Source organism: Lottia gigantea (assembly GCF_000327385.1).
Source record: "Lottia gigantea unplaced genomic scaffold LOTGIsca_1, whole genome shotgun sequence".
Taxonomy (NCBI): domain Eukaryota; kingdom Metazoa; phylum Mollusca; class Gastropoda; family Lottiidae; genus Lottia; species Lottia gigantea.
The window spans coordinates 7,023,426-7,095,514 of record NW_008706746.1 but is presented as its reverse complement, the minus strand read 5'-3'; the positions used below and the strand labels follow the sequence as shown (position 1 = coordinate 7,095,514).

At 34.4% G+C, this 72,089-nt stretch overlaps 7 protein-coding genes across 7 annotated transcripts in view; 2 read left to right on the top strand and 5 right to left on the bottom strand.

Moving 5' to 3' along the window:
• The window catches only part of LOTGIDRAFT_103333 (hypothetical protein), a gene marked incomplete at both ends in the record, with an annotated part of 258 nt that extends 10 nt beyond the window's left edge, over positions 1-248 (bottom strand). The window contains one exon of the mRNA XM_009045858.1: positions 1-248. This exon is cut by the window's left edge and continues 10 nt beyond it. Coding sequence (XP_009044106.1) covers positions 1-248 — 248 coding nt within the window.
• Positions 249-12,387: 12,139 nt separating this feature from the next.
• LOTGIDRAFT_208557 (hypothetical protein) lies at positions 12,388-22,078 on the bottom strand (the record flags this gene model as incomplete). Its single annotated transcript, XM_009045857.1, has 12 exons — positions 22,028-22,078; positions 18,237-18,337; positions 17,809-17,954; positions 17,332-17,387; positions 16,521-16,664; positions 15,723-15,881; positions 15,362-15,477; positions 14,968-15,068; positions 14,586-14,694; positions 13,890-14,027; positions 13,254-13,387; positions 12,388-12,523 (listed from the first exon to the last, which is right to left on the bottom strand). Exons 1-12 carry the CDS (start codon positions 22,050-22,052, stop codon positions 12,388-12,390), a joined length of 1,365 nt encoding a protein of 454 aa, XP_009044105.1. The 5' UTR covers positions 22,053-22,078.
• Positions 22,079-25,138: 3,060 nt separating this feature from the next.
• LOTGIDRAFT_203011 (hypothetical protein) lies at positions 25,139-28,375 on the bottom strand. The gene is made up of 5 exons (XM_009045856.1): positions 28,364-28,375; positions 28,145-28,225; positions 27,492-27,543; positions 26,841-26,902; positions 25,139-26,307 (listed from the first exon to the last, which is right to left on the bottom strand). The coding sequence occupies exons 1-5, from the start codon at positions 28,364-28,366 to the stop codon at positions 26,203-26,205; spliced, it is 303 nt and encodes a 100-aa protein (XP_009044104.1). The 5' UTR covers positions 28,367-28,375; the 3' UTR covers positions 25,139-26,202.
• Positions 28,375-41,244, top strand: LOTGIDRAFT_181363 (hypothetical protein). Its single transcript, XM_009045855.1, has 13 exons — positions 28,375-28,648; positions 29,252-29,365; positions 33,777-33,857; positions 34,515-34,640; positions 35,143-35,310; positions 35,474-35,578; positions 35,901-35,970; positions 36,523-36,622; positions 37,089-37,220; positions 37,940-38,037; positions 39,066-39,148; positions 39,701-39,759; positions 40,568-41,244. Exons 1-13 carry the CDS (start codon positions 28,604-28,606, stop codon positions 40,710-40,712), a joined length of 1,326 nt encoding a protein of 441 aa, XP_009044103.1. The 5' UTR covers positions 28,375-28,603; the 3' UTR covers positions 40,713-41,244.
• Positions 41,245-44,119: 2,875 nt separating this feature from the next.
• On the bottom strand, positions 44,120-45,067 carry LOTGIDRAFT_103318 (hypothetical protein; the record flags this gene model as incomplete). The annotated part of the gene is made up of 1 exon (XM_009045854.1): positions 44,120-45,067. The coding sequence occupies one exon, from the start codon at positions 45,065-45,067 to the stop codon at positions 44,120-44,122; it is 948 nt and encodes a 315-aa protein (XP_009044102.1).
• An 8,418-nt stretch (positions 45,068-53,485) lies between these two features.
• LOTGIDRAFT_103006 (hypothetical protein) lies at positions 53,486-54,397 on the bottom strand (the record flags this gene model as incomplete). Its single annotated transcript, XM_009045853.1, has 2 exons — positions 53,486-54,026; positions 54,069-54,397. 2 exons carry the CDS (start codon positions 54,395-54,397, stop codon positions 53,486-53,488), a joined length of 870 nt encoding a protein of 289 aa, XP_009044101.1.
• Positions 54,398-62,513: 8,116 nt separating this feature from the next.
• On the top strand, positions 62,514-71,107 carry LOTGIDRAFT_103202 (hypothetical protein; the record flags this gene model as incomplete). Its single annotated transcript, XM_009045852.1, has 18 exons — positions 62,514-62,695; positions 63,283-63,398; positions 63,997-64,126; positions 64,519-64,636; positions 64,816-64,880; positions 65,093-65,171; positions 65,675-65,821; positions 66,558-66,656; positions 67,170-67,265; positions 67,503-67,573; positions 67,739-67,901; positions 68,391-68,528; positions 68,775-68,852; positions 69,186-69,286; positions 69,618-69,719; positions 70,121-70,200; positions 70,497-70,607; positions 70,953-71,107. 18 exons carry the CDS (start codon positions 62,514-62,516, stop codon positions 71,105-71,107), a joined length of 2,031 nt encoding a protein of 676 aa, XP_009044100.1.
• Between the last annotated feature and the right edge of the window lie 982 nt (positions 71,108-72,089).

Here is a 72,089-nt window from a genome sequence, read left to right as displayed (position 1 = left end):
AAAAAGTCAACGTGTGCACCATTTTCTATCAAGACTTTCATAGATCTGTAGGAACCTTTGCGTGCACACACGTGCATTGGCGTATAGCCTATATCGTCTGGAAGATTAACATCCGCGCCTTTTTCAATCAGCAGTCGAACTGCAGCTACATATTCCACGTAAACAGCATAATGCAAGGGACGTAACCCGCGTTTCACTGCACCGTTGACGTTGGCGCCACATTTTATGATTAATTCAATGTCCTCTAGCGGTGATTTGAAGGTCAAGGCATCTGACAGTAACCTTAATATATTCTTCTCTTTTAGAATGGCAGGGCCTTGACAATCACTTTCTGCTGAGTCATCACTCGAGTCTTGGTCACCCTGAAAAGAGACAATAGATTAAAATTTAAATTTCAATTAATTGCATTGCTCATCCCTAAGCAAAATGAGGGGAAGACTGGATAGAACAGTAGGTTGGTCCAGGTTTAAGATATCGGATTATTAACCACCAGCAGGGAACGTGAACCGACCCGCATGATTTTAGTTTTACGTTCAACTTGCCTATATCCTATGTAGCTAATGAAAACAATAATTAAAAAATGGAAAACCATGCAGAGCAATTCTACAGGTGTGTTTCTACAATTAGAATAGATTTATCGGCCTTAAAAAAGAGAGATATTTGTGAGCTAACTGTAATTGTCTGTCGTAAATGAAAATATTCATCACTGCGTTTTCCTTTTTTAGTTGGACTTAAACTGTATTTGAATTCATAAGCCCTGTAAACAAAACAAAAAAACATACAGGAGATGAAGCTTGCACAGCAATTACATTCATCAAATTACGTTCTGAGTTAATTGTGACATTTTTATGATTTGACCTGACATGATTAACACTTCGTCCGGATGCCTGAACTTTCCGACCATCCCCCCAACACTCTAGGTCTTTGATCCATGGCTGTCCCAAGGGTCGTGACCTGTTGAGGTGACCTATCATTTACTTTCAAAATTGAGCATTTTTAACACCTTATATGTCCAAGGTTACAGGTTTTGAAGTTAGAGGCGTATGAAGCATGATGGAGACAAATGAGTCAAATGCAACAATTTTGAAACGACGTTTTCATACTTGATTTGTGTGGATTTTCAGTCAGTCCTCTCTTTACCTTATTTTGATTTGGGTTGCGCTACGGTTGCCTTGGCATAAAGGGTATCGGAATGTGACAAGTGTGAACGCAGTGGCGTATTTAGGGTGTGCCCTCTCTCTCTCTAATTCCCCGGGCCCCTTTTAGGTATTTTTTAGATACACCCCTGTCAACAAGTTTCAAGCTAGCATAATACTGTCAATTCCAGATCAACCAGTTTATGACTACCTGCTGGAAGCCTCCCTGTTGAAATAAGCGACAGGTCAATGAGTTAAGTTATCTAAACAACCCGTGGATAAAAATCAAGGCTGTAATTGGAAAAACAATACTCTTTTTATTTATCGATAATCGATTTGACCATCAACCTGGGTCACTGGGGTCACGACCGGGATCTGAAAGTCGTAAAATTTGACAAAAAGTAAATCAGCTAATTATAGAGTGTAACAAGTGCCTATGGTTTAAATTTATCGCATGATTTAATGAAAGACACGATAATCCATGACTCGTAAATTAAATGTACATTGTTTTTAGCTTCAAACATGCTGGATATTGATGTGAAGGCTTGGTCCTGTCATGATAGCTCACCCGGAAACAAGGGCTGCAGATCGAGTTGGAACTTGGATTGGACTAAGCAAATTGTTTGTTCTGCTCGTGTTTGTCAATTCAATAATTTACGGAAATTGTCGAGAGTTGTCAAATGAGAACCATGTTTTTAAAACATGTCTACTAATCTATTGCTCGATACCCAAAATTTCAATAATGGCAGACAAACGTCGTTTCTAATATTAGCTGGGCCATGTAGAATAACCGGAAGTGTCCTGTGTGGTTGTGGGAGACGGAGGATGGCGGGGTGTCATTAACGGTCAGTCAAAGAGTAAACGTTTTCTGCAAACATTTAGCCATGGGAACACAGTTATTCTAGACATTTCAGTTATTTCATTTTTTTTAAATAAAAAGTTTCCTCTTCGCAAGTACTTCATATTTCAACACGGAAGCAATTTAAGTTTAAAGGGACAAATGTACCTAAGTCTCAGAAACGGGAATTCTGTTAGATAAGCTAATCAGTATTAGTGTTCACAGTTCACAGCTTACAGTCGAAATTTGAGACCTTAAATTCATGTGTGTTTGAAAGTTAAAGACTCGTCTTTTCTTGAGACTGTCATATATAGAAAAGACCCAAATCACCCCTGAAAATGGCGAAACGATCCCTTTAATGTATCGTCTCTTCAACTCGTACGTATATAGGCCTAACTATTACATATTTCTATTCATTCATAAGTGGATGGGGTGATTTAAAGCATGATGACTTTAACGATCATCTAATCCGTTTAAAATGTGGATGCATGTAGTTTGCTTGTATAGAGTTTGACATATAACAGACATAGAACCGAAAACAAAGGCGGGGGCATTAGTAATTCGTCAAGACTTCCACAAATTGATATTGATATGTAGGGAGACTCGAACACAAGGCAACTGCCACCTCAACATCATTATAAAAGAATTCAAAACTCCTCAACCCTTGTGTAGATAATATAGGATCGGGAATATGAGAACAAAAGGTAAAGGAATTTTAATGCGTGGTGACAAATCTGTATTTAATTAGAGGTCACAAGCTAAATCATTCAACCAATCCACAAATTTGCATATATTACCTATGAAGTTAATTAAAGGAGATGATACAAGCGTGTGAAGGGTTAATTGGCTCAGTTGATACAGGTGTGAAAGAGGGTTAATTACCAAGGCTAGATTACACGTGAATATTAAAATCTAGTACACGAATTGTCATAGGAGACACATCAGCAGAATGAATTAAGGAAAGAGTGATGGTGAAGGGATGAATTTATAGTCCGATACGACATTCTATGAGCATTATGCAACTTTGAACCACAGAACTGTATAAAGATAGAACTGTGTCTGAACAGAAGAGAAAAAAACGCAGGAAAGGGACTTGTCGTCAAGATGGGTCAATAGACGCTAAAACGCTGTATCTTCAAGATAATACCACAGTGTTTACTGTTATTGCAGATTGTGAAGTAAGCGAGTCTTTGTTCATCAGTGAACTTGCCTGATGTCATAATTATACAACAGAATCCCTCTATCATACAATAAATGTATAAAACTAAGTAATAATTCGTTGAACTAATTAGTTTTGAAACACGCTTAGAAGCACGTTGCAATAATTTTTTAATTTAATGGATATCGTCTTATAGAGATTCTATTCATTAGTCATGGCACCTGGTAAGTCCAACTGATGAATATATATACGTGTTAACTTAGTTTTAAACTTTACATTTTATGTCCATTCTAAGAGGTAGTATCCCTTATAAGGAAAACTTATGTCAATTAAAATCTCATTCGGCAGCACTCGGCTGTTTCCGTAAAGCTACAGAGCACCCGTTTAATTGAAACCCTGTAAAATAAAAAGATAAGTAATATAATAGGCTAGTGTTTACTCTTATATCATAATGTGAAGTGGGAAAACTGATAAATAACGAATTATAGTATAAGAGGATAACAGAACGGTCATTATCAAGATAGAAGACTGATAACTGCCCGGTAACAGCTTTAATTGTCACTTCCGGTTCAGGGACAGATGCCGTTCCGGGCCTCCTGATTAGTGGAAAGGAGAAACGTCGCTGGGGTGATTTGATTCTGAAATTCATAAAGCATGACAGTGATACGTATGGCAAACTGCTAAAAATTCAAGAAGAACATTTTTGAAAGACAGACTTGATTTGTGGAGTCTGGAGGCTAAAGGTCCGTAATACGTTTCTACTGGTTTAACTGCATTGAGTAACTGTGGTTACCCTTCATGATAGTCCGAGAAACCCTAGACAGATGTATATACAGACCGTGGTAGATGACTCGGGTGTATGTCGCTTGGAAGATCTATCGAAGCCTATATAGAGTTTGAGGGTATCTCGGACTACTTTGAAGAAAGCTGATGCTATTGCTCGATAACAACTATGATAATTATAGTAACTAATCATAGATAGAGAGAAACAACTATTAATATGATGTTGTTACGTCATTCTCATTCAATATCAGGTACTGTTGCCAACATCATAGAAGAATAAACTTGGTTTTACAGACAGAAATGGGTCACTGGACTCTTAAGGTGTTTTCCGGAAAATTGTGACTTAAATCCACTGTCGTTTTACACAAAATTAGCAAAAGGACCGAGAGCAATTTTTGTGTCTCGAATATCTTTGAGATTCCAGGGGCGTATTAGGAGGTGGCCCATTGGGCTATGCAAGCCTCCTCTCTTTCTAATCCTTTATCTGGATCAACATGGACTTTTGTTGTCTTTTCAAAAATTTCTAAATTCAATCAACAATTTTTTACACAGCCATTTTCTGCAGATACATCATTATTATCTACATCTTAAAATTCCTTTGAGTATATCTACATATAGCTGTATTTATTCATAATGTGTTTATTTTCACAAAGCGAGCATGTACCTAATACCTTACAGTGAGTCTAGCCAAATACGCAATATCTTTATGGTTTAAATCATGTTTAGAGAAGGCTGCGATAAGTAAAAACTTCACAAAGTTGGCAAGATCTCAAACATCAGTTAGAAGTAAGTCGGTATTGAACAAAGAGTTATTAGATAGACGTAATATATAGATAAAGAGTATGGTAGGTTCTTGTTGGTTTCTTCTTATCTTTTCTTACCGTGCTACAGATCGAGATGTCATATGACCTCGTTAAGGAGTGAAATGTAACATACAATGTATTTCAAAACAAGTCGTGATTTTGCTGTTTCATTACACGATAATTTATCCAAGGAATCATAGCACAAAGACGTGTTTCGGTTTTGTAATCTTCACCAAGAGAAGAGTCGGTGGTTTCGGGCGAAAATGAAATGGAATTGAATTTTGCACCTGACTGGGCTAATGAAGATAGAAAATGCCATGCAATCCGTTTTATATAAGGGAAATTTTGCCAGAACAGTGGCATTAAACTACTCTTTATAGAATTTCAACTTTTGGTGTATCCCTAACACCCTTACATGCACAACATTTAGTATACTTTCGAGATTAAGTCCTTACTGTATTTGGACTCCCATCTTCCACGTAAAGTCATTAACCACGCTGACATGACATATTATGTTCTAGCTGATGTTGTATTATGTAACCTATTAGTGTGTATCAAAGAGACTCAACAGTCATCAATATAACATGTCAATTTAAGAAAACAACAGATCAATTAGCGACATAAAGTCAATAACAATATATAGTTAAAAGAACCAAAACTATCTGTATTATAATTACAAAAAGGTTCGTTTGTCATTAATATTAACTTTCTCAGTTTCTTATAAGCAGATACGGTGATCAGCTATCAGGACTTAGGTCGAGATGGTACATTCAATCTTTCCCACCTGCGCACTATCACCCGAGGTCGAATCTAGAATATGCTTGAGTGAGAGGTGATCTGAAGTTAGGGGTCTAGCTGCAAGCCCCACCCCTCACACCCAAAAAGCCAACGGATTTCAGATGGCATGAGATGCACTTTGAGGGCTTTACAATAATACCTATCACAGGCAATAACCACCCCCCCTCCCAAACACACTACTGTCCTCATCCCTCCCACTGTCATCAACATAAAGGCCTTTGCTTACCGCTTAGTATTAGTGGACTCACAGACGTCTGATTGGAAAGTGGAATAGTGCAAAATAATGCAATCAGTGTCCCCGATACACATAAAAAGTTTAGAAAACCTCTTTAATATCCCTTTAAATCCATATATCATAACAGAATCAAAATACAGAGGAGACATAATGAAACTTTCGCAGGTGTTTATGAAAAGAATATTTAAAGATCCCCATTCACAATGATTGTAAAATCAATAGGCCCTATTCATATACACGATATATTTCAATCTATGTTACTTTTAATGATCTATCTGACTCAGTTACTTCAATTCCACAGACATTTTGGTCAATGGAACTAAAAATCATAAAATAACGAAAGAAACATTTAATCTTTTGGTTAGGTTTTTAATTGACATAGACACATCTTCACAATGTCAAGCTTTTACGAACTACTTCCTATACCTTGACTGTTATAGACACCTTTCTTGTATCACGGAATATGGTCATTTGATCAGATTGTACGCTAGCGAATACAGCCAGTCAGAGTTCTTGACGGAAAGATATTAAACCTTATGGATTGTTGTTTACAGACCTACTTTCGAGGACTAACGTACAATCCAACCCATGCAATTACATCGTTTCCAAACATCCGTGATACTAGAAAGGGGACTAATGCAGTCAAGACATAAGATGAAGTTGCAATAGTTTGACATCGTGAAGACGATATAAACATAACCGTAATGGTTTGCTTATAAGTTTATCAACGAACATTATAATAAGCAACACCTGACACTATTGCGATTGCGGTATCATTCAACGACACCTGTAGACGATATCGCCATTTCGTTTAGACATATTTTGGTTATGGGATATAAGAATTAAGAATGAATATAAAGAAACACCTGACACCACTTAGCGATTCGGTTAATGTCCGACAACATATGTAAACAATAACGCTATGTCATTTAGTCACATTTTGTTTAGTGAGGGGTGGGGTGGGAGTAGTTTTCTGTCAAATATTAACTAAGATTCCAAGTTGTAAGAAAAAAAAGCAATTAGCTATATTTAGCGGTTGACCAATCAAATAACTAGAACACTAAAATCATCTTTGTAGGGACAGACTCATGGGTTGATTTGAGTTTTGAATATATGCATAGTCTTCAGAAGTATACTAGAAATGTACGAAAATCGCATAATCCATTTAAATATTCTTCTAACTAGAAATGTCACTTTCTATTTCTATATATTATGTAATTTCTGTACATGTATATTGTAAAGTCTCCAGAAAAGACGAGCCGTCATTTTAACTTTCAAATGCAGATTATTCTCGACACTTGGATTTGAAAGCTCAAATTTCGATGAGGAGCTTCGAAAAAATCTCGTTTCTGAGATTAAGGTACCATTGATCAAACGGATGGCGAAACTGTGTCTTTGCGTAGAATTTCGCGAATCTGGCCCCAGAGAGTCAAACACATAAAATAATTCATATCGTAGACTGAACGATACATTACGATGCCAAGAACAATGTAGATATCCTTCAAGAAAGGTGAAACATATAGTTCTAGATTCTTCAAGGAGGGTACAGGTTATCATGAACTTTACAAGCGAACATTAAGATAGGGGATAACCTGTACCGAACTGTATACAGTAGTTATATGAATCGAACATACACATATGAATGATAATATAATGCAAGATTCTACAAAATCGAGTATAGTTGAATACAGAATATTTAAAATGCATGTCGTGGTCAAATAAGATGAGGTATAGATAGATATATGTATTGTATTGTTCGCCCTTTTTGGGCAGCATACATCATGAAAACGTGTCAGGGTAGACAATTTCAATAGGGTAAGCAGGCCTACTAACAAATGTATGTTGGAGTAGTCAAATTCAAAGTGGTATATTCTATGGACAATTGGTATATAGGAATCAAATTCAATTGGGCATATATATTATTTCCGAAGGGAAGTTGAAATGTCAGGTGCCTAGGAGTTAAACCATCCATTCTGAAGGATATATTATGAGTTATAGAATTTATCCTATACTTGTATAAATAAAATATCTTCCGTAACCTAACGGTATATATACCACACAGTTTCATTAGTACAGCTTTGAAAAAGTTCGTCTGCTAAAAACAAAAGATTAGATATAACCTAGTAGGCCTACTTGAAACAGCTGGCAAACTTGGCAATTCAATTTCAGAAAATATCTGAAAAACGTTATGAAAATATAAATTTTAGATTACCTTTGAAGATTCGGGTTCCTCTCCACTCATTTTGTTTACTTCTGCTAAAAATACCGTTATGGCACGAGCATCATCTTACACGATAGATATATTGTACTGCACGAGCTCACGCGCTTTACTGTAGTCTCGATTATAACGGTAGCCTATATAACTGGTAATCTATTGTATCTTTTTGTGAAAAAAAAACATAACACGAATTTATTCAGTATTTTAAAAAGTAATCTATAGTTTTAATAACTGCAATTTACAGCATAAACTTGCAGAACTGAAGAACTAAATCCTGAAGGTCGTGATGATCTCGACTTGTTATGGTGTATGTATGTTGTAGACTAGGTTTACCAGTAACAATAATTCTCACCTGGTTATTAATTAACCTTTTGTGAACTTTACCCTGTTACAAAAAGACGAGTGGCCACTTCCAAGGAGCTGTAAATGGGTTTCTCTCCCTGTCAATTTAACAAAGACATCTTTTCAGAAAGTATAATGTGATAATGTCGCTTTTCTTTCTCTTGAGACTCAGTAAAGAAATTTTTATTATATTTTCCATTTGATCTTTATTAAGGGCAACAATCGGCGTTTCGGGGGTGGATCGGGCCTGACTATTATCTAATTACTTCCATGTCTTCTATGTAAGGTACTATTACTGCACGAGAATTACTTTCTTTTTCAGATCGAACATGCCACTCGTATCTACTTCGGGAGTATTCGGGACTAGAATTCTGCTAGTTCAACCCACGAACTAACGAACATTAGTAAGGAGGGGAGGGGGGGGGGGCTGCCCATAGAAAAGACGCCGGGTGGGGTTTGCCCAGCTCCCACGGACCCCACTCTAACGACGGCGCTGATAGTATTTCCGAACATCGACCATAAACTTCGATTCAAATTTAACCATAAAATTACACATCCGTCTCTCAACTCTTATATTTGGACTCCAGGATATTGCTCTTAAAATTAACGTCTTTTGTTGGTATTTTAAGGCACAAAAATCATTCAAAGATTTCCCAAGGTTACGAAACGTTCTTACTTCATGAAAAAAATCACTTCCTTGGTTACGAATCTTGATCCAGAATACGTCATAAAAATATTGATATAGTGAGTTGTCGGCCTTTGCCCACTGGCGAAAGCTCTCACGATTTAACTCTGTAAGATTGAATTTATTCTCATATTTTGAAAATTTATTGCTCTGAATGTATAACACATCTTCCAAATTCCAATTAAATGTTCTTTTTAATAATACTACGGATTCGTCAAAATATTCGACAATTAGTACTAAATCAAAATCGTGAGAAATATTTTTCATAAATTCATTTATAGTCGTGACGTTTGACAGACTGTTGAATTTCAGTCCTAAATCAATGCTCATACGGTTGTTGGTGAAGGATATCTCGCCTGTTTCATACTTTGCGGGATTTTGTAGATACGTTGATACAGGTGAGTCGCCTGGTATGTTTTTTAAGATAGTGTTTGAAAACACGTCACGGTAGTAGAAAAAAGCCGACAGAAATTGATCGAACGGTCCCCGTAAAATGTCACATATTTAGTATCAGGCGGGAAATATTACGAAATGGCGCTTCTGTCGTAGATCACGTGATTACACAATATATCATATTTACCAGTTTTAGATGGAAGAATATTTTTGCTCGTTACTGTTCCCGTCTGACTGATGACGTGTCCCTTTTTCGGCAACATAATGCTCAGGTTACGTTTCATTGCAAATCGTAACATAATATTCAACATTGTCGTACTAGCTGCTTTATGAACCTTTATGAATACCACGTGGTCTACTTCTTCGTGTGTCAATCTTGATTTCAGTTGATATCTCTGTCAATCACTACAGTAGTTGTTACATTCAGAGTTTAAAATATACACCAATATAACAATTGATAACAGAATCAATATGAGCTGAATCCTCCGCAACACTCTTCTGAAATACATGACAAAAAATAACAATGATAATCCTTAGGCTACATTTCATATAACAGGGGGACCTTCAGTCATACACTTGATTTGAACTCTTTGGGGCGATACTGAATAATATTGAGTATGAGTTATTGCACTTGTTCTTGAAAACGTGTTCAATTTTTAGCTCGTGAAAACTCTAGAAGGCAAATATTCAATCTTCAGCTCGGTACTGAATAATAAAACCCAGTTTTGTCAAAATCCGGCAAGAATCAATAAAAAATTGAACATGTTTTCAAGAACAAGGGCAATAACTTGTACTAAATATTTTTCGATTTATCTGATTTTCAAAAGGGTTCATCCTTGGGTGATTACGAACACTCACACCAAAATCCGTCAAGAACTGTGTCTTGTAAAGTGTTTACGAGCAATTATAGACGGACGGAAAATGGAAACGGCAATTTCCAATAAAAATTACATGGGGTCCGCGATTGTTCAGTGATTTACACAGTTGTTCTCTAACCTGCAGGTCCAAAATGCGATTCAGAGTTAACCTTCGGATTTTACAACCAGTTTTCTTCTATGTGAATCGGGTCGGAGGGGCTGTCAGTGTCTTGGAAAAAAGATGTTAGTTTGGCTAGGACAATAATCAGAGGTTTTTTTGGGCTGGCGCCGCCACCGAGTTCACTTTTTTTGGGTAAAATAATTCTTAATTTAAACAACACAATGCAGGTTTATTTTGTTTTTTTAACTACTTATATTACATAAGATATAATGGACTGTTTGTGTTTCTAATGGGACCAGAAATCTACAATAAGTTATCATAACATATCTTATCGAATATATATTGTACTTAATCATATATGCAATAATTTATTTATATACAGTTGTTTTTTGATTACTTTCATGCTATTCGTTGTTTTTTACATTTGAACATAAATATACCATATTAATACTATACACGATTGTTTAAGTATTTTCGGTGAGATAAATTGTTCCTTCACATATACATACATTTTTATATATATTTTAATATTTTACTACCGTTTAGGCTGACCAAAAAATTTGTAAAACTTCTTTGCATGAGTCTTTGTTCATAAATGGACATACTAGGTGTCATAACTGTATGATAGAATCTCTCTATAGTCCCATAAGTCCATTAAACAAAGCAATATGGACAGTGGCGGAGATTGTGTTTATGGTGACAGTTGAATTTAGAGTAAATACGGGACAGAACCTCAAAAACATAGGCAATGGTGTAATACAAATAAGCTGTGTTTCCACTGATTATGTTGATGATAATGTGGTGGTAGTGGTCTGTGGCCATGGTGAGAATATGTCCTGTTTCCAATTGGTTTATGATGACATGGGCTGGGTTCAGAGTCAATATTGGGCACTGTTTACTAGCCATAGTGAAAACAGGTTCTGTTTCTAATGTTTCTGATGATGGCCATGGCATAATAAAGATTGGGTTTCTATTAGATTATATCAGATGATACTATGGACTTGGTTCAAGGTTGAGATGGACTGACCAAAAAAACAACATTGGCCATAGTGTGATATACGTACGATGTGTTTGTAATGATTTATGTCACCAGTCAGAACCTTGCAATCAGTCGACTTGGAATAAACAAGTCCTGTTACCAATGATAATAATGATGATCATTTTACTTTGGTTCAACCATTAAGAACCAAAGAAAATCAGGGTTTATCAAAAAGTTGACACTGGTGGGTTGAGACAAAAGGATTAGTTTTGAGTCACTTGGGCAGAACTTCGTCAGCATTGTCAGGTCCTCTTGTTGTTAATTGATGACACTACGAGGATGGCGTTGATGTAAAATGGGTCGAGTTTCAGAATCAGAATCATAATCCCTCTCCATCCTATCGTCGTTGATATTCTCACCTACATCTAATAGCTCTTGTTTCTGTTTACGACTTAGATTCAATATACCACCCTGAAGATAAACAACATTCATTCTGGAATACAGAAAATAATGTCAGTTTTGCTGACTTGTATCAAGCTATGAGGGCAAGCCCAGTATCTTCACCGAATTTGAGCACAGCAATGCTTTAGCCCAAAATTGTCTTTACTCCTGTAGGTCAAGAGAAATAAGTAGCAGGAGAACACAAAATTATAATAAATCAGGCTTTTGCAACCTACGGCCTGCAGGCCAACTGCTTCGTTTTCTCTGTCGGTGTGGCCCGCAGATTATCGCTGCCTATTCTGATCGAAACCCGTTATATCCTCACTGTTGTATGACGTCAAAATGAATCTAACCAATCAAATCGTTAACAAGGTCTGACCGCGCGTGAAACAGTGATTTTACGTCAAATATGTCTATAGTTTACAATGCACATTGAAATACGTTATTGAAAAAATTTAATGTTTCTCATTGTTAATCCCATGATTCATTGATGGTTGGTTACGTGGCATACGGCCTACTCGCATTTCCCAAATGTGGCCTGCCGTTGCAGAACGGTTGCACTGGCCTGTAATAAATGATATTAATATATCCTTTTAATTTCAACTTAATATTCTTCTTACCCTTTTTTTATCAACAATATTTAAGACTACAGTCACAGCAACACAGGCCAAGGAATTAGCTAATAAAAATATCATGACATATTTCCATCGTAGTAATGTTTCATCTACTGTTAAACTGAAAGACAGAACAAGTTATATGATCTAATAGAAATGTTTATTTTAGTGGTTAAGAAGTGGGCAGGGCCTCAAAAAACCATGTTGTTAAAGATGGGTTTCCTTATTTTTTAGCGTCAAATTAAGCAAACTATTCGATTAATTGATGTTTCTAATGAATTATCATGTATTCTTAATCATATCATTATGTTCTTATTGCATATAATTAACCAAGTTTTAACCAATCATAAATGTCAATGTATGTACAGTCTGGATGAACAAAAAAATACTTTTTGACCTTTCTTGATCGGTCACTCATTGGAATTCTGCTGGTAATTCTCTTCTAATTAATTATGGACATTTAAGACACCTCTACTTTCTACTTATATAAATATTTGCATTTTCATTTTCATAATTGAAAATAAGGGAACCCATCTTTAATTATTATATTATAACTTGTATACAGTGAGATCATTATTATTTATATAGACATAATTCTCGTGAGTCATCTAGACGATGATTTTCTGGATTTAAGCAATATGTTAATTTAGGCACAGTTATTTCGGCACATAGTGATTTAGGCACATATCCGTTTAGGCACAATTTTTCTCGGCACAGTGATCGAGACACATATTCATTAAGGAACACTCTTTTAAGGCACACTCATATCCAGCAGAAAAATTAGTACCCACAAAAATGAATGATTTCACAAATATATTATTTGAAACAGTGACTTAAAGAATAAAACTTACTTTTTTCCGAGGACTACTCCGACTACAAGATTAGATATACCAATACCTATCATCTGAACAGAGGTCGTGACCCCCATGGCCGTCCCTAAGGTAGCTTGACTTACAACCAGAGGGATGGATGGCCACAAACTAGCCTGTAATGGAAAAAAAAGAATTTGACATCCTCTACTGTCCTCGTACCTTATTCGTTAGTGAATCGAATTTTTACTAATTATTTGCACGTTAATTGGAATATTATCTTCTAAAAAATACTAATCGTCTTCAAATGAGTTTGCATTGAATCAAGCATATAAGCAAAAGAGTAAGCAATCTCCAATCAAGGAGATCAAGGACCTTCACCTTTGTCAATGAAGCACCTAAGAGGGTGCTCAATTGGTGAATTCTGCATGTCAGGGCTTCATCAAATTAAGCAGATGTTCAATAAAACAAGCCGGAACAGAATTCAAACAGCGTACCATGTGTGCTGGGAAAGTAGTAGCTGTAGACAGGATTCAAAATGGAGAGAAAGAAATTTTTGAATGTTTGTACCCTTCTATTGGAACGAATTGCCAGAATTGAATAAGACAGAACTTGTTCATCACTTATCAATAGAGCAACACATCAACAATAGGAAATGTGCAGAACTGTAATACTTACTGCAGCAAAACTGTATGTAATACCCAGCCATAAAGTGGCAACCAGAGGATAGACGGTTGTAAAAGCCAGAATACCAAATACAGGAATGGTTAAAATAGCACACAACATAGCTAATATTCCTCTTTTACCAATTATATCCTGGATTATAGTATATAGAACATCATTACAGAATTTAAAAAAAATAAACCCAAAATATCATGTTCTGAATTGCTAGGCCCTTGGGTTCATTTTTGCTGTGTCATAAAGGCATATAGGCTAAATTATTAATTTACATATACATAGCTGAAGACTTATATAAAATAAGATAAAAAAAACAATAAAAAGAGCAATTTGGAGCTGAAATTTCAAAAATTTACGCGCTTTGAAAAAATCTCCCAACTTTTCACCCAATCTCCAGATATTTTTTCCTGACCTGTACACATGTATACCTAAGGTAAACTGGAAATCTAAAGAATATTAGTTTAGTATTAGTATGTAAATTCTGGTGTCTGATTCTCCATCAAATAGAAAAATTTATAATAGATTCAATATATGTGCAATTATAATGTTAAGATTTTGACCCAAAAGAGAGCCCCATATAGAAGGGGTGGGCAATACAGTGAAATTTATTTGATTATTTTTCTCTTGAAATTACTGTAAGTAAGGGAGAGAACCTTATTAAATAATAGCTTGGGATGAAGAAGGCTATAAACTTACAATCAGTCCACCGAGGAAAGGGGAGACAATCATAGAAACATCATAAACAGCTCCAGCCAGGTAAGCAGACGTTGTTTTAGATAAGTTGTATTTATCTTTAATAAATTTACTGAAATACAACAGAATAAAATTAAACTTTTTCAAAGCCAATTCCATTATAACTAGGCAGTTTATGACATCACTATTGCCAAAATTGTTAATAATTAAAGAGTCATAAAACACTTAGTTTTAGTTGGATGAAAAACCCAAAGTATTCTAAATGGTTGGAATTGTGCGAATTGATGTTTTCTGTGTCTCTGATACACATAAAAAGATTAAAAACCTCTTTACTATCCATTTAAATCCAAAAGTAACCGTCTTTCAACATAAAATTGGATCTTACCTGGCATCAGCAACAAAAGGAAAGACTCCATTATAGAAAAACATAATAGCCAGTATTAATAACCAGAATTGTAGAGAAAAATAACGAATATCTGTAAATTTCTACAAAAAAAAAAAAAAAAAAATCAAATGGAGTTTTACATCCTACTAATATGCCATTGTTTGGATGGTGACCAGTATTTTTCCAGGACAGTATTCTAGGCCTGTTTTTTTTGTCTGAGCCAATTTGGTTGGTTGAAAATAATGTCCTCGGAACTGGACTATGGTAGAAAACTTGTTAGATTACAACGGAGACAAAAATTACCAGAAAACTAAGAAGAATAGAAATAGTGTAATTTTGATCAATTTCAATTTAACCTTGAAATATGTAAAATACATAAAGTTTCTTTACTTACCAGTTTCTTTGAGTTTGATTTCATGGACTCTTCATCACCCATCTGTTTGGCTCCCCATTTATCAAGGGAGCTAACTATAATAGCAGAGACAAATCCCAGACCACATAAAAATGCTCCTAAAATCAAAATCAAAATTGTCAAAATCTTGTCGTGGAAGAGCCAGCACACGTGAGATTTTACTCAAGATTGAAGTTGACAACAAAAAATGGCAACCAAGACTGTTCGTGTGCCTGCACCCTTAAATTGTCTACTTTTTTAAAACAATTTTCATAAACGGCTTTGTCACACAGTGAATCAACTATGTGGATTTTAGAACAAGGTTCAAATTGTTAAGCATAAAAAACTAAACACATTCACTCACCACCCCAGAGTGTCCATTTTAAACCATACTCCTGAGCAAAGTTAGCTGATACAAAGAAATTGAGAACGCTGCCCAATCTAGAGAAGGCGAGAGTAATACCAAATGCCATGGCTAGCTCTTTATTACGAAACCAATAAGCTGTTATTCTATTCTGTACAACTGAAATCAAACATGGTTAACTTTTAGAACAGAAATGAAACGAGAATCAAAGGTTTTTAAAAAAGGATTCCTAGACTTTGTACCATATAATTGTGAATATAATGGTCACCTCTCTTTACCCATGAGTCTGTCATCTTAAAGGGACAATTTTTTTTGACCAATCATACTTTTATCTCAGAAACAGGAATTTTCTTGCTAAGCAAATCAGTAATACCACCCAAATTTTAGGCGTCAACTCCATGTGTGTCCAGAATTATCCGCCTTTCAATGTTAAAATAACGACTCGTCTAATATACTCTGTGATATAGAAAAGACTTATATAGAAATTGTGGGTAAAATTAGTAGTTTTTGAAGGAATCATGCGATAGTCGTACATTTCTGGTACTTCTGAAGACTATTTACATATATTCAAGACTAAAATCAACTGTAACTGTATAAGGAATGCTGATAGCTTCATATAAAACAAAGTATTGTTAACAATTATCAGGACAACTAGTTTTTTAACTGGCGGTTACCCGGTTAAAAAACTAGTTGTCTTGATATGGATAAACTATCCGAAACACTTGTTGGCAGCATGAGATGAGTTCAAGTTAATAAAAATGGATATTGAAATGATGAACATATAAATTTCCGACTTACTAGTTAAAGATCCATTGCCAGATCCAAAAACAAGACGACCAATTAACATCAATGGTAACATTGCTGATGTCCCTTTAAACATTACACCAGCCGCAAACGTTGATGATCCAATCACACACAGGAACGAAAACAGAAAAACACCAACTGAAAAAATGATGACATGATTAAGTTTTGTCTGTAGAACAAGCTGGGCTTTTTATACCAACTCCAAAGCGACGAATAGACAATGTATGGTGTCCGGTGCATAAGAATCGATACAGTTGAAGATAGAAGAAGTGAACACACGAAGTAGAGGTCCTGACACGGTGTGGACACGATTTGTTTCTTCTATTTTCTACTGTATCAATAATCCCGCACAGTACACTGTGCCTTGTCTAATCCCGCCTTTACTTGTGAGGGATTTTTAAAGTACACTGCAGTTGAGGCTGGTTGTAATTTGACAAGCAACAATAAACACCCCTAATTTTACAAATGAGCTCTTCCTATTATACACATAGTCTCATATTTGATAGACAGTATGCATGTGTGGATGAGTTCAATAGAAAGATGAGGGATGTCAAATAGATGATGAGACCACTGTATTCAGATTTGAATTCATTCAATATTTTTTTCAGTCCTATCCAAAAAACTAGATCCTTTTTTCTTCATGTCAGTGCATCCAATCTAAAGCATAAACAGGGAGTGACAGGGGGTACTGAAAGGTAGTGGCTCAAACCTTGACCTTTACTCAATGGGAATGTGCGTCAATTCTACTATATCTTTTGATGCAGAACAGAGCAGAAAATGATCGTTTCGTCAGATCCAGTCTTACCTCGGTTGCCAAGTTTATCAATCAAAAATCCAGCACCAATAACAACTATTGCATTCCTGGAAAATATTGAAATATTCAGATATAAATAATATTCACAACAGTCAGTAACATCTGAGGAAATGGTGCTTTAAATTCTGCATATCTACACTTCTTTGAAAATCAACGAAGATGATGGATGCCATGCAGTCTGAAATGAGGTAAATTTTACCAGGACAGTGACATCTTTTTTCGATCTTTAACTGCAAGGATTGTTAATGTGTGCAGTTCGTAGTTCATGGTTCTTTTTCTATACATGGAAGTTTTATCCTAAAACATGGACATCATTGTGTTCAAGTTAGACAGACTCCCTAAGATGATATCAATACATGTAATTGGACAAGGGCAGGGCATATTAAGCAGGGCCACTCAAATGACTGGATCAATATCCTCTGTCGGACATCAATTGTAGCTTAGCTATAATTATTCAAAGTCACTTACGTCCAGGCATAAATAGCATAAAGAAGATTGTAGTTGTCTTCAGACATTCCTAGACAATCAGTACAGTTGTTACATGTTACATTACTAGAGTTACCATAGAAACCAGACACATCTGTCTTTGTTCCATTGTTTGTGCAATTATTTACCTAAAAAAAAAAACAACCACAATTTGAACATCTTCAGGCATCAGGATAGTCTTCAATCAAAATTTTACAGACTCAATGTCAAAAAATTTCTTGGATTCGATTGTCGCCTTCTGCTTCTGATGACTCAGGTATCACACAAATTGGAAACAGGCAAATAAAAACAATGTCTCCCCGTTCACCACGTGTCCATCTTCATTTAGTCAAATTAGCATCTACCCTCTACCTTAGAGAGTCCACATATATAGCTAATGATGTTTCTTTATGTTTTTCTGATTTTCTTACCTCTGTGAATGTATCTTGTAAAACGCTGGGCATATCAAAACAGAAATACGACCCAAACGTCAACATACAGTTGAAAAACAATACCAGGAATCGGAACCCACCTGAAAATTAGAGTTTTAACAGATGTTTAATATTATGACCAAAAATAATACTTTATTGAGAAATTAGGTAAACAATGACAAAATATTGCATATAGCACATCAATTGTAGAAATAGAAATATTATAATAGAACCTGAAGTAAAAACATGTTTCAGGTTCTGTTTTAATATATCTATTTGTAGAAAATCAAATGACAAGAGTCATTATAACCACCTGAATTAAACAAGAAACAAACAGATTTTCGTCAAAGACAAGATCTTATCTTGAAAGTAATCATGAGCAATATAAATTTTATATTTTTAGGCATTGGCCTCTCTTATTTTATCAGAAGTTGAAAATCCAGTTGCTGACAGATTAAGAATATCTTGCCTGTAGACAGATACATACTAGCTTAAATTACCTTCCTTGACATCTAATATCACATTTACAGTGCTTTTTAATTTCTCTTTCTTTTCTTTATATTTCTCAACCAATTGAGACACATAATTTTGCATTTTCCTGATTTTATTCATATATTCACAAGTTTATAAAAGCGTGTTCATTAAAGTATTTATCCTTTTGACTTAGTTTTGCAATGCTACACAAAGACTTGTTCTGCACACCATCTCATTCAATTGCGGGCAGAAATTTTGCTCATTGAACACAAGGTTGGTTTCTAGTTACCAACCTATCATTTCAATATTCAATATTATAGATTAATATATAATATTTGTCAAGGTTGACTGAAATACTGCTTCTATCTTTAAAATCATCATTATATCAAGATTAATTATTAATTTATTCATTTATTAACGGGTAATTTAATTATAATCTTGATCTTAATTTGGAATGAATATTTCTATTTTTCCAATGAAAAAGATAAAACACGTGTCAAGGTCAAGACTATCGCTATGTAGAGTCGAGGGAGCATCCATTATTCAGCCATTTTATAGACAGTTTTAAAGGAATGCTATGTTGCCATGAATTATGTTCATTCTAGGAGATTATATGCCTTTAAGGTAGCAATTCTTTGAGAGTCTATTGAAGTCATCTATTTTGTTGAACAATATATCTTATAACTTGAGGTTCTATAGCACAGTCGGTTAGAGACCTGATGTTATATGCTTGGTCAGGTCGAACAAATGGTGTTTGTAAGTTACAATGAGTGAAAGTCTGATGACCTTGAGTAAGTTATCATTACTCATAAATCCAGGCAACCTAGCAGTAAATGGTTATGGATAATCATTGGAAAGAAGCCTAACAAGCCTCTTATTCATTAAGGTCGATGGCTTCGCATAGACCTTTATAGTAAACGCCACTAGCTAATGCAACATTTACTTTTTATTTCACGGGCTAGATGGCTAGATACAGCATTTTACCTTATATTTCAAAAACAAGCTTACTAGAAACAACATTTACTTTTTTTATTTTCTTAGATTACAAGTTCCCCCAATACATATTAAACAGGGTTGATGTAGACTAGTTGTGTAATAATTACACTGTAATCAACTGTAAATGAAGGTATAATTTTAATCATTGAAACATCACAGAGTAAAGTTCACTTGATATGTCAAGTATCATATTAGTCAGTAAGTAGTTGACAGTTAAAGAGGTTAAACGTTAAAGAGGTTTCACTATACAAATTTATTGAACTCCTCTTTAAAGGGACAGCTTAGTCATCTTCGTCACTAATTGTACTTTAGTCTCAGAGACTGGATTTTTTTTTTAGCTAAGCTAATCAGTAATGTTCACAGCTCAGTGTATTTCTAGTACTTCTGAAGACTATTTACATATTTTCAAGATCCAAATCAACCCCCGAAAATGGCCAACCTGTTCCTTTAACTGTTGAAGTTTTCTAAGTTTAAAACCTGAAGTTCATCTTCAATGAAATGTAACAGATTGAGTTGTTTAAACTGACTAAAATTGAAAAACATGACTTTTATGTCTTTATATCAAATTTACATTAATATATAATAAAGAAAGTTTTTAATTTGAAATGACAACATGTTTCAGGTTTTGTTTTAATATTCTATTATAGTAATAATAATAGTAAATTCATGCAGTTTATTGAGTCAAACTATTTCCTTTTTGATCTAAGACACTACAGAATTGGAGCTAACACAACAGAATTCAATTTACCTGGAAAATTGGATTAGCAATTCATCCCACCTAATTTTAGTTTTGACTGTAATTTACATTTTGATTTGCATTTCTTCCATAGCAATTTAGAATGTTCCAGTAGTTAACATTCAATTATATAATTTTATTCACAGATTGCTGCAATAAATTATCATTTTGGGTAATCAAAGGAAATATTTAATTACAAAAGGGGTCATACAAATTGCAAACTGATGTGATGTGATACCGCTTAAGTTAAACCCTGTAACACAATCTGTTGAAATGAAGGTTTCGTTTCCTGTTACTACACTTTCAATCCATGATCTGACAAGGTTCTCTTTGAAATCATGTTCTGTTGAATTTCAGCCAAAGAGCATGAAAAGCTGTCATAATCTATGTTTACCAATCAAAAACACATCAAGAAGTCGTTATAAGCAATAAGTACTGAATAAAATATTCAGATTTGAATTTTTTGAGGCCTTCACTTTAAAAATAAGAAGTATATTTAGAACAAGATCAGAAGACTTGTATCAGTTTTGTAATTAAAACTATTAGATAATTAGATAAGATAACAGGCTTACTTCAGTTACATACGACACATTAGATATGACCTAACTCTGGGTTATATTCTAGAGGGTAGACCACTGTTTTACTATTGTCTGTTTATAGAAACACCAGATATCATCTAACTCTGGGCTATATTCCAGAGAGTGGTCTACTGTTGTACTATTATCTGTTTATAGAAACATCAAACATCAACCCTCAAGGATGCATTCTGACATAAATTTGTATAACAGTCCTTGAACACCATCTTCTGTTCAATTCAAAGAAGCAAATGACGCCAAATACGTAAAATAATACCTATGTTCTCATCACCATCTAACACCAATTTTTGACTGAGTGTGCTATGGAACACCATTCATGCAAAAAGCCAGTTCATGGATTTGCAATTAGTTTGCGACTTTGCCAAGCAGTTTAAAGATTTTAACTTTGACGAATGGAAAACCAAATTACAAATTAATGCTGTCTAGTGGAAATCAGTTATGCCGTCAACTTACACCAGGTGGCGCACGAATGAATGCCATTAAGATTATCTGCGTTTGAATGTTAAAATGACGACTCGTCATTTTAAGATAGTCTGTGATATATAGAAAAGACATATATAGAATAGTGAGTAAAATTCTTTTGGTACAGGAATTTATGCGATTTTCGTACATTTCTCGTACTTCTGAAGACTATTTACATTCTAGACTCAAATCAACCCCTGAAAATGCCAAACTTGTCCCTTTAAAGATGATTTTAGTGTTCCAGTTATTTGATTGGCCAATCACTAAAAATAACGCAACTGTCCCTTTCAATTCTTATAAATAATGGGAAAATTTATAATTATCCACGAATGAGCTACGACATATTAGTGTAGCCTAGTCAGTAGACGAGTAGTAGGAATGAATGATAATGATAACTACGTCTACAACAATCTTTTTTATTCCTTGACAGATGAAAACAAGAGAATAAGAAAATATTGTATTTTTCTCTCAGTTAAACTCTGATCATTTCATTCAAAGATCGGCAATATTATTAAAAAGAAACTTACATGTTTCGACTATTGAGTCTGCCATCTGGATACCTAAGATTTGTACGACCAAATAATGATCACATGACTTCGATACCAAGCCAGCAAAAAGATGTTAAGCGGTATCTTTGATCTACCCAGCTAGCCAACATAGGCTGAAATAGTCATGTGATCGCTTCTTGTAGGGATACAGGCTGAAATAGATCAGTTATCTGAACATCTCTACTTGCCAAACTGCAGTAGGGATACAGGCTGAAATAGATCAGTTATCTGAACATCTCTACCTGTCAAACTTCAGTATGTAGCCTATACAGACTGAAAAAGGTCAGTTTCTAAATTCTTTTTGAAATAGGTCAGTTGTCTGAAGATCTCTCCTTGTCAATCTTCATACAGTAGGGGCACAAACTGAAATAGTCCATTTATCTTATGATCTCTTCTTGCTGAACTTCATAAGCCTGATATCAATATTCCTCAGATGTAAATGAAACTTAGTAAGTTGGTGTGCATCTATATATGAGATCTCTTTCAAGTTAGAATTAAGCAAATATTGGATGAATAGATTTTTAGTTAGTGCCCTCCACAATTCCATGTTGGCATAAAAAAAAGAAACAAATTAATAGTTTTATTATTTTACATTAATCATATTAGCTTCCTACAATAAGATAGGTCTTATTTCAATACAAAGCCAGTTTCTTTAATTTTCTTTAGGCTAAAGGCCAGTTTATACTCCGCTAAGCGAAAGAGCCACATGAAGAAAAAGAAGCTAAGCGAAGCTTTAATTTGCTACGCATCGCCTAGTTTTGCAATGTCAAGACAAATCTGTCAAGGCCAGTTTGTTTCATCTATCTCTGATTGGTTGAAAATACCAAAGCGAAGCGAAAAAGAAGGACCAAATCCTACTCCTTCGCCTAGCTTGAAAATGAACTTGCTCCATAGCTGACTTTTGATGCTTTTGAGCAAAGAAAAAAAAATGCGCTTCGCTGCGTAGCTTAGCTGAGTATTAACCGGCCATTACTTAACCACTCTTCCATACAGTAATTTTGACCAATGGCTAAAAATATATTACAATATGTTGGTCAAGAAAATATATTATGGTGCTTTGAAGCTCCACCTGTCCCTAATGCACACACATAAGGCTTTCTATATATTTTCTGAATGTGTTACCATGGTTTTGAATTTACAGTGGCAGCGCCAGCCTTGTGGAAGTGGGGGTGCAAATAGGGCACAGAATGACTTAATGGGGGGAAAACTTTCAGGGTTGAGATTCTCGATGGACCCAAGCCTTCCATTAAGGGTCTATAGGTTTCTCCCAAAAAATATATTTTGAAAAAAATAGAACTGGGTTTTGGGGTAAAAAGGTGCTAAAATCATATCTGAAACTTCTTAGATATCAAGAGGGGGTACAACTAGTGGGGACAAACAATTTGTCTGGGGCAATCCCCCTTTACCCTCACCCCTGTACCACAACTGGCACTGCCACTGTTGCACTAAATAAAATAAATTTGGTCTGTAGCCATACTGTAGCCATTCATAAGCCACCACTCAACTGCAGTTTTAAATTAAAAAAAAAGAGTCCAAGGAATTATATATTATATACATACATTTTACATTTAATATATACATTTATATATTACACATTCAGTATCGTTTCAATATTTTTCAAGCTAAATTTCCTTCGGTGGTCGCTACAGAAAGTAAATATAGCCCAAAAATTTAGAGCTGTATTTTTATCAGATAGACATTGAACATCAAAAAAGTTAAACAATTCTAAACATATTTGGTTTATTAATTCCTCAAAATAGCCAGGCTTATTCCTTTATCCATTGAACACAAATACACAGGTTTTGTATGTGTGAAATTATTTTAAGGTTTTATTAATATAAATAACAGGGCCTTTTATTCACATGAAATTCATTTGCTAATTTCTTCAGATTAAAAATATAGCTTACTTTGACTCAACTCATCCTACAAACTAATAGTTAAAACTTTATCCTGCTGAACCACTACCTCAACTCACAATATGGTTTTATGAAAATAAGAGCTTGAACAGATACCCTTAACCAGGCCAAAGCTTCACTAAAAATCTTATGAATAAATTCTACATGAGAAAAATCAATTTATGATACACTACAAACGTCAAATACTAAGACTTTTTATGCAAAACTAGACTCTAGACTGTTAACTGATAGTGCGTTCAGACAACTAAAGTGAAGGCAGCTTATCAGAAGTTATCGGAAAGTTCAGAGGTCATATTACCATTACACATGCGCATTATGACATAGATAATAATGGCGGAAATTTATTTTAACAAATGTGCACACGCAGGCATAACTTTAGTTAACTTAGACGTATTTGCTGCTGGAGGGACACAAATGCTACAAATTTTCTCTTAATTTTATCTAACGAACTTATTATTTAGAAAAATCACCAAGAAATAACAATATGGCAATGAATATCAAAAAAAGTGGTAAAAATGACGGATTGAAAATGTCTTAATCTGAATGGGACCTTACCAAGCAAATCATTTTCAACATTATACTACCTTTATATTTTTTGATTTAAAACTGAGGTTCAAGATTTTTAAAGAAAAGGCTCTTGTTTTTCTTGTCTGAACTTAAAAAATGTAAATATCTAAAAAAAAACTAAATAAATAATGCCCTTAAAATAATCATTAACAGTTCAAGGGATTGTAAAAAGGTTTTCTAAACTTTTTAAGTGTAGCGGGGACACTGATAGCATCAATTTTTACCATTCCAATTTTCAATCAGATGTCTGTGATTCTTGCAATATCGCTGTAACTAAGTGTTCCATGACGTAGCTATAAAAATGACCTTATATTAGCAGCTTTGGCACTGGTTAAAACATAAACTTCTTAGTAGAATTACAAAAACTACTGAAAATTTGAATGGTGGAAAACCTTTTTTCTATCCCTTTAAACAAAGCATACGAAGAAAGTTGATATAAATACAAAAAGGAATACCACAATGATGTAAGGTGTTTAAAAAGTGTAATCATTTATTATTTGTGGGCACCCAATTCATGGAATTGTTCAGAAGCGTATTTTGGGATGTAAATTTGGGGATTCTTACTTTTTCACAAGAATTTATTCTTTCCTTCATCAAAATTTTAGCTTTCAAGATTTCCACAACAAACAGCTTTATAAATTATTACACAGAGATAAAAATTCATGAATTGGCTCAAAATCTAAAGAATTTAAATCCCTTGAATAATGATCTCACAATATAACTGAGAATTTTGACTTTTAATCTTAAAGAAAATAAATATCTAATAACAAATTTGGACATAATTATAATATCATTATTCAACAGAAAAAAAAGGTAAAAACAGTTAAATTTTCAAACTCAGTGTAAGTAAGCAGTCAGTCCTTTCTTTAAAGAGATAAATGTTCCATTTTGGGGATTGATTCTAGTCTTGAATATATGTAAAAAGTCTTCAGTAGAACTAGAAATGTATGGAAATTGCTAAATTCCTTTGAAAATATCTCAAAATAGGAATTTCTTTTCCTATTTCTATAAATGTCTTCTTTTTATATACGGCAATGTCTTAATCGTGGATAATTCTGGACACAAATGGAATTGAAGGGTCAAATTTCGACGGTGAACACTGTTACTGATCAGCTAAGCTAAAAAATTCTCATTTCTGAGACTAAAGTATGATTGGTCAAAAAAACGGCACACCTGTCCTTTTTTTTTTTGCTCCATCAAAACCACACATTAAAAACTTCTTGGTTTAATAGCTCCACATTCTTCACTTCAAATATTGATTCACTCAATAATTCTTTTAAACTTCCATTTCATTCTGTTATTTAAGGGATCGTAATAAATTAATCAGCATTTTGAATGGATAACTGGCATCTACAGCTTCATTCTCAATATCAAATTACCCCAAGCACATTAATACAGGATGCAATCTCACTCCCTGCTTCCACACCAAAACAAAACAGCTGACAATTATGTATATCAATTTAACATTCGGTATAGAATTTAACATGTTAAATTAAGCCTTAAATATACCCTACTCACATAAAAACACTAGAAAACTTTTTAAAACAGCCCCTTTAAAGTCTTATTAAGTTCACTGATTAATCAACTGTTTCCTGTCTTTCAAGTAATCTCCAGTTCCGTGAATTGGAATCAGTAAAAGTCTATATACACTGTATTATATGAGTCTATATTTTAAGAATGATCGTCCGTGTTTGATAAACGGGGAAATTTATTTGGTACGTTATTTTCTTCACTCTCTAAACTTGCCCTACTAGAATCTCTCTTTTTATTGGTGTTCTGAAATTATAAATATAACAGAATAAAAAACCAAAGGACTAACGATCCAATACAGCAAAGAGAAACATGCAATTCAAAATAACAGTTTGGCAATTAAATGTTTAACATCCTGCTTTTCTATTCATTTTTGAGTTCATGAAATAAACTGAAGACAAGCAACATAAAAAGATATACAAATGGAGAACAATTTGCATGGACAGGAAGATGTGCCTATGATTTTCATTTCTTACAGGACAGTAAGTGAGTGCAGTTTGTCTGAAGGTCTTAAGCTACTAATTAGATCTATGCAGATCTCTTTTGCTGAAAAATAGTGTCCTTGATAATACCACAATATAGAATGCTTTCTACAGAATATTTAACTCAGGCCTTAATCTCCAAAACATAACTTGAATAACCATGGAAATACCTCTGAACCACAGACACTCCCATAAATCAGATGAAAAATTTCCATGTTTAAAGTGTTTTATACCTATCAGAGATCTGATGACAATGGTATTAATATTTGACATTATCATATAAAATGACTGACTGACCTTTTTATCCCACTGTTGATGTAAATATCGTAATAAAATATTGGTTTTCTCTGTGGTTATCACTAACAAAAATAAACAAAATCTTTTTTAGTATAATTGCATTAATATTACAAATAGTTCAGTCTTGAAAGGAAAAAAAGGGGCTTAGATTCTTAAATACTGTCTAGCAATGACTTACAATTTCAATACAGGTTAATTACATGTATAGAATTCATAGAACTTATTGGTTCACGAACTGCTTTGTAAAGTTGAGCTTCAGTTCCAAAACTAGCTGTCTTGATGAAGGATTTATATTCAAAACGTGTCAGCAGCATTTAACAGAAATCAGTTCATATTCCCTAGGGAGTTTCCATATCAGGAATGACATAGTGAAACCAGAATACAGTCAACTCTCTATATTACCAGCTCTTGGACCTTGTTATTGACATATTGTTGCTATTTAATTGTCTCCACGATGCCCTCATCTATATTATCATTATAATCAAAGGCCTTATTCACAAAAACTAAACACAGTCAAAATACTATAGTCTAATTGATTAAAATATCTGAACTTGTGAGAGATTTTAGTCACTAGTCAATCAGATGATAAGAATGCGAGAATCATTTAGTTTAGTTTTTATGAATAGTGCCATATTTCATCTTTTTCTTTACCTTGTTGTGAGGGATGTTCTTTTGTAGATATATACACAGTTGGTCGTCGAATCTACAATCAAATGTGTTGTGTATGAGAAAGCTTGTTATGGAGGATTACTTTACAAGTACTCAAAATCAGACAGTATCTATGCATATCAAAGTATTACTGTGACTCTTGACTTGTCAATGTCATTCATTTCAAAGTTATAGGATTCAGGATGGCTGTTGGACTCTCTTCATTTGAATGTCTAATAGATCAAGCTTGCGATTTGGACAGTACTTTTAAGTATTCTTTTTTCTAATAATTCAGTTGACTATATTCATTTAGCAATATCCAATTATTTCCAATGAATAGAAAAAGAGATATCACATTTGTATGGAAAATTGATAAGATATTGCCGGCCCGATTTCTTATTACCAACTTGGCTCATCGGGGTGGAATAACATCCTAGAATTATGTCAAGTTTTAATTTTCAATGATGTTTCTAAAGTGTCCTGCTCCTGGGTAGCTGTCTGTCATTTGTCTAATGAATGTAATATAAGGCAAGCTACATTGAGATAATTTGTAGTCTGGTGGTTCAATCATTTCAACCACATTGAACCAAAATCCATCCACATTCAGACCCTGATCTTACACACGATATTGAATTAAATAGTCTAGATCTACTTACACTTGTTTTACAAGCTGAATCGGAATGAAATCTGGTAAAATTGGTCTCATTATATGACGGTAAACCTTTCATAAAGTCCGCCTACAAGAAACAAAATTACAGTAACTAAAAAGAACAACATCTTAGGCATTGTGCAAACCATAATTCGCTTACTGTAATTCAAGATCAAATGCATTTAAGCCAGAAAATATTTGATAAATTTTATCAAGAACAACTCACCATTTTGACACATCCGGTTACTGCTTCGTTCATATTTCATGACTCAGAACGTCAAATATTGAAACGAAATATTATTTAGAAATTCTACGAAAGTATTTTTGTGGTTAAAACAAATGAAAAAAATGAATTAATTTGATGAATGATGAAGTACATGTAATTTGTAGAAATATATTACATTTTAATTTTCTTTTCGTTTCCTAAAGAGGTTCGTTGAGAAAACGTTTCAGAATAAAAACAAAAATGTCGGACGAAGAATTTATGTGCGAAGATGAAGAATACGATTTGGTTTGTATCTCTTGCAGTTTTAGCATTTCTTGTGTCGGCTTTGTATAGATATGAAGATTGAAGCTCTATAGAAATAATGAAATAATTGTCAATGGCTTACGCTTAAAAATTTCAATGCTTTGCTATCTACAAAAGTGTTGATTTGGAATTTGAAAAAAAAAGGGGGGGGGGGGGGGGAGATTTGGATGATATAACAAATTATAATTCTTAATTAAATACTACAGTGTTTGGTGGCTTGTTGACTGGACCTTATAGTTAGAATTTAGGAGTTCTGTAATTTTAATTCAGTTTTTGGGAACTTAACAGACTAAAACACTGGATATCTTGCAAAGGCTCATTACACATAGAGGTTTTAGACAGACATACAAACGTGTACAGTAAATATAGTCAAATCATAGATATGGAAAATATTGTCTGAAATGTTAACATGTTTCGTCTTGTGATCTTCATGTAATAGCAGCCTTTCCTTTAGATATGGTAAATGTTGTACATATTGCTAAGAAACAGCTGGTAGAAAGGATCCTTGTAAACCTAAGTTGTTTTTCTTTTAAAAATAGTTTATTCTTTCTTTCTTCAAACTGACAAATTTTTTATAATTTTTAGGAGTATTCAGAAGAAAGTAATTCTGAACCAGATGTGGATCTAGAAAATCAGTATTATAACTCTAAAGCTTTGAAAGACGATGACCCTAAGGCAGCCTTGGAGAGCTTTCAGAAGGTGAGATATTTATTAATTTGGCCTTGTTATATATCATGTAGTCACAGAGTAATCCAAGTATTGCAGAAGTAAGGCAGAAATATTTTTTTTTTCCATTTTTAACTTATTGTTAACTGTTGCTCATAGACAGGCTTTGACAAAACCATGCACGCACTTAGTGCGTAGGCACATTTTGCAGTATCAAAAATTTCTGCAGGCCCAATGATGATATTTCACTTCTTGGGCTTGCAATCTCATATGATTGGATATTAGATATCGTATACAAATACACTGATTTAGGAGAGACTTTTGCAAGGTCAGCAGGTAAATGATGTTGCTAGTGTGGCAGTCACAGGCCAATACACTGTTGTATTTTTTACCAGTCAAGGTGCTCCTTATCTTAGTTTTAGATATCCAAGGGAATATATCACAATATTTGTTTTGGTAAGCATTTTGTAACCAAGTGACACTTTGTCCTGAAGGAACCAAAGGGAAGGAAAATGAAGTCTTTTCTTTCTATCTCCTTCACTCTTTACAACCCTTTAAAGCTATTGTAGTGAAACAAACTTCTTGTAATCTTGGTTGACAGGTGAAAGTCTTTCCACATTATTCCAGGTCAGGACTGTTGATATATCAGTATCTGCCAGTCAAGTCTGGGTGTCGCTCCGTTATGATTGACTGCTATGGCTGATCTTTAGGAAATTCTCGATGAAGATTGTAACCAGATCTTATTTTACTTAAAATTTTATTGTAAATTTCTGAATTTTCTACAAAACGTGTTTCAGTCAATCAAGCTGTAAATGGGTACTGATAATCTCGAAGAGATCAATGACAAGAGGTTTTGCAAAGGACCATATGAAAGACAAGATCCTTAAAGGGAGATTCTGTTGTAATTTTAACATGAAAAACTGGGCTTATTACCAGTATGTGTAATATACCTAAACCCCATTCACAGTTTCTATAGCTACAATATTCTGGTGAACAGAGGTGTATATCCATTATCAGGAAATAGTGTATATTTTATTATGGTTTGTATTATAATTCAAGTTTATTATTTACAGATTAATTTTATCTTATAACTCTATGTTAACATCTTAATTACATTTACTATTCTTTGTCTCATTTCAAGATTTTATTGGAACAAGGAGAGTATTATTATTATTATTATTATTATTATGGACAAATTATTTAAATAGCTAATTATGACATAATACTTGGACAGTTTGGGTGTGAACTTTCAAAAAAGGTAAGGGGCATATTCCTCTATATGATGGAATTCAGTTTTAAGTATGTCATAATACTGGTTTTAGATTTTAATGAACTTTATTTCAAATAGAAAATAGACATTTCAATCTCAAGAAGCTCTAGATTTTCCATCAATTGTACCAGTAGGAATTCCTCCTACTAGTCGTTGTTGGATTTGCTTCTTCAGTTCTTCTCTCCTTCTGAAGAATGCTACAAGACTTAAGCGTTTCTTGCTCCAGATGTCACCCCACCATTGTTGACATTGGCTTGTGGAGCCACCACCCAAGCTAAGACCAATGTCAAGGTCAAGAGAAGCTCCAGCATTCACATCAACCAAACCTTCAACTGAAAAAGAAGAAAATTTAGTAAATATCTCCAAACTTGAAAAGGCAGAGAAATTGTCAAACATCAAGGCAGTTTGATAATATAGAAATACCACAGAAATTGTGTTGAGAACATAGTCTCATGAAAGTACTGGCCTAGGTCACAAAGTAAAGATTTATGATAAAACAAGCTGGAAGTAAAAGGTTAAGATGATTAGATATACTAACTATGGATGTCTCAGCACAGAAATGGTAAATTTAGGAAGTATATCTTACTTACTGTAAGCTAGTAATTCTAGGTCAACTAATTCATCCACTTCTAGTGCTCCATTGACTAAAAACAACAACAGTTCAGTTCATTAAGTTAGTTACTTTCTTTTGGTTTGAATCCACCTTAAGGTAATACAATTCTGCCTGTACCAGTGCTTGCGAGAGCTTTCTTCACTTAATTTGGATGGCAAATGATTGAAATAGAAATATTAACCCTTTCAACCCAAGGGGCCGGTTTACCTGCCACACACTGACGCAATATATACCCGAGCAGCCGGTATACCGGCCGTTACTAAGTGACGTCATACAACGTTCAGGGTATATGAGGTTATATTTCATTTACAGTCAGGGTTCAAAGGGTTAAAACAATCATGTTGTTGATATAGGAATTGTAGGTTGTTGCTGTAATTGTAGGTTGTTGCTGTAATGCACTGTTAGGAAAATACAGGAACAGGCATATATAATGGTAATTATAGTAATATTCATTATATAACTATGCATAGCTATTTGCTACTGGCTTTTTTTGTTCTCTAAGAAACTCTCTACATATCTCCTTGATCAAATCTTGTTTTAAACTTCTTCTTCATCTCATGTTGACGACAGGTGTTAAAATTTAATGATAGTGATTGACCATCAGGTTACTGGAACACTCAAATCAACTTTAGTTGAGATTTTCGAGAATTTGTTTAGTTTGTGAATGTTTCTATTAAAAGATTAAAAGCCAATGTGAGTATTTTGTCTGTTGACAGATTGTGAGTTTTGTGATAAAGGTTGACATCTGACTTGTTTATCAAGAAACTGGTACTCACCATTGGCATCAATCATGATCCATAATCGATTGAACAAATTAGCTTTTAGTCCTAATAGGGCCTGACATTGAGCTCTAGCTACGGCCCCGGCAACGATGGCTGCTTCCAAAGATGCAAAAACATTGGCGTTGATTTGAGCAAATATTTGTGCATCAAGATCTAGATTAACATCAACACCAACACCAACATCTAGAACCGAGTTTCCTCCTAGGAGACCTAAGAGAGAATCGGCCCCTTGGCCCATCATCATTACCACGGCAACAGATAGAATAGCAGCACACTTCATTCTATAATGAAAATTAGATGTTTATTGGAGGGACAGATTCGCCATCCATTTGACCAATCAAACGTCAGCATTGTTCATCAATGCCAAGAAGAGTTATGCAGTATCAAAGAAGTAAAGTTTTGTAAACTTGGCATTTAAAGAGACAGGTTTACCATCCGTTTGACCAATCGTACCTTAGTCTCAGAAACGTGAATTCTTTAGCTGAGCTTATCAGTAATAGTGTTCAATGCTCACCGTAAAAATTTGAGCTTGTGTGTCCAGGATTGTCTGCTTAAGAAAGTTAAAATGACGACTCATCTTTTCTTTGGACTCGTGTGTCCAGAATTATCTGCTGTAGAAAGTTAAAATGACGACTCGTCTTTTCTTTGGACTATGCCCTATATAAAAAAAAAGACTCTTGTCCAGAATTATCCGCCATCGAAAGTTAAAAAGATAAATGTTACTTACTTGAAAGGAGTTCAAACTTCTTCTGTGGCTTCTCAGTTTCTTGCCCAATTTATACTCCATTCATGTGAAAATAATTTAATTTTTTAATTATATGTTTTGACACAGATTTTTTAAAGATTGTCAAAGACTGATTAATTTTCTTAAACGGTGTTAGTAAGAAAGGTTTATAGATTCAGTGTCAGTTTTGTTAAAAGGAGGTAGATTGTGATAAAATGCAAATATTCTGTAATATATGGAATTTAGTATTGTACAACTTGTAAAGTTAATGCATAATTTAGTTGATTGGTGGAAAGATAGTAAATGAAAAATTAATTGAGGGTACCAAGTTCGTTAGTTCATGTACGTATATTAATAAGTTGGTGTATATTGTTCTATATTGTAGCACCCATTTTTAGTCAATATGTTCACAATCGCTTGTAGATACCTTTCAGAGTCAGCTGCAACACTTTAGATTTAGGGAAAATAAGGTAGTTGCTAAAGGTGACAGGCATTGAAAATAAAGGGCAACAAAGTTTTACCTCATACTTTTCTGCTACATTATGCACTGCAGACAGTGAAAACCTGCGCAATGAGGGGAATTTTGTCAGGACAGTGGCATAAGCGTCTTTGTGACCCCCTTTGAGCATGACCACACATACTTTCTAGAACAAGTCCAAAGGTGGCTTTCAAGATTTACACAGGAAACTTTGATTTAAATTTTACATGGTTGTCTCAATTTCAATAGTACAGTTGATTCTTAGTAATTAGAAATATTAAAACAGGACCTAAAACATGTTGTTATTCAGATTGCGATCTTCAGACAACTGACCTATTTTAGCCTGTGTCCCTACTGAAGTTTGACAAATAGAGATCTTCAGATAACTGATCTATTTCAGCCTGTGTCCCTACTGAAGTTTGACCAGTAGAGATCTTCACACAACTGACCTATTTCAGCCTTTATCCCTACTGAAGTTCAAAACTTTATTTAAAAATTAATTTTCATGTCTACACTTGGACACAAATTCAAATCATCTATAATAATGATATATATTATATTGTTTGATGTTTTACAGGTATTGGAGTTGGAAGCCAAAGAAAAAGGAGAGTGGGGATTTAAAGCTCTGAAACAGATGATTAAGATTAATTTCAAATTGGTAAGATTTAAAAAAAAAACAATTACTAGCAATCTGAACCTAAAAACGAAGCTCGAAACGCAATATAAGAGTTTGGCAATATTGGTAGCAGTAAATGAACTATTCATATGGTTCTCACAGTCTGTTTGTGAAGGTTATTTTTGACTGTATTTGTTGGCGTACAATTCAATAAAATCAACAAACTCCCATAAAAGAAGAATAGTACCTAATTGTGTTAAGCCACATTGAAAACAAAAAAACATTGTTCAATTGAAATATTGCGTATGCCGCATTGTCAGATGACTTTTTCTCACTTGTAATTTTATTTCACATGATTAGATATAAATTAATAATTATAATATTTTGATGGGTTGAGGACTTGATTGACTTGTAACATGTGTAAAGATTTCAAACAAGTTTGATTTTCAGACAAAACACAATTATTTTTACGCATGACAGGCTTTTGTCAGGAAAAAACAATCTTTAGCGAACAAAAGTTTGGGTTTTAGCAAGTTCCCTTATAATATGTCTATCATTTATTTACATAATAAAACAAGGGAACAGACTTTGGCCTATACTGCTTCTGCTTTAAATGCAATGAAACTATCTCCATCTGATAAGTTTTGTCAAGTATTGAACCAGCACTAATAGATCGTGATATTGGTTGTATAATTTCAGAATAACTATGAAGAAATGATGATACGATATAAACAGTTATTATTGTATATAAAATCTGCCGTCACCAGAAATTACTCTGAGAAATCTATCAACTCTATATTAGATTATATCTCTACTTCAAAACAGGTATGGGCTTGGTATAATAATTAGTTTATATCCAGGGGCGTTGCTAGAAAATGCCCGAGGGGGGAGCCAAAAATGAGAGGCATCTCTCGAAGGCAACGCCCGAAGGCTGTAGATCCCTGAGATCCAGAGGCTATCTGAGGCCCCTTTAAGCCTTTTGAGGCCTAAATTTTCAGTTCAAAAAAAGACCTTTCACAGATCTGAAGGGGAGGTCATGGCCAAATGGCCTACCACCTATATACACCACTGTTTATATCCCTTGCCTTATCTGGTTATAAGCAGAGATTGTTGTGTATCAGCGTTTGAATAGTGGCACCGGATAGAAATTTTAAAAATTTGTGTATTTGTAGACTCAACTGTTGGGAATTTCGGCCATCAAAAGATCATTTTATTTCTCTCCATCTCCAAACCTGAAACTTGTTGACTCATATTCTCCAGATAATAGGTATTCAGACTAAAGAGTAAGCTACTGGCATGATTGATGTTAAACTCTGTTTCTTTTCAGATGGAACTATTACAGAATTTTTATGAAACAACACTGGATGCTTTAAAAGAGGCGAAGAATGAACGACTATGGTTTAAAACGAACACAAAACTTGGTAAATTATATTATGACCGAGAAGATTTTACCAAATTACAGAAAATATTAAAACAGTTACATCAGTCTTGTCAGGTTGGTTTAAAATTCTTTTTGTAAAAAGTTCATGCTTGCTAGCCTGGAAAATCTAGCTCTACACGTTCCTTGGATAGGATACTGTCATGTTTGATCCCCCTCTACCGGAGATTTCCCATTGTTGATGTTGTTGTACCTTTTTTTTTATTATGTTTCTTTGCAGACGGATGAAGGTGAAGATGATTTAAAGAAAGGGACACAACTCTTAGAAATTTATGCTCTAGAGATTCAGATGTACACAGCCCAGAAAAATAATAAAAAACTCAAGGTAATTACTTGATATTTTTCCAAGATATCTCTGATTTGACTTCATGTTCAGGGCTAAACATTTGACTCTATTCCAGCCTCAGAAAGCTATTTTGAAAGTCGTTGGCTGGTGTAGAGACAGAAAAACTAGTTTCTGTATTGTGGGGATATCAAATTAATGATCCCTTAAAAGAGAAAGCAAGCGTCATTAGATTTTAATGGTATGTTCCTTGTATGGTGAAGCCTGTCATAATTATTCTAATGCAGTACAGGAAAAGTAGGATTTGAAATTTACTTCATCTTAATTTCTATATTAAAACAGTTTAAAATTGTTTTGTTTCCAGGCTCTGTATGAACAATCATTACATATAAAATCAGCTATTCCACATCCACTTATTATGGGGGTCATCAGAGGTAAGTCTTATTGGTTGGGCACTGATTCTTGGCACAGTTCCTTTCAAAATGTTTCCAGTTTTTGCATCATTTTCCGTCTTTAAGGTTCAGGCACAGACATAGCTCTTGTCAGTATATTCCCTGTGTTAGCACCTAATCTGTTCTCAGACTTTCAATTGAATCAGTAATCCTGCAGAGCACACCAATAAGAAAACATGCCCGTCTATTTTCCACTTTTATTCATTACTTTTTTCTTATAAGTTTAAATATTTTTGATGATTCTCGGTGAGAAAGGTGTGGCGAATAAAAATCAAATTGAACAACTATGTGACTTGTGTAATTCAGGTTTTTAAAAAACAAATTGAAGTTTTTGTGATAAATTGTGATTAAGACTGTACCAATGGATGTATGTAGATCCACACATATTGAGACTTGAAATATATATGCAGCCTTTTGAAAGAAAACTAACGATGATTGATATACTTAATTACTGTTTGGTCCTATAACATCTTTAACTGGGATCTTACATTAATTTCTTTGTACTAACTTATGTTTCTGTTTCTTTTATTTCAGAATGTGGTGGTAAAATGCATTTACGAGAAGGCGAATACGAGAAAGCTCACACTGATTTTTTTGAAGCTTTTAAAAATTACGATGAATCAGGAAGTCCTAGGTATTACAATCATTTGATTGCTCAAAAACTTGAAATTACTTTAGTATTTCAGTCATTTGATTGGTCAATAACCAGTCTGAAAATCTTGGTTATCTTAAAGGGATTGTAAAGACACCACTAATTGTGAAGGGCTTTCAAAGCAATTTCGCGATTAGTGACATTATCAAGCACTTATTTTTTGAGAAATTGCAGGAACCACAGATTTCTGACTGAAAAATGGTGTGGTGCAATTTAATGCTAACAGTGTCTCAATATACATACAAAATGTAGAAAACCTCTTTACAATCTCTTTAAATAAAACTAAATAACACTTGTGTTACTCTATTTGAACTCTAGATCTATTATATTAACAATAAGTCTGTAAAAATAACAGAACACATAATTTATTTGTTTATTTGATTGTCTTATTTAAATTGTGTGAAACATGCACCAATTTTACTATTATAAATGTATTCCCTTATTACAGGAGAACAACATGTTTAAAGTATCTGGTATTAGCCAACATGTTGATGAAATCTGGTATTAACCCTTTCGACTCACAGGAAACTAAACCTTATAAAAATGACCCTGAAATCTTAGCCATGACCAATTTAGTTAGGTAGGTTATCAATCAGGTCTCTCTATTGGGAGTTAGGTAGGTTATCAATCAGGTCTCTCTATTGGGAGTTAGGTAGGTTATCAATCAGGTCTCTCTATTGGGAGTTAGGTAGGTTATCAATCAGGTCTCTCTATTGGGAGTTAGGTAGGTTATCAATCAGGTCTTTCTATTGGGAGTTAGGTAGGTTATCAATCAGGTCTCTCTATTGGGAGTTAGGTAGGTTATCAATCAGGTCTCTCTATTGGGAGTTCGGTAGGTTATCAATCAGGTCTCTCTATTGGAAGTTCGGTAGGTTATCAATCAGGTCTCTCTATTGGGAGTTAGGTAGGTTATCAATCAGGTCTCTCTATTGGAAGTTCTGCAAGTTCAGGATTCATTGAATCAACTGGACTTTCAATAAAACAATTTGAAACAGAGTTAAAAACGCGTTCCATGGGTACTGAAAAAATTAGTAGGTGCCGCCAGAATTCAAAATGGCGGAGAAGTTTGAAATATCTGTTTCCGTATTATAGAAATAGAGAAAGAAATTCCTAGTTTGATATATTTTTGAAACAATTTTGCAATTTTCATATATTTCTATTTATGACTATTTATATATATTGAATACTCAAATCAATCCCCCAAAATGGCACAGCTGTCCCTTTAAGGCACATAAAGCAAATATCTGTTTCAATATTTAACTAGAGGAAATATAATATTCTTTTCCTGTAATATTTCAGTGCGTACCAGAATGATGATATCAATGAGTTTGAGAAAATTTTAAAAACAAATCGTAGAAATATTATGGAAGATCCCTTCATTAGAGAACACATTGAAGGTAGGATTTTTTAAGGTCACCATTTTTAGTCAGCATTAACGTGTTTTATTCAAAAATGAAAATGAAATGAATGGAGTTTTACTTCCTACTTTTCTGCACCATGTGGGCTAATGAAGGACAGTTGTCAGCTGGAGTAGAGTCAGAAGAAAAAGACCCTGTTAAATGGGGATTTTTCACACCTCCAAAGATGTGTTTGCTCTAACTTGATATTGAATTACCTGTAAGATGATTGTAAATTAGTGTTGGGCATCACCGTAACTTTCGTTTTGTTAGTATCACATGACTCTGTGACCTTTGAACTTAGTATTAAATGGCTAATGCTAGATCAAAAAACTTTGATGAAACCGGAAACATGGCATAAATGGTGTAGGGAGAAAATGATGGTATGACTGAACTTAAAAAATATTCATCTTTCCAAATATATTTGGGTTTTGCAGATCCGATTCGGATCATCCGAGATATCTAAATAAGTCTACAAACCCTGCACCCGCAGAGATGCTGAATGTTCCCATTTAACAAGACCTATTTTTTCTGTCTCTACACCAGCTGACATCTGTCCAAATATCTATCACAGGCTGGAATACAGACAGTTTTTTTCAATCTAGTCATACACTTTTACTAACAAGCCAGATGTTCAACCAGTCTGTGAACAGTCCCGGGTGCAAACATCTTAAACCAACAACATCCAAACATTATCATGCTAAATGATTATAGACTTTTCTTTATACCATTTTTTACAATTGTTTGTTAAGAAGAACATAGAATAAAGAGTTCAAAGGTCACATTTTATTGTGTACTGATAATTATGTAGGTCTAGTCTGAAACAGCTGTTTGAAAATCCCTTCAAAACATGGTCTATTTTTTCTGTCTCTACACCAGCTAACAACTTTCAAAGTAGTTATCAGAGGCTGGTATAGAGGCAGACGTTTTGGTCTAATAATTATGGAACAGAATTTTGACCCTTGCCTCAATATATTTCTCAATAATATTATTATTTAAAAGCCAATTAATTTAATTTTTTCTTTCAGATTTATTAAGAAATATTCGAACTCAAGTTTTAATCAAATTAATAAAACCCTATACCAGAATACATATTCCTTTTATATCAAAGGTTTGTTTTTATTCAATATTTATTATAATGGTAATCTACTAATCTTATTGGTTAACTGGACTTATGAATTTTTCGACTAAAAGAATTCATGCAGGAACCCTGTTCAACTAGGTTACTTACTAAGCTATTATCTCTTATATCAAATTTTATACACAATTACCATATTTAGATCAGATATTTGCAAATAAACTCCTATTTCTCAACCTACTGTGTTGCTTAAGAATCTATTATGTTAAAAGCCTGTCTAAAGCCTAGGATGAACTATGTTAGTTAAAATAAACCTACTTGAGGAAGAGCTCATTTGAATATTAGACCCTCAAAATCTTTTTTTTGTTTGAAATTTTTATTTGGGAGGATTTAACCCTTACAACCCAGGCAGCTACATAATTTTGCAGTGTATACCCTAGAGTTCGGTAAAGCGGCCATTACCAAATGACGCCACACAAAATATATTTTGTATTACTTGGAGTGCAGGGTATATGATGTTGTGTAATACTACTTTTATTTCATTTACTCTCAGTGTTCAAAGGGTTAATGTTTCATCAATTTCAGGAATTAAATATAGATGCTATTGAAGTTGAAAATTTATTGGTATCTTGTATCTTAGATAGGTTGGTATTCTCTTATCGCTTTTTTACATTTAAATCTGACAGGTGCTCTTTACACCTAAAAAATTCTGATATTCTGATCTTCATTTTGTAAATGCCTCCACAATGCCTCCCCCTTTTGATGAGATATATATGGCTGTGCTTCAGACTGAACATGTTAAGGTGCGGGCACACGAGCAGTCTTGGTCAGAGACTTTTGTTGTCGATTAGAGTCTTGTCTTGAGTTTCAACTGGCAAGGGCACATGAGGAGACAAAAACCTCCAGTAGGTTATTTTCCCTCTGTCGATAATCACTTGTGGAGCATGCAATTGAAAGGAAAGGGAATCTGATTGGATGATGACTATCTGTCTGGCAGACAATAAATGTATCGGAGACAATTGTCGAACTTGTTTGATATTATAAATACTGTCGGCGACATGATAATCTTGTCGTGGAAGCTCGGGCACACGTGTGATTTTACTCAAGATTCGAGTCGGGGACGAAAATCCCCGACCAAGACCGCTCGTGTGCACGCACCTTCAAATTCAGGATTTTAAACTGTTGTCCTGTTCTGTTAAAGGATTTGTATCTTGTATTCTGAATGATATTGCCTGTCTCCACTTCTTCCTATTCCTTGAGTTTTCTAAATTTCTTCAAACATCAATTAAAAAAATAAACTCTTAGATTGATAAGTAAACCTCTATTTCCAAAACTAACTGTCCTGATGAAGATTGTGCATCTGAAACTTGTGTCAAAATGGTGATGTGAAAAGCCATGAGCGAATTAGTCAATTGAGGGATTTTTTAACTTTATTTGTTTTCTTTTTTCCAGTACTATAAATGGAAGAATAGACCAGGTTAATCAAGTCTTAAAGCTTAGTAAAGAATCAACTGGAATCGGACGTTACGATGCACTTGATAAATGGGCAACCCAGTTACATAATCTTCACCATGCTGTTATCAGTAAAATGGCATAGATTGACTTTAAGACTGAAACTGTTAAATTTTTTACAAAACTGTTTCTGATCTGGAATTGATTTAAATGGACATAAAATTTTAAGTCATTAACTTGGTTGATAAGTGTATATATTCATTCATCAGTTGGACTTACCAGGTGCCATGAGTATTGAATAGAATCTCTATATAAGACGATATATCCATTAAACTAAGTTTTGAAAAACGCTTCAAATGGATTATAACTTAGTTTTATTGAATTATTGGATTGTTAGAGGGCTTCTGTCGCATAGTTTTGACACCAGGTAAGTCCACTGATGAATTAAGACAAATTTTTAGCCAAGTTTAAATATTTCAATTTTTTGATCATCCTAAGATGTAGTTTACCTTTAAGACTTGCTGAAGCCTTTGTAAATAATAAAGAAGATATGGTGGATATCATTTCGACATGAACATAAAGTCAAAAACTTTATACTCCTGTCAACAGCTCAGAGAGTCATAAAGTAAAAAGTGCTAAAAATGATAAAATAAAGTTGTATATTATTTCTATCAGTATCTCTTGTGATTTAATTACCTGACCTCAGACAAAGCCAAATTTCCTTTCAGTATGGCTCTTAGTCTTGTTGTTTTGCTGGTAGCTCAGTGATTATGGGTGACTCGCTCTGTATCGCTGATATCGTTTGCAACTCAGTGTGTCTTACTCTGTATCATTGGTTGCTCAGCGAAATAATGCGATTCACTTGCTGATAGCACATTGAGTAAGTCTGATTCATTGTGTCGCTGTTAGCTTAGTGAGCCTGATTCACCTTGTGAAGCTAAGTGAGTAAGCGAGAATCACTGTGTCAGTGGTAGCTCAGTGAGTAAGCGTGAATCTCAGTGTCAGTGGTAGCTCAGTGAGTAAGCATGAATCATTGTGTCGCTGGTAGCTCAGTGAGTAAGCGTGTGTCGCTGGTAGCTCAGTGAGTAAGCATGAATCATTGTGTCGCTGGTAGCTCAGTGAGTAAGCATGAATCACTGTGTCGCTGGTAGCTCAGTGAGTAAGCATGAATCATTGTGTCGCTGGTAGCTCAGTGAGTAAGCGTGAATCTCAGTGTCAGTGGTAGCTCAGTGAGTAAGCATGAATCATTGTGTCGCTGGTAGCTCAGTGAGTAAGCGTGTGTCGCTGGTAGCTCAGTGAGGAAGCGTGAATCTCGGTGTCAGTGGTAGCTCAGTGAGTAAGAGTGAATCTCGGTGTCAGTGGTAGCTCAGTGAGTAAGCGAGAATCACTGTGTCAGTGGTAGCTCAGTGAGTAAGCGTGTGTCGCTGGTAGCTTAGTGAGTAAGCATGAATCATTGTGTCGCTGGTAGCTCAGTGAGTAAGCATGAATCACTGTGTCGCTGGTAGCTCAGTGAGGAAGCGTGAATCTCGGTGTCGCTGGTAGCTCAGTGAGGAAGCGTGAATCTCGGTGTCAGTGGTAGCTCAGTGAGTAAGAGTGAATCACTGTGTCAGTGGTAGCTCAGTGAGTAAGCGTGAATCTCTGTGTCGCTGGTAGCTCAGTGAGTAAGCGTGAATCTCTGTGTCGCTGGTAGCTTAGTGAGTAAGCATGAATCACTGTGTCGCTGGTAGCTCAGTAAGCGCGAATCACTGTGTCGCTGGTAGCTCAGTGAGTAAGAATGAATCTCTGTGTCGCTGGTAGCTCAGTGAGTAGAATGAATCTCTGTGTCGCTGGTAGCTCAGTGAGTAAGAATGAATCTCTGTGTCTCTGGTAGCTCAGTGAGTAAGAATGAATCTATGTGTCTCTGGTAGCTCAGTAAGTAAGCGTGAATCTCTGTGTCGCTGGTAGCTCAGTGAGTAAGAATGAATCTCTGTGTCGCTGGTAGCTCAGTGAGTAAGCGTGAATCTCTGTGTCGCTGGTAGCTCAGTGAGTAAGCGTGAATCTCTGTGTCGCTGGTAGCTCAGTGAGTAAGAATGAATCTCTGTGTCGCTGGTAGCTCAGTGAGTAAGCGTGAATCTCTGTGTCGCTGGTAGCTCAGTGAGTAAGAATGAATCTCTGTGTCGCTGGTAGCTCAGTGAGTAAGAATGAATCTCTGTGTCGCTGGTAGCTCAGTGAGTAAGAATGAATCTCTGTGTCGCTGGTAGCTTAGTGAGCAACTGGTCTATCGCCTGTATCTCAGTGGGTAAGAAAGACTGATGAGCAACCTGAGATACATCAATGAGTAATGATTGTTTGGTAATGCTGAATGCAAACGCAGCAGGGTGATTGGAGTTTCCATGGGCAAAAATAGGTTTAGCGAGCTGATCTGATAATAATAATGATAATAATAATATCTTTACTGGGACATAAATAGGCCAGGCCTGATTACAATTTAACCCTTTAACAAACAAAAAACAAACAATGTAATAGATCTAGAATAAATAAATCTCCCTTGGATAATAAAACATCACACAAAATTATAAACAAATAATAATTTAACCATTAATAATCCAACAATCTAGTGTTAAAATATACATGAAAGACACAATGATCGATAGAGTTAAATTTTCTTAAAATTCATGTGTTTGCACAACAGGCATCTGTTTCTATCAATAGTCGACCATCTCTATTATAGTATATATGTGTACTATTATAGAGAGACTATTGGTAAAAACAGATGCCTGTGTTTTGCACAGTTTGATAGACATAGTTATCTCGCTGGCAGCTTACCGACTAAAGCACTGTACACATTGACAACATTTTCGGCAACAACAATTTCAAATTTTGTCCTGTATACAATACAGTATGTGAGTACAGTACTTAAAGAGACATTCCGCTTTTTTTGTAGGTCGAAAAAATCTTTTACTCAAATTTGTGAAAACTCTACGCCAAAATCAAGAGAAATGTGCCCTTTACGTATGTGAAATTTTTAACTAAAATAATCCAACGGTTAATTTTAAACACCAAAAATATTTTAAACCATTACGTAAGGTTTTTAATTTCATTATCCTTTTTGGAAGCTCATGTTTGGATCAGAGTAAAACACACGCCTAATTGTAGAGAAATATGTCTCCCATGTATTCTTAAGATTTCAACTAATAATATCGAGCCATTATAAAGCCCAACACCAAAACTAGGACAAACTGCTTAATTAACAATTAGTACTCTCTGTTTTTAATATAAAAAAATTCTTGTTGCAAAATGATTTGTATCTTCACACTATTTTTTTAACAAATTTGAAAATATTATACGTGTCAGAATGCAACAGACACTCGATGAGAGACTTGCGACTTGGACACCCCCACTGAGTTGCCATTTTGAATTCAGCCTCCATAGCAACCACGAGGTATAAGATGAAGACGTAATATCTTGACCGTTGTGAAGATGACTGAAGTACAGACTGACCGGTGACCGGGTTGAGATAATACGATAAATAGAGTACCACACATTTTTAATAGAAATGTATCATGTTTTTTTCTATATTTCTAAATCAGTTGCCTGTCTGCAAACTCCATTATTATACCAATCTTGAACATTTGAGTAAATATTCCTATATTTATCAGGATTATGTAGCATCTTACAAACTTGGCAAAATGATTTAACAATGGTTCGACCTATACCCCTTGTAGAAGAGAAATTTTCTTTGGCTTTCAAATATTCCATATAAGCTGTGTCATTTCTATCTAAATATTGAATGTATTTGGCTAAATCAGAAATTGATTTAAAATCTCTGACATCTATGTAAGAATTTTTGGGGTAGAAATGTTCATAATTACCGTCACCTCTCACTATGGGAACAATATTACTTTTTTGCCTCTGGAAAAATTTTTCAGTTACATAATCACGACACAAAGAGTTTTCAAAAGACAAATAAAACTTATAGGAATTTTCAATGTTATGAAACAAATGTTTATCTCGACTCCTTTGCTTCGCGTGTCCACATGCCCCATAAACCATTACTGTTATATATTGTTGTAATGATTTGACATATTGTTCACGTAAACTTGGTGTTGGACAATGACTTACTACTTGTGCTGCCAGTTTTGTTTTCTCTGCCATAATTTTTGGGTAATTTTTTGACTGCCCACTAGTTTTCTCTACCAAACAATAAGGTACGGGAATATCAGAGTCCAGTCGATAAGTCATGGTCCAATTTATCTTCCTTTTTGATATTGTTTCATTAAATTCTGCTGAATATGAAAGAATTGGAGGTTCCCACACGGCAAATATCCAAATCTGTCCTTTATTCGAGTTTCGTATGATGAATCTTTTGTTAGAGTATCCCAATGGAATTATAATAACCGCATCACTATCGTTCACATATTTATATGGTTCTTTATAATGAAATTGACATGCCGATACTTCACATTTATCAAAAATATTTGATCTTAATTCCCCTGTCAACCATTGAGGAGCATTTAACATAACTATTGTTTTATATTTCACTGGAACATCCTGCTTCATACTTTTAAAGGATTTAAAACTGTGCGTTTTGGAAGTGTTAACAGGTACTTTAGAAAAATGAGTTATTTGCAACCAGTATCGGTGTAATTGGGTAACGTGTTGTTGTATAATATCCGTTTCTACAATAAAGAGTACAATAACCAAACCAACGGATATGAATATGAACAGCTTCTTGTAGATATTCATCTGAAAAACAAACACAAATATTAATCAATTTTTAAATTTAAAAGATGATCTCAATTTGGATTAAGTACAAATACAGAAATATATTTGTTTTGAGTAAACAATTATGGCGGCGGGGGGAGGGAGTGAGGGAGGAAGAGAGGGGGTAGGGGTGGCCCTCCCAATTAATTCTACCTCACCCGTCACTCCGTCAGTGAGTTCGTCACTCCGTCAATGAGTTCGCCACTAACGTCAGTGATTCCGTCATAACGTCAATCGTCAATGCTACCGAACAAAAAATATAATATTAATGAATTATAATCACAAAACGAAATCAAAACGAAATTTTTAGAAAGACGTAAGTCGATGCTACCTTACAAAATGATGAATACTAGCGTTTCTTAAAATAAAACGAAAGAATATGCCAGTCCGTCAGTGGCGAACTCATTGACGTAATGACGTATGAAGTAGTCCAGGGCTGATACACAGCTAATTCATCCATCACTGCGTTATTGGCTCAATCCGTCATTGACGTCATTCTGCCAATCATCCGAGTGACGGATTGACGTAGTTACGTATAACATAATCCAGAGCTTATACACACCTTATTCATCCGTCAATGATTCCGTCACTCCGTCATTGGCGTCAGTCCGTCAATCAACCAAGTGACGGAGTGGCGAACTCATTGTCGGAGTGGCGAACTCATTGACGGAGTGGTGAACTCATTGACGGAGTGGCAAACTCATTGACGGAGTGGCGAACTCATTGACGGAGTGACGAACTCACTGACGGAGTGACGTATGAGGTAGCCCTAGACAGGGGAAAACATTTCATCCGTCATTCGTCGATGCTACCTTACAAAATTACAGGGCTCTATGTAGGGCGCTTCTTCATGCGTCGCTCCGGCATTGGTGTCAATGGATCCATCATTCCCGTCAGTCCGTCATTGGCTTTATCCGTCATTGGCGTCAGTCTGTCAATCATCCAAGTGACGGAGTGGCGAACTCATTGACGGAGTGGCGAACTCATTGACGGAGTGGCCAACTCATTGACGTAGTGACGAACTCATTGACGGAGTGACGAACTCATTGACGTACTGACGTATGAGGTAGCCCTTAGACATACACGCCTTATTCATCCGTCACTCCGTCAATGAATCGGTAGCTCCGTCATTCATTGCCATTGGCTTAATCCGTCATTTGCGTCAGTCCGTCAATCATCCAAGTGACGGAGTGGCGAACTCATTGACGAAGTGGCGAACTCACTGACGGAGTGACGAACTCATTGACGGAGTGGCGAACTCATTGACGGAGTGACGAACTCATTGACGGAGTGGCGAACTCATTGACGGAGTGACGAACTCACTGACGGAGTGACGTATGAGGTAGCCCTAGACAGGGGAAAACATTTCATCCGTCATTCGTCAATCGAAGTCATTAGCTTGTATCTTATTTTCGTTTACTGATGGAAATTAGATATTCCCCAATTTGTACGAAATTTTTTTTTTTTTAGTTTTTGACATGTTCTATAGACGATTTGATTTAAATACTCTGTCAAATGTCGTTTTTCGTTTAAGAACTTATTAAAAACAAAAGTTATAAAATTGTAAGGTAGCATCGACATATTGATGGACTCCAGTGACGGAGTGGCGAACTCACTGACGTAGTGACGAACTCATTGACGGAGTGGCGAACTCATTGACGGAGTGGCGAACTCACTGACGTAGTGACGAACTCATTGACGGAGTGGCGAACTCATTGACGTAGCGGGGTAGGTAAAAAAAAGTCACTGAGATACAAGTCTTACCTTTGAAGGACAGGTTTAACTTGTTGATAAACGACGTGGCTTGTGCTGAATTTATATCTAAATGAACAAAATACATCAAAATAATTAATAATATATTCATACCTGTAACATGCCTTGAACTAGAAGATTTATTCATTTTGTCTCTATACAGTGGCGGCGCCAGTGGGGATACAGAGGGGTCCCCCTAGAGAAATGGTTTGCACCCCCATTTAACAAATAAGATTTTTATAAGCTTTCGCCCAAAATATGAGTTTGAATCCACCAAATCAATCCATTTTTTCGCAAATTTTCTTTGAACAACGCACTTAGACGCTCATTGAGAAGCTTGCTTCCATGACAACTCAACAGAGTTGCCGCATTTTGAATTCAGCCCAGATGCAGTTGTCCCCAATCGAGTCGGTCTGCCCCCTATTTGTACCCCCAGTTTCGGGAGGCTGTCGCCACCACTGTCTTTTTATACCCTGTAAAAACTATTGAGGTTTTTTAACTAGAAAATCTCGACAGAAAAGTTGCCACGTCAAATTAAGAGGAATTTCCACATATGGACTTGTTTTTGATAAATTACGAAAAAGGGGTTATTCAAAACGTTTCCTGTGCCCAATTGAAAAACACACGCTTTTGAACCACCAGAGAAAGAGTAATCCCCCCCCCCCCCTTTTTTTGGATCAATGCCGTGTAGAGATTCTGGATCACGTACCGATTTCTCATTATTTTGAAAACAAAAAGATCAGCAAAATTTCCTTAGGAGTGACCAAGGACTACTTTCTTGCGTGGACCAAAATTTAATAGAATAAAAATCTCAGAAATCATTTAGCCCATAGTAGACTTGAACCTCTGTAAAGCATTTTCCCAAACCCATAGCTGTATTTACTTTTGTATCATTTGTTAACGTGTTATTACTTTTAATACCAAATGTTACCTTAATCAATTCTATCTGTGTCAAATCTCATCTTTCAGTATACACTTTATTAATTAAAGACATATTATTATTCTCTGTATAAAAGTTCAAATGGCTCCAGTATTCAACATCATGATAATGAGCCTTAAAATAATACATAGATAGATATTTTTTGGATTATTTTTTAACAAATTTTTACTTTTTAGGATTTCCAGAGAGAAAACAAGATTTTTCATCCTTTGATTTTGTTTTGATTATCTCTTTTCAAATCAAAATGTCCAGTGAAAAGAGGTCAGGAGGTCATTGATTTATATCAATTGAAACTCTGGTGTCTTGTTTAGCCTCTATCATCCAGTTCCTCCTTTTCTATGCACATCTTCTATCTTTGTCATGTATAGTCTGGACGTCAGAGACTATGTCTTGTTACACAATGTTACATTATCTTGACTCAAGGTTATAATTGAGTTGTGATGAACCCAACTCGTCTTGGTAACGAGGCGTATTTCTGTGTTAAAGGGATAAGATTGGGTATCCCTTAAAGATGTTGTATACAGGTTTTCTTAAATTTTTTATGTGTATCAGGAACACTGATGACACCAATTTGCACTAATCCAATTTTCACTCAAACATCTGTGGTTCCTGCAATTCCACAAAAAACGCCACTAATCGCAAAATATGCTTTATCACATAAAGCCTTTCGCAATTAGTGACGTCATCACACCTGACTGTAGTGGAATTGCAGAAACCACAGACGTCTAATTGATGCCATCAGTGTCCACGATACACATAAAATTTAAGGTGTAGCCAGCTTATCTGTACTAAGGATATCACTAGGCTATTCTATATTAAGGAAGTCATGTGTCCGGTTTAATATCCGTATGGGAAGTCAGCAATTTGATGATAAAATGCAAATCCCATTTCTATATCAAGTGATATCTGTGATTTAGTTGAACTATAATTTTTGGTGATCGTAAACCAGAGATTAAATCACATGACGATGACTGAAAAGTATTAGGGGGTGAAAGCCGACAACGGGCCGGCTCTCGAAGCACAGGCATCAGAATTTTTCTTGCCTTGAGGAGAATTCGAACCTACGGCACCTAATCGCCTAGCAGACGACAATCCAACTCGCTACTGACTGTAAGATATAGCCCTTTATGACATTGGGTCCCTTTACAGTTCTATAAAGGTATCAGAATTTGACATAGTTTCAGACGGATTCCAACCAAAGGTGCCTCGCTGTTGACAATTCGCCCCATTTTTTTTTTGCCTCGATCCTCTTGTGAAAAGGTCCTTTACATTATGATCACGACCCTCCTTCCCCCATTACAAATCCTCGATACACCCCTGATAAGCATCAATTAATAATGAGCTGAACATCTGTGCCTTTTCCTTCTCAGATCGGTGAATTTCATGTTAAAAAATAGCTTGCGAGGCAAGGTAACATACGCCCACTGGCAGCTGTCAGAAATGATAAAACAGTCTTCAGTGACTAAAGTACGAATTTTCTCATATTGAAGAAATTTTATCAGTTTGAATTCAATTACATATATGCCAGTTATTTATGCTGAGTAATTCCACAAAAATTTTTTTAAAATCAATATCAATAACCCAAATACAACAAACAATTAAATCACACAGCTCTAATCAAGCGCAAAAAACAACTTTTGACGCGTGTTTACAAAGTCAAGGGCAATAACTCAAACAAAGTTCATCAAAAATATCTCAAGTTAGAACTTGTCCGAGATTTTATCAATTCCAATAATCACACCAAGTTTCATCAAAATCGGTTGAAAACTGTAGCGTCTATTGTGCTCACAAAAAAATTTTGACACGTTTTTCATAAGTCAAGGACAATAAACCAAAAACCTTTCATCGAAAATGCGTCAAGTTAGAACTTGTCCGAGATCTTATCAATTCATCAGAATCGGTTGAGAACTGTAGCTTCAATCCTGCTCACGAACTATTTTTAACAAATTTCGACGCGTTTTAACAAAGTCAAGGGCAATAACTCAAAATACCGTTCATCGAAAATGCGTCAAGTTAGAACTAGTGCGAGATCTGATGAATTCCAATGATCACACCAAGTTTCATCAGAATCGGATGAAAACTGTAGCTTCAATCCTGCTCACGAACAATTTTTAACAAATTTCGAAGCGTTTTAACAAAGTCAAGGGCAATAACTCAAAAACCGTTTATCGAAAATGCGTCAAGTTAGAACTTGTCCGAGATCTTTTCAATTCCAATGATCACACCAAGTTTCATCAGAATCGGTTGAAAACTGTAGCTTCAATCCTGCTCACGAACTATTTTTAACAAATTTCGACGCGTGGACAACTGTCGAGGTTGATATTCTAGATGTGTAAGAAACAAAAAGCACAAGCCTCCCAAGTGCCGACAGTCTAAATTCCACGCTGTATTGTGGGAACCAGGCGTTGATTTTTAGTTCTATAAAAAGTGTTATGAAAGCTGAAATTGAGATATAGAGATGACACTATCCCTGTATAACGTATAAAATTCATATTTTCGAATTTGTTAAAAATGAAATAGGGGTACAGTTGGGGCTGCAAACGATTTTTCTAGGGAGGCAAAACTTCTTTTGAATGAACTGTTGACATGATAGTACGTGTGACTGTTATAATATGGTATAATTTGATAAATGATGTATCTGACGTCACTGTTGGTTATTATGTCCTTATCATCAATCACTTCTCCCCTTCATTTCTTCCAAACTTTAAAGGGACAGATTCGCCATCCATTTGACAAATTATACCTTAATTTCAAGTTTTTACAGCTCACCGTCGAAATCGGAGCCTTCAAATCCATGTGTGTCAAAAATTATCGAGTTTGAGAGTTAAAAAGACGACGTGTCTTTCTCTGTCTTATATATATATATATATCTATCTATATAGCCAGTTTGAGGTACATTTGAAGAATTATACCATTTTCGTACACATTTAGTACCTGAAGACTTTAGGCCTACATAATTCAACCCCGAAAATGGCGAATCTGTTCCTTTAATTTCTGTAATAAATTTTTTGTATAAATTATACTAATGTACAAGGTGTATGGTGATATATCATAATAATTATATTACATGTTATTATATTGATTTTTACCTAGCTAACAATATAACTTTCATTTTTATTACCCATTGTATGTTTTATTCATACATTTCATATAATTTTATTATATCCTTTTATCAACCAGCTTTCAGCATGTCATTAATGCAGATAGTGGGCCTGACATGGAAATAGCTTGTTCTTGTTTGGATGGACCATACAATATGGGGGAGGGGGGTGCCCCAGTACCTCAGCTGCCCTTTTATTAGAAGGTTACTAATCATGGTGGGTGGGGTCCCCCCCTATGCATATTTTTTAATCTTGTAAGACAACAAATACATTTAATATGATTTTGACAATGGAAGTAGAATAAATTTTGCCCTAAGAAAAAATGTCCTTGGAGACCAAAAACTCTCCAAAGCTTGGAGTTCTAGTCAGACATGACTGGTAAATACAGCCAAATCAACATTCTACAGCTCTTGTCGGACATGATTGGTAAATACAGCCAAATCAACAGTCTAGAGCTCTAGTCGGACAAGACTGGTAAATACAACCAAATCAATAACCTAATGCTCTAGTCAGACAAAAAAACAAATATCATGGAGAAAGTAGGATAATATTTTATTATCAGACTATCAACAATTATTATAAATTCATAATATAACAAACATTATGGCTATCATCAGATTGATGAAAACATACCCTTCAAATTACAGGTCACCAATTTCATTTGGTCAAGGAAGCAAAAACATTCCTCAAATTTTATATGATGAAATATTTAGTCAATCATTACATCAATTGTAATAAAATTTATAATGTCAAGTTTTTATGAACTGCATCTAATATCTTGACTCCAATAGCCACTTTTAGTGTATCATGTAATGCACTGATTTGGTTTGATTGTATGCATTACAACCAATCATTGACCTCAACAGACTTATTATTTACAGATTTTCTGTTGAGGATTCTGATTGGCTGTATTCGCTAACTTACAATCCAACCAAATCGCTGCATTTACAAACTTCTGTGACACAAAAAAGGTGGCTATACTATTGCAGCCAAGGTATAAGACGAAATTCGTAAAAGCTTGACATTGTGAAAATGTCATTATATTTGCTGTCTGATTTGTGGTATTGATAATCAAGACAGAGGGCTGTTTCTTCCAAGCAAAAATCATACATAAATTCATTAACATATTTGACACACTGGGCTATAAAAGGTAATATCCCAGAACAAGACATTTGTAATCAATATTAGCATATTTTCAATTTGGCATCTTCAATGGCACTTTATCATTGCTTAATTTTAGAAATTAACGTGAGCTCTTGTCAGACATGACAAATCAACAGTCTACTGCTCAAGACATGACTGGTAAATACAACCATATAGACAGACTAGGGCTCTAGTCAGACATGACTGGTAAATACAACCATATAGACAGACTAGGGCTCTAGTCAGACAGACATGACTGGTAAATACAGCCAAATAGACAGACTGGAGCTCTAGTCAGACATGACTGGTGCATACAACCATATAGACAGACTAGATCTCTAGTCAGACATGACTTTTAATTACAACCATATAGACAGACTAGAGCTCTAGTCAGACATGACTGGTAAATACAGTCAAATAGACAGTCTAGAGCTCTAGTCAGACATGACAGGTAAATACAGTCAAATAGACAGTCTAGAGCTCTAGTCAGACATGACTGGTAAATACAGTCAAATAGACAGTCTAGAGCTCTAGTCAGACATGACAGGTAAATACAGTCAAATAGACAGTCTAGAGCTCTAGTCAGACATGACAGGTAAATACAGTCAAATAGACAGTCCAGAGCTCTAGTCAGACATGACTGGTAAATACAGTCAAATAGACAGTCTAGAGCTCTAGTCAGACATGACTGGTAAATACAGTCAAAAAGACAGTCTAGAGCTCTAGTCAGACATGACTGGTAAATACAGTCAAATAGACAGTCTAGAGCTCTAGTCAGACATGACTGGTAAATACAGTCAAATAGACAGACTGGAGCTCTAGTCAGACATGACTGGTGCATACAACCATATAGATAGACTTGAGCTCTAGTCAGACATGACTGGTAAATACAGTCAAATAGACAGTCTAGAGCTCTAGTCAGACATGACTGGTAAATACAGTCAAATAAACAGTCTAGAGCTCTAGTCAGACATGACTGGTGCATACAACCATATAGACAGACTAGAGCTCTAGTCAGACATGACTTTTTAATACAACCATATAGACAGACTAGATCTCTAGTCAGACATGACTTTTAAATACAACCATATAGACAGACTAGAGCTCTAGTCAGACATGGCTGGTAAATACAGTCAAATAGACAGTCTAGAGCTCTAGTCAGACATGACTGGTAAATACAGTCAGACAGTCTAGAGCTCTAGACAGACATGACTGGCAAATTAAATCAACAATCCTAGTTTATGTATTCAAATCGTTCTCCACCGCACAAAAAGGTTTTTTGATATCACCGCTTAAAAACAAAATACCTGTCACTGTTCCATAACCCAGGATTAAAAACAAAATCTTTAACAAACGGTCTTGATGAGCATTAAATTCATGGGGCAAAACTTCAAAGAACGTCACATATAGAAATGTTCCCGTGGCGATACCAGAGAGAAGTCCTTGCACTAAACTGGACATAGTTGAATCCCACAAGTTTATGATACCCATACCAACCCCAACACCGAGTGGAGCAGACACGGAAAATATTAACACAGATCGCATAACAACACCCTGAGAAAGTTTACTCTGGACTAGATTCAATCCTAAACTGAATCCAAGGATACTTTTGTGGAGAATAAGAGCTGAGAATATTCCTATAACGTCTCCAGAAGTTTTCTGAAGTCCAACTGCAAGTCCCTCGAAAACAGAATGCATAGATAAAGCAATTAATAAGATGACGGAACGAAGAGAGGAATGGGGAATGTCATAACTGTGTCCAGAATGAGAATGAGAATCGCTGCTCATTAAAACAGCTTCACGATGCTCCTCTTGAATTGACTCATCTCGTATTCCAGTCAAGGAATGTTGGCTTTGGAGGTCTTCTTCTGTTTCATTGTTTAATAAGGGCTTGTTCACATCGTTTACATTTTGTTGAGATTGAGATAATTTACCTTCTTTGTAAGTTAATACTATCTGTTCTACAATCAATATCAGAAAAAATCCAAACACCATGACAAATTCTGACATGGGAAATCCAGTGTAGATATCTAATCGATATAACACATGGACCATTGTACGCCGAACACCAGGCAATAAATCTAAAAAACATGTTGCTAAAAATACACCTGCTGCAAAACAACTCAATAAGCTGATAGCTCGTTTAAACATGGGATGTAACACATGTTGTTCATCAGACAGAGTTGTCCCCCTTTCATTCGCAGAATTTTCCAATGCCCGTTTTTTCCAAGCGTTTACAAGTTTGACTGGAATTAAACTGATGATGAAGGTCATTAGGAACAGTCCAGTGAGGACAATTCCTTTCACTGCTTCCACCGATAACATGGTTCAGATTTCTAGCTTTCCATCTCAATAACTACTTCCTCAGTTATCTAACTTGGTTCTTTGACAATATTCCTGAAAAATTAAAAAGAATTGATGTAGATACTACAAATTTTTATGAAATGCCAATCAAAATTTAACTTGATTAGCCAAAACTTAAATAAGTGTGATAAGTTTTTAGTCATTTTTTTCAATCTAAATTGAACCCGGCTGCAGACTCATAGTGAATAGTTGATAAGATCGTCCAAGTCCAAGAGGTCACTCTACTACAACTTAACTAGTCATTTCTTGGCAGTCTCAGTTACGAGAATTGTACCTCAGATAAAAATAAAATGAATGCTTGTGTTTTCAGGGTGCAGCCTTTTTATATTTGACACATTACCACTTGTTTGTCACATGATTTGAACATTGTGATATTGATGATGTTCATGGTAAACTTGGTATTAAATAACATGATATGATTAAAATCCTTTCCTTATTTTTTAAGTGTCAAATTAAGCAAACTATTTGATTAATTGGTGTTTGTAGTGAATTATCACGTATTCTTAATCATATCGGTATGTTCTTATAAGGAAAAAAAGGGAACCCATCTTTAAATATCATGATATGATAAAGATCCCAAGTGAAAATTCACTATGTGAACTAACTTGAGCTATATTTGAACTAAAACTACAATACCACAATCACTTTGGTCAAAGCAGCTAAAAGGCAGCACACAGTTTGTGGCCTAATTTGATCTCAGGATTATAGAGCTCAAACAAATCTTTATAAACATTATAAACAACCAACACATTATAAACAACCAACGGTAACTTATTAATAACAGAACACTAAATATGACAGCTTCATAATGTGAATATGAAAGAAAAGGTGAAACCAATAATAAATTTTGACATGAACTATCCAAGCAGGAAAAAAACACAAATAAACTCAAAAATTTATAAACACTAAAACAGAACTTGAATCACTCAAATTTAATGCTATGTGATATTCAGACAGCTGACCTATTTTCAGCCTGCTTCCTAGTCCTGCAGTTCTTATAAATTCATATGCAGACAACTGACCTATTTTCAGCCTGCTTCTTAGTCCTGCAGCTCTTATAAATTCATATGCAGACAACTGACCTATTTTCAGCCTGCTTCCTAGTCCTGCAGTTCTTATAAATTCATATGCAGACAACTGACCTATTTTCAGCCTGCGTCCTAGTCCTGCAGTACTTATAAACTCATATTCACACAACTGACCTATTTTCAGCCTGCGTCCTAGTCCTGCAGTACTTGTTAATTCATATTCAGACAACTGACCTATTTTCAGCCTGCGTCCTAGTCCTGCAGTTCTTATAAATTCATATTCAGACAACTGACCTATTTTCAGCCTCAATACATCAATTGATATATATATATATGTATCAATGGACACATGACACATGCTGTATTGTATAAACAAGAAATTTCAACATGACAGATAGAAGGCAATTTAAAGGGATTGTAAAGAGGATTTCTAAAAATTGTATGCATATCAAAGACACTGATAGATAGCATCAATTTGCACAATTCCAATGTTCAATCAGTCGTCAGTGGTTCCTGCAATTGCCCTTTAACTAATTGCTGGGGCCTTGAGTGGCTAAGCAAATTTCGCGATTAATGAAATCATCACACACTTAAGATTCTTTTAGTGAAAATGCAGGAACAACAGACGTCCGATTGAAAATTGGATTGGTGCAAATTGATGCTATCGGTGTCCCCAATACACATTAAAAAAGTTTGGAAAGCCTCTTTACAATCCCTTTAATACATGAATCATTATACTATTCTAGTAATTTGATCCTTCCATACATAGCTCACACAGTCCCTAAAAACAATAGGATATAGAACTCTATTTCAAACCATAAGGTAGCAGATATGCCAAAAAACAAGTGAATATATTATGGTATAACACACTTTTTTAAAAACAAAGAACACAATTTACATGTGTCATTAGATGAAATGAAGGAGAGGGAGGTAAATGAAGGGGATATTTCAATAGTTCTCAAATAAATATACATTCAGAGAAATTGATAGAAGTTTGATAAAAATCTAACATTAACAATGAACTGTTTGAATACAACAAATAAGTAATAATGACACTTTAATAATAAAACTGAACCTGAAACATGTTGTTATTCAGAGTTTCACACTGTGTGATCTTTAGAGAACTGACTTATTTCCTATTGCTCTACAATTGATGTATTGAGCACTATTTTAACAAGGAAATAAGGAGCAAAGAAGTAATAATCCAAGTAATTTTGAAACATATTTAAAGCATAGTTTAATGAATAGAAATATTAAAACAGAACCTTAAAAATCATGTTTTTATTAAGAGTTTCATGCTATGCGATCTTCAGACAACTGACCTACTTTGCTGAAACTTTGTGTACCGTACCTGTTTCTATATTGCTCTATAATGCTCAGTTCACACCAACGGCGCTTTGATGGCGCTTTAAAGCGGCGTACAAAGCGGTACCAAAGCGTAACAAAGCTCGACTTAAGTGCCAGGGTCGTAATAGATCATTGGAAAGCTTTGAGCAAAGCTGGATATTCGGCAAGAGCGCCAAAAAATTTAAAACTGTTTAAAAATTTTGGGCGCTCTGTCACGAATTGATTAAAGCGCCGAGAACGTATCAAAGCGTAACAAGGTTCAGCAAAGCTTGACTCAAAGCGTAGGAAAGCTTAACAGAGCTTTATTCAAAGCGGGGACCCCAGTCTTCACGGTCTGTCACCACTTGATCAAAAGCGGCATGAAATCAGCCATTTCGAAATTTTCCAATGCGTAACAGAGATTGACAATGCACAACAGAGCTTGATAATCGAATCAGAGCGTGATTTTAAGCGTCATAACTGCATCAAAGCTTAATAAAGCTTATCAAAGCGTGATTTAAAGCATAACAAGGCCTGATCAAATCGGGAAATAATTCGTCCCCAAAGTGTAACCAATTCGTATCAGAGCTTATCAGAGCGTAACATTACTTGGGAGATCGTGATATTTTTTGAAAAGTAAACAAAAAATGATGGCGCTTTGCTCACCGATTTAAAGCGCGGCATTCGCAGTTGGTGTGAACTAGGCATAATTGATGTATTTCAACACTGGTATTTCTATATCACTCTACAATTGATGTATTGATTACTATTTTAACAGTAGTATTTCTATATTGCTCTATAATTGATGTATTAAGCACTATTTTACCAGTGATATTTCTATATCACTCTACAATTGATGTATTGAGCACTATTTTAACAGTGGTATTTCTATATCGCTCTACAATTGATGTATTGAGCACTATTTTAACAGTAGTATTTCTATATCACTCTACAATTGATGAATTGAGCATTATTTTAACAGTGGTATTTCTATATCGCTCTACAATTGATGTATTGAGCACTATTTTAACAGTGGTATTTCTATATCACTCTACAATTGATGTATTGAGTACTATTTTATCAGTGGTATTTCTATATCACTCTACAATTGATGTATTGATTACTATTTTAACAGTAGTATTTCTATATTGCTCTATAATTGATGTATTAAGCTCTATTTTACCAGTGATATTTCTATATCACTCTACAATTGATGTATTGAGCACTATTTTAACAGTGGTATTTCTATATCGCTCTACAATTGATGTATTGAGCACTATTTTAACAGTAGTATTTCTATATCACTCTACAATTGATGTATTGAGCACTATTTTAACAGTGGTATTTCTATATCACTCTACAATTGATGTATTGAGTACTATTTTAACAGTGGTATTTCTATATAGCTCTACAATTGATGTATTGAGTACTATTTTAACAGTGGTATTTCTATATCACTCTACAATTGATGTATTGAGCACTATTTTAACAGTGGTATTTCTATATCACTCTACAATTGATGTATTGAGCACTATTTTAACAGTAGTATTTCTATATCACTCTACAATTGATGAATTGAGCATTATTTTAACAGTGGTATTTCTATATCACTCTACAATTGATGAATTGGGCATTATTTTAACAGTGGTATTTCTATATCACTCTACAATTGATGTATTGAGCATTATTTTAACAGTGGTATTTCTATATCACTCTACAATTGATGTATTGAGCATTATTTTAACAGTGGTATTTCTATATCACTCTACAATTGATGAATTGAGCATTATTGTAACAGTGGTATTTCTATATCACTCGACAATTGATGTATTGAGCATTATTTTAACAGTGGTATTTCTATATCACTCTACAATTGATGTATTGAGCACTATTTTAACAGTAGTATTTCTATATCACTCTACAATTGATGAAATGAGCATTATTTTAACAGTGGTATTTCTATATCACTCTACAATTGATGTATTGAGCATTATTTTAACAGTGGTATTTCTATATCACTCTACAATTGATGTATTGATTACTATTTTAACAGTAGTATTTCTATATTGCTCTATAATTGATGTATTGAGCATTATTTTAACAGTGGTATTTCTATATCACTCGACAATTGATGTATTGAGCATTATTTTAACAGTGAGAATTTCTTTTTCATATTGTATAGTTTAATAAATATATCGTCTTACAGAGAGATTCTATTCATTAGACATGGCACCTGATAAGTCCAATTGATGAATATACTGGTCTACACTGGTTGACCAAGAGACTTAAAATTTGTTCATTCTAAGAGGTAATATTCCTTTAACACTTTAACACATTTAATGATCTACAGCAGATACATGCTATTTCTACAGAAAAAAAAGAATTTTGCATATATTTTGTCCCCATCCTATACAATAAGTTATTGTACTGTCTCAATCAGTTATAATATATCATTTATTTACACTTTTAATCAATCAACACTGTCATATACTGATTCATACCTAAACTTATAAAGTTTCCAGTTTTAATTTCCTTCTTCTTTCAAATTATAAACTATGTACTCAGTATATAAGCTTAAGCTTTTATAGGGGGAAAAGTGGCAGAAATTTAATTTTATTCATAGACTCAATATCAAATATCATGCTTGTTTACAACCATTGAGAAATCAACAACTCAGACCAAAGATAAACTAAGATCACTTTCTTTAATTTGACCGACCCATGTTGAAGACAAAATTATTAGTCCGAGTTGTCCTGATACCTTTTCAATCAATCATTCTGACTAATATCAAACTTAAAATTTTAATTAAAGTTATCAGTTTTAATTTTCTGCTTTCTTCAAAGTTCAAATTAAAAAGAACATTGGACAGTTGTAAAACCTTCTCTCCTTTCAACAAACATTTTGTTTTCTCAATGAGGGCAGTCTAATTAAAAATACACCAAACTTTCAAAAGCAAGGTTTTCATAGGTTGAAGTTTTTATGGAAGGAGACTTGAGATAAGAATAAAAGAGTTAGATATATATCCCCATACTTCTTTAGCTATTATCTTAATACATAGCAGTCCCAGCTTAGAATCATTTTCTGATGAAGATTCAAAATAAGAAATTGAGTAACTTACAAATAAAAGGCCCTTATCGGTGTTGAAATTCTCAAATTATCCCTGCTTGGTAAACTGCACAACTACTCCGTCTTAACGGAGATCCAACAGTGAACAAAGATTTGACCTAATAAACGTAACGAGATAAAATTCTCACTAATTTAAATGATAAAACTTTACTTCATCTGAACGTTTGACACCTGTCACGTTACTGCCATACAAATCATGTGATTTAACTTATTCCTTGATGATCAAGACTTGTTACGTCTGGTTGATCAAGACTAATTTCATGTTTACGTCTGGCTGATCAAGATTTAAGTTACTTTTACGTCTGGCCGATCAAGACTATATCTGAAATTTTACGGATAGAATTAAATTTATAGAAACTCTTTTAACATTGATGAGATCGAGAATAGTTGAGATTGAATTTCCAATCCGTGAATAAACAATACACATCAACAAGCATGGCGGACAACGTGGAAGTTGGTGTAGCGAAAATGGAAATCGCCGACAAAAAGAAGGCATGAGGATCTTTTAGATAAATGTTTTATTCTTCAGTTCAACTTAAAATGCTTTCCAGATGTAAAATCCTCCATGTTGCTAAGAAGATAGGTCTCACCTATGTCAGAGCAATGAGTATGGTGTGTCTACTTCTTCAACAACAAAATGGTTTCGTTTCACTAATCACTCACTTTCGCTTGTTCATGTCGCTTGCCCTTTGTCGGTATTTAGAAGTAGTAATGTAAAAAGCATCGATCATCTTTTTTTCAACCTTTGTTTGTCATGTATTGTTAGGGCAAGATATTCCTTCTTTCTGATAATGTCGAGTTACTTCAAACTTCATTCCCAAGCAAGTATTGAATATTGATTGTGGATTGCATCATCTGAAATAGAAACACACCCATTCAACCCTGTCCCTGGTTCAGTTTGTAATCCAGTCAATAGTTATTGCCATATATATTTCTATAACTGAACACAATTTGATAGTTTATGACTGTTGGGTTCTGATTGTACACAAAGTTTCCATAATTTACATTGTCACCATTCGGTCTTAAAATGATATACTACTCTTTGGAATGATCCGTACCCTACCCTATAAGGCTGCCCTTTGAAAGTCATGACACACCCTCGGTTTTGTTAATTAGCTTAATTTTAAGGCATAATAGGAGCCTAATATATGGAAAGAAATTAATTCATTTCACCCCAGTCTATTAGTCTACTTTATATATTGTTTTAGTATTGTATAAATTTTCTTGTAGTCGATGAAGCACGACTGGTCAAGATCTATTTTTGTGACAATAAACAACTCTATATTTAGCCCAAGTTATTTTCATTTCACATGTGTTTCATCATCATTGATTTTCGACAACAGTGTGAGATAACAGAAGGTTTTATAAAAGATATTTATGATTGCGTTTAGTATAGTTTAGCTAGTTGACTTGAAAATTGATCAAAGGACTTGTAATTTTTTTATAACCTGTTGTAAATTTGTTAAGCTAAATCAATATGGAACTTCAGGTAAAAGCAGAAATTTTCTGAATTGATAGTAGGCCTAATTAAATGGAGGGTTAGAAATTAATTTAGAACTCAAAATTTCATTTATATTTTCATTATTCCAATTTGTAGGCCTATATATGTTTAGTTATAATTAATTTATATAACATTTTGTATTTTTATTTCACTAAGATCAGGAAATGAAAAGTATTTTGAATTAAGATGAATAATTTTGTTGGGCAAGAATATATGTTTTCTGAAATGGTCATTAGAAATGATTTATTTGAGAAAGAAGCTAAGAGATATATTTAAGGGTGTTTGAAAATATCTGTATCCAGTTTGTGTCTAAAATATAAAAAAATAACAATTGTTAACAATATTTCATTCATAAGAGAAATAGATTAGGGAACAGGCCTTTGCCAATGCCTTTATGATCTTTTTTATTGACTGAGACTTCACAAAGTAACAATTGTAATGTTATATTTGATAGGAAGCTCAAGGAAAAGGTGTTAATAAAAAGAAAGAAAAGAAGAAGGGGGGAGGAGGGGCTGGAGATACTAGCAGTGAACCACTTTATGTAAGTTTGAACAAAATCAGAAGAAACTGTTTGTAATGTCATGCAGGCGTAGTGTGAGAACATTTGTGCCAGGACAGCAGCATTAGCATAACTGGTTTTCAATCTTAAATGTGTAGAGCTTGCTCCATACTATGAAAGAAAGACTTATTGGCATTCAGGTTTTCAAGAAGGTGAATTAGCAGTGGAAAAAGAGCACCAGACTTAACTGTGCCCTTTATTTATAGAGCATCTCCATGGAGGTGAATTCTCAAGTTGAGATATCATTCTTTACATGTATAATGTAAATTTCACTCATTGCGCACTGCATAGTGTTGCTCGTCTTTATAGCCTAGTTAATGGAAAGATGTAAAACTCCATTTAATTTGATATATCTTTTATTAGATGACCCCACCACCAGAGTTTATTGAGAAACGACAGAAATTATGGGATAGATTAAAAAAGGAATATGATGATTGGGTAGCGGCACAACCAGCTCAATCAATCAAAGTCACTCTACCTGATGGTAAAGTAGTAGAAGCTGAATCATGGCGTACTACTCCGTATGAAGTGGCTAAAGGCATTAGGTATGATTGTGTTTTGTTTGTTTGATAACATATTTTATGTTGGTTTTTTAAAATTCAACCAGATTTTAACACATAAATTAAAAATTTGTACCAAATTTCATCACAAATTCATGAAAAATCTAAAAAATTAGACTCATTTGCGTAGAAAGTGTCCTACAAATCAAAATTGCAGTCAGACATGACTGGCAAATTAGGATGCAAATGTAATGACGCGGTATAAGGCACCTATAGTTGTTATGAAAGGAGTAACTTAGAATCGATAGAAATAGTAAAATACATTTATGAACAATTGTAATTTAATTTATCACTTTTGACAAAACTCGTGCTGAGCTATCAAACAATTTTTTCATTGTTTCTTAAATCACTAATGAAGATAGAACTCAGGGCTGTTGTTATTTTTTTCCCAGTCGGACATTTTTTAAAAGATGTTTTGATTGTTTTGTGGGTGACAAGATACTGCAATTTGCTCTTGGTGTGGTTGGTAGATGACAAGTTGCTGTAGGCCAAGATGGCGCTTCCCCCGATCTTCTATTTATAAGTGTTCCTAAAAGACACAATTCTGAATTTCTTGTTAAATTTATTTTTAGTCAAGGACTAGCTGATAATACTGTGATAGCCAAAGTTAATGGAGAGTTATGGGACTTGGATCGTCCATTAGAGAAAGATGCGTCTTTAGAATTATTGAAGTTTGATGATACAGATGGTAGGTTCCCTATTTTCTTGCTTCAGCAAGCCAGACCATGCTATGCAGTTTGCTCTGTGAGTAAACTATGCCTGAGCTGTATAAGCCAACTCTTTAAATTTCCAGCTGTAAATATATTAATGTGAACAATCCATACAATAGAGTTCTACATAGCACATGAAAATTTAGTTTCTTTTGCTGTCATGTTCTAATGAGTTTCTTTTTACCAATCAATGTGTGCATTATGACTCTTTTCTTAAGATAATGATAAATATGGGATATCTGCTGCAAGGAAGTTTTCATACTTCTCTTTTTCGGGATTCACTTTTCCACAATTGGTCATTGCTATCAATGTCCTACATGACACACTATTGTTACTTAGTCCAACAGTAACCGCTCTACAAAGTTACTGAATAATATGTAAACCTAAGTGCTGGTAGCCTGTAAATGATTTTTTAAACTTATAAAGCAATTTAATAAAGTATGGCTGTTGCTTCTCTAATTGAGCAAAGATTATTATTCAACTATTGATACTTTGAAGTCATCCATACATCATCAAAGACTCTTAAGTCGTTCCCTAATAAGCATAACTATTGTAACTGAGAGATTGATATTTTAGGTCAGTATGTGTTCTGGCATTCCAGTGCCCACATGTTGGGTGAAGCAATGGAACTACATTATGGTGGCCATCTTTGTTACGGTCCTCCAATAGAGAGTGGATTTTATTATGATATGTTTGTTGGGGACAAGTAAGTTGAATCTAATGGCTGCCAGTTTCTCTTAAAGATCTTCCAATTTAAATTAATAACAAGTTTTGAAAATATACAGGTTAAAAATTGCCCTTGTTACAACAATATTGAAAAAATACATTTTGGAGTTTCTGTAGTAAGTGCTTCTGTTTTAACAATTGTGTAAGTTTAAGAACATGAATGAGTCTTTTGCACGATATCATTTCATATTATTTCATGGGTACAAATTGTTCAGGAAAGATCAATGTCAAGAGTTTTTGGTAAGAGCCAGCTGGTAGAAAAGATCTTCAGAACCTAAGCTGTTATCCCAGTCAAATTAAAATGATTCTTAAGATGGAAAGAGAGTTTTTTTGTTGGTTTATGAAACATGTAATATTTTATTTATCTTGTAGAAATGTATCAAGTTTTGATTATCCTAAACTAGAAACTATTGTTAAAAACATCACGAAAGAAAAACAACCGTTTGAACGATTGGAAATGAAAAAAGAACATTTACTGGAGATGTTTGAGGTATGAAAATTGTTTTATATTCAACCTTGGATAATGAGGGTTTTTTTTTGTTCCCTGTCAATTTATTTTTACTGGAATTGACAACAGTATAAAAGCTAATTTGATAAATTCTGGTATGTTTACTATATACAGTATTAAGATCTGAGTGGAAATGGTATTGTATTATTATATATTTTCAGTATAATAAATTTAAACAAAGAATTTTAAATGAAAAAGTCACCACCCCAACTACTACTGTATATAAGTAAGTTTTTTTTATCATAGTTTATATATTATTTGTCTTCATTAGCCCGATCAGGTGAAGAAAAGAAGACATAAAGCAATAGCAAATTTTTAGATGTATGTGAAAGGTACAGGAACTCCCAAAAGAGAGGGCAAATTAATGCCTCTGTGAAATGTTGTCCCAGCATTTAATTGATATTGAAATTGAATTGTATGTATATGTTTTTATTGTAGATGTGGTCCATTGATAGATTTATGTCGAGGACCTCATATCAGACATACTGGTAAAGTTAAATCATTCGCTGTTACTAAGGTCAGTTCCAATTCTTGTCCCTTAATCAATATACAGTATCAGTCGCCTTCTATGTATCAGTTTGTGAGAGGGCCACAAGGGGGTACACAGCACCAGGCATATCAGGCATCAATGACAAGTAATTTGAAAAGATTGGTGGGGGGGGGGACCCTTGATCTATTAATGAAGTCTTCCACACATGTATACTTTCAATCAATGATGCATGTTAAGAAGAGATCATTAAAAAAACCAGGGGGTGGTTGTCTAACAAAAGAAATTTATAGACTTGGCATATTTGATGAAAGAAAACTAATTGTGCTTCTATGTAATAGTTAGATCATATTAAGTAAACTTTCATGGTTAAGAAGTAGGTGTATAATGTGAAGGGACTTACTAAGAACACAATCCTAGCTGCCAGTCAAAATATTATGTGATTTTTAATGAAGAAGTATTCAGTTTATCCAATGCTGATTGGATGAAAAACTGGGTTAGTGTAATATTTGAATATTGATATGTTATTTCAGGGATCTTCTACTTATTGGGAAGGAAAAGCTGATGCTGAATCTCTACAGAGAATTTACGGAATTTCCTTTCCTGACGGTAAACAAATGAAAGAGTGGAAACATTTCCAAGAAGAGGCTGCTAAACGGGATCATAGAAAAATTGGGAAAGTGAGTTTTGGAAATATTTATTTAATATATATTTGATCAAACATTTTCTTGTATATCTAGAATATAGATCATCTGGGTCTGATTCAAAACACAATCAAGAACAGTCCACTTAATATGTTTTTATGTAGAATAAAAAGTATGAGAAACTTAAAGGGACATTAACTTACATTGTGTTCATCACTACTTAAACTACCCAATATAAAGTGGTCTAGTCGAAATGAATTGTGTCTATGTTTGTTCAGCTATATTTGATTTAATTTATTTGGAATTGGGTTTTTGTATATGTAACTTCAAAAAGACTTATGCTGCGTTCGATACCTCTCGTAATTACCGTGTTCACAGGTTTAATGTTGTGAATTTCCCTTTCGATAGTAGGTTTTTCTCGTATTTACTACATTTTCACAATTTCTACAGCCTTCATCTTGACCTCATGGAATAATGGCTAACATTATTTCGTCGTCCATCTTTAGTTACAAAGTCTCCAGTTAACAGTCTCCAGCTTCCAGTCAACAGTCTCCATTTTTTAGCACGATTTTCGCACTTCGTCGTAAGCACTATTTTCACAAGTGGTATCGAACGTAGCATTATTGACAAGAGCTAAGTTACTATTGAATTGATAAAGCCTATTAAAGTGACTACAAACCAATTGAATTTTGACTTTCAAGATGATAATATATCTATCAAGTATATTTCATGAATAACAAATGAAAATTTTTATTATTTTATTTTTTTTTAGGAACAAGATTTATTTTTCTTCCATGAATTGAGTCCTGGTAGTTGTTTTTTCCTGCCTCGTGGTGCCCATATTTATAATCTATTGGTAACATTTATTAGGGTAAGTCCAAGGTCTATGAATACTTAAAATTAAGTATCCTGAATTATTATTGGTTTAAAAATTTCAAAATAGTGCAATGGTGTAAATATCCAGAGTAAATGATCAATTTATTTATATGGTGACAAAAACACAAGACAATATTATGGAATATAACACACTTCTTTAATAAGCTTGGGCACATAATCGCTTTCTCGCTTCTATATGTCGTTCAAATCTTATATCTATATGGTATTTATTAAAAATTTAAATCTAGGCCCATGGGTTTCTATAAATGCATTCTTATGTCCTCGAGTGGTATAACAGTAAATGTTCCAAAGGTTCATTTTAAATTGAAGTGTTGAATGGCCATCATATGTATGAAGTACCTTGGTAGTATTTTACCTGCTAAAGTGAAACACGGTAGGAATATGTAAAAATGTCAGACATGGTGAAGAAGGAATGACAGGGTACATTGTTACTGAATAATAATAATCAATCAATAATCAATCAATAATCAATATGTATTATTTTCAGGAAGAATATTGGAAACGTGGGTTTAAAGAGGTGGTATCACCCAATATTTATAACAGTAAACTCTGGGAGGTCTCTGGACATTGGCAACATTATTCTGTAAGTTATATTTTCTTTATTCAGGATTTGCCCTTGATTTTGACATTTGGTTACAATTGATGGATGAGTTTTTATTTTAGATGAAGCGTTGTTGGAAGTAGATACAGAGTGCCTTTATTTGATTCATATTTAAGACATCTTTTCACCAAATTACAACTTTATAAGTTAAACCACCGTGGAATATCAGCTTTTTAAAATTCCTTGTCAACCAAACCAATATTTCTATTATTTTTACAGGAAAATATGTTTTCATTTGAAGTAGAAAAAGAAACGTTTGCTTTGAAACCCATGAATTGTCCAGGACATTGGTAAGAATTATGTTTTATTACAAGAAAATCACTTCTAGATTGATTTTTGTCATTGAATGAGGAGGTATGGAAATCATACATGAGGAATTATTTCATAATGAAAAGTGGTATTAGGTGTCTGTGACAAGCGTGTAAGTATTAAGAATCATTTGTATTATATTTCAGTTTAATGTTTGATCACACCACGAGATCATGGAGAGATTTACCTTTACGATTTGCTGATTTTGGAGTTTTACATCGTAACGAATTATCAGGGGCACTAACTGGTCTGACTCGAGTTCGTAGATTCCAACAGGATGATGCTCATATCTTCTGCAGATTTTCTCAGGTTGGTTCTTTGATTTTGGTATTGCACAAAAAAAAAAACAACTTCGGTTCAGCAACAGAAATTTTTCACCACCTGGTCTGTGTCTAAATCTTTTGTATGATCATTCCCAGAATAATCTAAACCCATTTATAGCTAGGTCGACTGAAATATAAGATCCTTTATCTAGTAGAAATAGCTAGTTGTTGTCTGCTAGGCTATAGCTGCTGGGGAATCCTCTCAATGTAAGAAAATGCTGATGGCAACGGCTAGCTCTTCCAAGAGTCACCTTGCTGCCAATTGTGTCTTTTCAGAGAGTCACATGACTGTTAATATTATTTAGGAACTATTACATTGATTGTGAGAATAAAAAAAAAAAAAGTTGAGCCGTGTGGACTCCCTATGGCTGTATTGTGACTTAATTGACACATTTGCTGAGTGGTATCAAGCACTCCTGAATTTTAAGCATACCTTAGCTTTTTTCAAAGTAAAAATAATATCTCATAATTTCAGATAAAAGAAGAGATAGCTGGATGTTTAGATTTTCTCAATGGTGTTTATAATGTTTTTGGATTTACGTTTAAATTAAAGCTTTCAACCAGACCAGAGAAATATCTGGGTGAAATAGAAATGTGGGATAAGGCTGAGAAGGTTGGTATAGAGATATCTTTCTTTTGTTATATAAAATATACAATGTGAAGACAACAACAGGTCAAATCCGACTTTCTTTCACAGGGTTCGCACAGCCTTGAAAAACCCTTGAATTCCGTCCGTTGCCTTGAAAATCCTTGATTTCAAAAAAATCTACAAGCTATTTTTGCTACAATCACAGTCTTTTGTGTTCAGAATGCTTTTTAATTGATAAACCAAGTTTGTATTTGTTTGTATTAATTCTAGGCTTTAGAAGAATGTTTAAATAATTTTGGTTCTAAATGGGAATTGAACCCTGGTGATGGAGCTTTCTACGGACCAAAAGTAAGTTTATTGATTATATTTCTTGCAATTATAATGAAGTTTTGATTTTTGTTTAATAATTGTTTCTTGGATGGTCTTTATCTGTAAAAGGATTATGAGGATTTAAGTACTTTACAACCTAACTTGCCTTTTATCCCACTGCCCACTAAAATTTTAATAAATATATTAGTCTTGGAGTAAAGCTACATAACCTAACAAACTATTTTGAATTGGAATACTATTTCTAAAAATCTATGAAGTAAAAAATGTTGATTTGATAAAATGCCTTTCAAAGTAAATGTTCTGGTGTGTAGAATCAGACTTATTAATGATATTTATTTTGGTATTTTATAGATTGATATCACCATTCTAGACGCGTTACGAAGACAACATCAATGTGCTACTATTCAGTTAGATTTTCAACTTCCACTTAGATTTAATCTGGGCTATATCAAGTAAGTTTTATATGAATATTAAATAACTCATTCTATGTTATATTCAGATGGCTAGGTGGCTTTTAAGGGAGTGCGGGAGTCCTTTATCCTGTAGGTGTATCATGGAAGTGAACCCACCCCAAGACATGAAGGAATCATTTTGTCAAAAAAGGGGGAATCACATGGAAGGAAAAAGCATTTAGTCCTTCGGATGGGAAAATAAACTTGGGCCCTGTGTGCCACAACTTGTGCACTTAAACGATCCCTCGACAGTTGGAAATCATAATGAGTTGGCTATTAGCGCTGTCCTGGCAAAATTTATCTTATTTAATTTTGTTTCATTCTATTACAGTGAATCTGGAGAGAAAGAGAAGCCAGTTATAATCCACCGAGCTATATTAGGATCTGTCGAGAGAATGATTGCTATTTTATGTGAATCTTATGGTGGAAAATGGTAAGTCTCATGTTTTGTCTTTCAAAAAATGTAGACAAACTATACTCATTCTGATCTGAAAAATGATGTCTATAGCTGAAATTTGGCTTTATGAGCTTGTATAGACAATATGTTAATTATAATTACCCTTAGATCTATATTGAATATTTTTAATTCAAGATCCCTAATCTGGGAATTAACATTCAGAGTTAGTAGTGTCTACATATTTATAATCCTATCTTCATTATTTCAAACAGTTGTTTTGTTATGGCACATTTTCTTTAATACTTACACAGCATGGTAGTTGCCTATTGTCAGGTTTCCAAACTACTTGCTGCTTAATGTGAACAACAGTAAATCATGAATTCCATTTCATATCATTGTTTTATTTCATTGTTTTATTTCATTTCATTTCATTTCAGGCCATTCTGGTTATCTCCTCGACAAGGTATAGTTATTCCAGTAGCTTCACCATTCAATGATTATACTGTTAAGGTAAGACGTCTTTCTGATTGGACAATAAAGCTAGACGCCATGCCATGTGCTGTAGATAATGCACACTAAAGATTCCTTGACATTTCTCTCATTGCAAACTGCAGGATAATCTTTGTCAAGTATAACTTTAATGACATTGTTAATTGTTTAAAGAGTAGGCTGATACTGCTGTCCTGGCTCAATTTCCCTTATTGCCCACTGCATACATTCCAATACTAGAAGTAGAAACAATAAAATAGGATGTTAAACTATTTCAATGTAGTTTTACAGTTTACATTAAATTTATTTGTGTATTTCAGGTAGCGAAACAGATTCAAGAAGCAGGGTTTCTATGTGATTATGATATCGATGATGCTGATACAATGAATAAAAAAGTTCGAAATGCTCAAATAGCTCAGTATAACTTTATCTTTGGTGAGTGTCAATTATTTCTGACTGCTAGCAGAGAGTACATAGACATTGTAGCCATGTTTCTATAGCAACAATATATATCTCATCTGACTGATACTTTCATTCAATGTGGTTGACTAATAATCTCCCTTGGCAGATCATACTTTACCATAAAACTCAGCCATTCAGCGATCTCGTATCTTTTGTAGTAGAGGATAAATGAAAATGGAAGCCCCATAGAATCATTGACACTGATGCATTTGACACAATGCCCTTTACGTAAGGAGATCGATGTAAATATTGACAGAAAGGTACAGAAATGTCCTAAATATTCACTAAAATTCTCAATAATATTATTATTTATTACAGTGGTAGGAGAGAAAGAATTAAACGCTGAAACAGCGAACGTAAGAACGAGAGATAGTAAAGTCCACGGAGAACATAGTATAACTGAAATTATTAATAGATTTAAGAAATTTCAATCCAGTAAATGTCCCAATGCTGAGGAGACCTTCGATGTTTAATTCTCTAGTTAATTGTAATTTATTTCTTAGGTAGATTCATTTCTAACATCTAAAAAATAGTACTCATTCGGATTTGGGATTAAAAAAAAAAAATTTCGGATTATTAGCTTCGGAGATGTTTGTTATAACAATCTGAAAACTATAATTCCTGTAACACTGAGTAAACTTCATATTTGCTTATTTTCCATTATATTATTGTAGATATATTTCACTTGTACATTCTTTACAAACTTTAAAGTCAATATTATTGTAGAAGCAGGGCTTATTTACTCAAGCCTAATCAAGAATCTAATTTATAGAAAATATTCAAATTCTGTGGAAAACGATAATTGCTTCATTGTTGAAGCTAGTATAATTTATTTGTCATTTAGATTCATCATTTACTCTGAATAAATAGAAATGTTCATAGAAGTAGAGTGGTCATGTCAACTTTTCCATTAAACCTGATTTAACCTCAAAATTTTGGTCTCTTTTTTTTGTCTCATTTTTTTCTACCATCTGGTTCTACATCTTGGCAGGATTATCAGCAACTGTATACAGGTTGATTGGAAGAATGAGGAATTGTTATCCAAGGTTATTGGGTGTTCACATTCTGAACCCACAAAGATACAATACCCTTGTATGTTAATTACTGTCAATGTCACTTTGCTAGCAAATTATGTAATACATGTATATTGAAGTATAAAAGAAATACATGATTATATTTCTGTGTCATTTGTTTTAGGATATTTATGTTCATGTAGGAAATTTTGGTGCAATTTATTGTGGCCCTCACACCATAGCAATCAGCAGTTGTGTACGGTTGCAAATAAGAATAGCTGTCATACGTTTTCTAACCAAATTCTTAGTGGTCTTACTTTTGTTATTCATTCCAAATTATAAATTAAAAAATGTCTTCGAGAAGTGTGCTCATTTCAAATATAACATTACAAAACTTTATATTTTTACCAAAATAAAATTAATATGAGATTACCATGACTAT

Bases quoted from the DNA above. Each gene is read 5' to 3' on its own strand.
- LOTGIDRAFT_181363 (XM_009045855.1), top strand. From the start codon at position 28,604: ATGTCGGACGAAGAATTTATGTGCGAAGATGAAGAATACGATTTG. The intron at 36,623-37,088 runs GTATTACAATCA...CCCTTATTACAG, and splicing joins GATGAATCAGGAAGTCCTAG to GAGAACAACATGTTTAAAGT. The intron at 39,149-39,700 runs GTTTGTTTTTAT...CATCAATTTCAG, and splicing joins ATATTCCTTTTATATCAAAG to GAATTAAATATAGATGCTAT.
- LOTGIDRAFT_203011 (XM_009045856.1), bottom strand. The intron at 27,544-28,144 runs GTAAGTAGATCT...ATTTGATTGTAG, and splicing joins ATTCAGCTTGTAAAACAAGT to ATTCGACGACCAACTGTGTA. The intron at 26,308-26,840 runs GTCAGTCAGTCA...TTATAATTTCAG, and splicing joins ATCAACAGTGGGATAAAAAG to AACACCAATAAAAAGAGAGA.